The sequence below is a fragment of the Phaethon aethereus genome (genome assembly GCF_964289735.1).
Source record: "Phaethon aethereus genome assembly, chromosome: 4".
NCBI classification, from domain to species: Eukaryota; Metazoa; Chordata; class Aves; order Phaethontiformes; family Phaethontidae; genus Phaethon; species Phaethon aethereus.
Window position 1 is genome coordinate 49,990,059 of NC_138578.1, and position 72,089 is coordinate 50,062,147.

At 38.2% G+C, this 72,089-nt stretch overlaps 1 protein-coding gene across 1 annotated transcript; it reads right to left on the reverse strand.

The window, feature by feature from the left end:
• Positions 1-1,925: 1,925 nt before the first annotated feature.
• On the reverse strand, positions 1,926-55,316 carry MTNR1A (melatonin receptor 1A; the record flags this gene model as incomplete). The annotated part of the gene is made up of 2 exons (XM_081999320.1): positions 55,080-55,316; positions 1,926-2,794 (listed from the first exon to the last, which is right to left on the reverse strand). Exons 1-2 carry the CDS (start codon positions 55,267-55,269, stop codon positions 1,926-1,928), a joined length of 1,059 nt encoding a protein of 352 aa, XP_081855446.1. The 5' UTR covers positions 55,270-55,316.
• Between the last annotated feature and the right edge of the window lie 16,773 nt (positions 55,317-72,089).

Consider the following 72,089-nt stretch of genomic DNA (forward strand, 5'->3'; position numbering starts at 1 on the left):
GGATTTACAAAGTCGTTCATTAGTTCCGTTGTCAACTTGACATGAGGCACCTATTTTTAAGGTAAGAAACTGGTCAGTTGATGAAGTGTCAGTGGGGTTTTCAAGGAAATATGAACGTGTTCCCTTTCAGTTCAAGGGTACCTTGTCAAGGGTACACTAACCTATGATACAAGGAAGATGAAATGCTGTTAGATTTGTATGCAGTTTAAGGAATTATATGATATATAGTGACCATTGGGTTCTACAGACATATAAACTCAAGAAAATCTTCAGTACAGCAAGTAATAATTTAAATGAACTGTTTAGGTAAAGTCTACATTTTAATATAGATTAACAGCAGTCTGATGGCCGTTCAGAAAATCTTAGTCCAGTTGAAATGATTGGAATTGGCTTGGAAAAGCTCAAGTGTACTTGAACATCAGTGTAGGTATGAACACTTGAGCATTAAAAGGTATGATAGTTGGAGCATCTTTCCAGAACTAAATGCTCCTTCTTTTTAAGGTCAATTTGAAGGTGAATCCTATTGTTGTGAATTACTTTTCTCCACCAGAGGACTTAATTATAAACAGAGATCCATTGTTGCAGGAGACAGCCTGTCTAGCTATTCTTCCTCACTTCATAGTATGCTTCCCCGCACTGAAGAGGTGCCTACTGTCTATGGAAAGTCCACATAGCAGATCCTGTCCTGAGAGTCACGTGTTCCTCCTTGTACCAGGGTCATAAGTAGTATCTTCTCTTTTCTATTATTTAAAGGTGTCCAATTGTTCTAGATTATCATAGCATGTTCATCATTGTGGTAAACACCTAACTATTACTTCGAAAAGCTTATCTGTGTCAGGTTATAAAATAACCTATAGTCTCAGGCTATTGTCAGGAGATCAAGTTGAGAAAGATGTTAAATGCTCATCTTGTAAATATTTCTAATTTCCCAAGGTTTCAGAGGTTAAGATTCCACTAACCAGACAAAACTGTCAACCTCACCAACTGTTCCTCATAAATGTATTAATCTTCTTCTCACAGAGAACTTCTGTACTGTACACAAGTGAGAAATAACGATCCTTCCTCGCTTATGTTTCTAGGAGGTGCTTCTCCAAAAACTCCTCTGGTGCACTTCCCAATTTCATGAATTACTGTCTCTTCAGAAAGAACGATAGTTTGTATTTCTCTTCCCAATGCTCCTACACCTTCTTTCATGCCTAAACACCTTGAGCTGATGAATCATGTCTCTCTTCTTTCTTTGCTGTTTATCCTCCTGCCCTTGTAGCTTTGAGGATAATCAGTCAGGTATATTTCACCTCTTAAAAGCTATTTTAAAATTGAAAAATCAATTGAGGACACCATTCCTAGGAAGGCTGGTGAGGTTTAATTTCCAAAAAATGAATAATCATGTCCATGTTAGGAACAAAGCAATATAGGTAGAGGAGATACTTATCAAAAATCCTAATGAATTTTCAATTACCTTGACTTCTCACTTCACATTGCCTAATATATTTCATGAAGGTCTGATTTAATCTTTTAAAAGTTCTCGGAGGTTTTAGAATCAGGACAACCTGGCCAGAAGCAGTAGGCAGAAAGTGGTAGGAATAATTTTGTGCTTTCTTTTATTGAGCCAGGCAATGTGGATACTACTGTTTCGATCTCTTTCTAGTTGTTTATCTCCATTTAAGGAAAAAAAAAAGTATCCATGCATAATTTTGTAATTCCCTCAAGGATATAATTGTGGTGTTATACAGGAGATATACCATTGTATAATAGGATCTGTACGTCAAGGCTCTGTAACTTGAGTTCCCAAATACCATGCAAGGAATTTGACCAAAGTGCTTTCAGTGTAGAAGAGATATTTCAATATAATATTTAACAGTAGGTCTAATAAAACAGATACTTTATTTGGATGCTGTTGACTGACAAGAATAAGATTCCCTTTTTCAGACAGAGTCCACCTTCACTTGATTGTTGTTTGTAATCAATGGTGAAGGTTTGCTTTTCATCCTGTCTCCTGCATCATTAGAACTATCCTGGAAAAAAACTTTTGCTGTACAAAAAGTGACAATAATTCTCTTATATTCTCTTCTGAAGTTCTGATTCAGGAGTCCATATATGATAGCATTAAGGCAGCTGTTGAAATATGCCATGTAGTAACTAGATACAAACAACCACTCTGGAATCCTAGGGACTATACTTTCTGGGTTGACGGCCACAGCAAGGCCTATAAAGTTCAAAGGCGCCCAGCAGACTGCAAACAGTACAAATACCACAAACATGGTTACAAAGTTTCTGAAGTCATGTGGTTTCAGCCTGGGGTTGTTATCTGGTTTAACCCTTCGCCTTACCTGAATAACAAGGATCCATATTCTCAAGTAACAGAACGTAACTATGGCTATGGGGAGCAGGAAATGGAAAAACACAACTGCTATTGTGTATGCTGAGCTCACAGATTGTGCAAATGTACAGGAATAAATCCTGGGGTCATATTGTAGCGATCCCACAAACAGGTTGGGCACGATAGCAACAAATGTTAGGACCCAGATAAGAACAACATAGCACAATGAATTCTTGTCGCTGTACAGCTTGTCATATTTGAGACTGTGGCAGATATAGCAGTACCGATTGATAGCGATGCCTGTAATATTGAAGATTGATCCAATGACACTTAGGCCCATCAAGAAGCCACTAATCTGGCAGTGAAGGTATCCCAGATTCCATCCATTGTGAAATACAGATGTGAGGACCAGTGGATATGGGTAGATTGCTACAACCAAGTCTGCAACTGCCAGGCTTACAACAAAGACATTTCCTGTAAAATAAATATAAAAAGGCAAGCGTTAGTTTTTCTTCTGCTCTTTTCTGTCGCTTCTGCTCTCAATATATTAATGAGCAGCTTCAGTGGAACACTTCAAATGTAATTAGTTTCTACTTTCTAGATGAAAAGTCATTGTCATGTATCAGAAATAAGAATTTTTAATCTAAAAGGAAAGCATCTTAACTTAAAGATGCACCTTTTAAAAGAAAACTGTCTTTAATTACCATGACCTAATATTTTTATCATCTCGCTTATTTGGATTCTTCCAATCACACAGACTCAGAATTCATATCAAACGAAAATATTCATAACTTTAAACCTTCCTTTGGTTTTAAATCAGAAGAAATAATATGATTATTAATAAATTTCAAAACTCATATTTACCTTCCGTATTTAATTTAATTCCCTTTCCTTACATTACGCCTTAACTTTTCCAGTCCTGAAATCAAAATCTTTTTTTTCCCATTTGTCTTTCAAGCTCACATGACTTTAAAATGATTTTAAAAGTTACTTTTTTTGAATCTGCTGGCTAGCACTTAAACTAAACTTAACTTCTAAGAGTCTAGCTGAACACAAGCTTAGTTTTCTTTCCTAAATTGAAAGATGTACTCTTCTGTAAAAGAAGTGGTGCTGGGCAGTGCCCTAGACAGTTCTCAGACACTATTGATGCCACATTCTTCTCTGCCTCCAAACTGGAAAATTAAGCAATGATACATTCTCTTGGTTAATTTTTTAATTAAAACAAAGGGAGATTATTTTAGACTGTGGTGGTTCTTGATAGAACCCCTCTCTGTTCTTCAAAAGCAATGGAACCCATCATAACAACATGTTTTGAATTAATCTTTTGAGCAGAGATTATATATTCTTTTTTTAGTTGCTTAAGTGATAGCTCATCTGAATGCCTTCCAACCATTCTAGTTTCTAAGAAGGTCACAAGATACATTGGTATAGCTTTTATTAATTTTTTAACAATAGCTACTACATGTATTGGTCTGGTTATTCATGTCTATATCTACAGAAAGTTATAAATGTATATATATACAAGCATGTGTGTAGTATATAAATTCATGTATATGCATGTATATACAGGGGGGTGTGTGTTTGAGATTTTGGAATTCTGAGATTATTCACTGAAGATGAAATATGAACTCCTATTGCAACCTGTAAGAAAACATATTGCTAGTTTTAGATGATGTAGAGTTTCATTATTAATCCAAAGTGGGCTTTGTGAACTGTTTTATGCATTTACTTTGAGCAGACAAAATATAAATAGATAAAAATAAGTTGAAAGAAAAGGTAAAGGTATCTATGGACCAAGAGGGCATTTTGGCTGCTATAATTCTCAAAAATATTTTTTAAATATATTGTCTTAAACATCTTAAAATGCATATCCTCTCACTAATCTTATGCTTTAAATGGCCAGGTAAACATATTGAATTTTCAAACACCTCTAGAGAAAAACATAGAAATTAACTGGCTCAGGATGCTACTTATTCTTTTTTGTTTAAATTTTGATACATCAACAAAGTACCACATTTGATATTTATACTAATGGCAGCTAGGACAAATGGCCTCAGTTAAAAGATTGCTACACTAGTTTTCATAGATTTTGTATCTGGATTTATAAATAACTTTCTCCTAATAGTGTCTGCAGTTGTTTCTTCTTTTGCCTGGGAATTCACTGCCAGACTGAAATATGTTATCCTGAAGGTTTGGCAGAATTCCAGATCATTTCAGCACAAACAGCAGAGCTCCTTTAAGCAGAAGACAACAGGGAAAAAAACACTGCTTTCAGAATTTAGCCTTGACATAATAGCAAGCGATATAAGAATGGATAAAGAGACTATAAGCAACTCAGAGCTCTGTGTTTATCTTATGAATTGAGAAGTGGAATGTGAATGAAAAGTTGCTGTTGGCAGATTTTTTCCCCTCCCAGAATATTGCAGGTTTGATGAAATGGTACCATATAAACTCCAGATGGGACAAAGAACCAGGACACTTATCTAAATTTAAAACTTAAAAGAATACTATTTATATTTGCTTACAAATTTTCTGCTTAGCTGGAGACTGCCCATCTCAAGTTTCTCTCTCTGCCATCCACTGAAACTTCTGCTGCTGCTCTCCATTAATAATGTTAATATTGTAATTATTTACCCGCTTGAGCCAAAAGATTCAGCTGTAAGACCAAAGGTAAAAGTGTGGGGGGTTTTTCCCATTGTTGAAAGAAGACAGGTGGTATAGTTTTCTCTGAATAGTTTTAACTAGCTTGCGCTTTGGAAACACCTGAGTCTAGGAAGAGTAGGCACTCTATCTCTGAATCAGACAAATTTCAGGCTTCCATGAACCGGTGTGCCATGGTTGTCCTAGCTTATATTCTCTGTCAGCTGCCGTAGAGTGACAAACTGAGTGTCTTGGAAATACAAGCTGTTTCCTATGGAAATTGGAGGCTAGTCTCCCAGGATATCCTGGGAGACTGTCTTTAAAAAAAAAAACCACCACCAAAACATGAGCTTGGAAACCAAGTCCCAGGCTGCTAGCTCACGGTTAGCATGTCAGCTGGATGACCAGAGCATTGGGCTAGAAACTGCCTGGAAACCAGATACCTGCTTGCAGAGAAGTATTTGCAGAGATTTAACCTGCCTTTCAGGAAGGGTTATCTTCAAACTTGAGTTCAGATACATTTTCCTTGTGAGCACAGAATCTTTATTGTTAAGATAGAATAGAAAATTCAAGTAAAAATTTGGGGGGGGTTAGTATGTTTATTGCATATTTTGAGGTTCCTTGTTTCAAACTCTGAAGTCGGATCTGAAATGAAGTTGAGCTTTCATATGTTATATACTACACTATTTAAAAATATGACCCTAGATTTAGCCACCCACCATTAGTGGAAAATATTGATATGTTATGAAATTCCAATATATTTAACAGCATAACATGAAATTAAACTCTTTTGTTTGTGAAACACTTGGTATTGTAGAGGTTAGCACCATAAAAAAAGACATAGGAAAAAATTAATTTTTGTCTTCAGAGCTGAGCTTGTCTTCAGACAAAGCCTGAAGCTCCATATTGAACCCTTTAAAAAAGCCATAAAATCAAAATCTTGAATAACTCTTCCTTGTTTAGAGAGTGAGATCACGTTGCTGTGAAAAAATGTGATATATGCAGCTAAAGAATGCATTATTGTGCAGTTGGCTGAACTGAGAAGGTAGAGGTTGAATTTCTTGACTTTGACATAAGTCAAATAAACTTTAATAAATTTAAGCAGATGTTGTGCTATGGATGGGAAGAAAGATAATCTACTGGCAACCAGCTTTAGCAGGCTAAGCTTTCAGATGCAGTCTAAAGCAACATTCCATTAAATATTTTCACCACCCTTAATGAAAAAGATGCCTTTCCGCTCAGCAAACACATAGCAACATCAGACCACCTGCTGAATAAAAAACTGCATTAAAGCAACAGAAAACAAACAAGTGCTCTCCTAGACAGTTCAACTTTCCCAAGAGCAAAATACAACATAAACTGAGTGTAAAAACACTTCTACTGATTTTCTTCAAAGATAGCTTGCAGATTTTTTTTGGCATTTTGAAATGTTTCTCATTAATCTAGCCCTTGCTCAGAATGTTAATCTGGGTTTTTATGCTGCTATCTGAAAACAAGACTAAGATTAAATGCACACCACTGAATGCCTGCAGCAGAAGAAAATTTAAATGTGGTTCCTCATAGTTAGAACAGAACACGGTGTCATACTGACACATTTACATCTAGCAAAAGTGACAGCATTGATAGATAGCTGGCAAAACACCTGGTTTAGAAAACTAGTAACTCCACAACTGAACGGTAGGAGTGAATTCTGATTCTGGAATATAAGACATCACACGAAATAAGGCAATGGGCTAGTTTATGAAGAAAGCAAAATTAGAAGGCTAAGTATAATATTCAATACCATATGCTTCATTTTGCCACTACAAGCTGAACTTCTTCCTTAGAAAGGCACTTCATTAGGCTTCTGCTTCTCTCATGGCTGTTTTCATGCATGAAATGGTGTCTCAATGACAAATATTAACACTAGATTTGTTTCATATTCCATGAACATTTTTGCCTTCAATGTCATTCCATTAGCACCAGTATTTCACTTGTAAAACATCATAAATAACTACAAAATCAAGCAGTGAAAGCTGTTTTAGTGAGTGCCTAATGCAAAATTAATAAAATATCCTTGTTCATGTATCTGGAGGCAGAGCAACCCTTCTCCCTGCAATCTTAACCAGTCATAATGTTTCAAGAAAAAGATTTGTCCACAATCTTTCTAGGATCAATTTAATATTGGAAAATTGCTGTGCCTGGCAGCACAGTTTGGGATTCCACAAAGGTCATGTACAATAAAAATTATTAAATGAAGATATCTGTAGGTGGGGTCAATGACCACTGTTTCTTAGGCAAAATCCCAAAGCCAAGTAAGGTTACCTAGACAAGTAAGTGTGCAGACAGTCCCAGTTTCACTGAAGAAAGATTTGAAAGGTCTAAGAAACTAACAGTCCTTTCAGCTCAGCATCAAAATGGCACAAAACAGCCATGCAAAAATGTAGGAATAAATATTACATAAGCTCCAGTTACTCCTGGGATCTTCATTCACTTTACAGATCATAATATCAAGTCCCTTAGATCTAAAAAGCCTATTTTTAAACTAAAGGCACTATTTATAAACCTGGCCTGAATCAAGAAGTCCACGTGCATATTAAATTTGAATAGCGTGATGGGCCTCTGGGTTTTGTTTCTCATTAGCAAATTAATCTTGATGCTGTAGATGGTGATGCAGGGAAATTGGGAATGGCTTAAAAAAAGGGAATGGCTTAAAGCTCACAATGAACCATTTAGCTTTAAGCACATGCAGGAAAACCTTTCTCTTTCCTTTTAAGCTGAAAAAAGACCTTATATTATTTAGCAATTTTGTTAGAACCTCACTTACATACCTCTGTTACATAGTAGAAGGGATTTTCAGACCCTCAATCATCTGGTTGGGACACTAAAGAAACCAGCTGTGTAATTACAGTCATGGCAATTGCCTGCAGCTGTAATGATGTCAGGCAGATAGCTTGTTAGCACTGAAGAGAGTATTAAATATTTACGATTTGAACTAATTTATAATCTTGCTAATGTAGAGTGTCATAGAAAAGTTCATATACTGCAATGACCTAAATAACCTCAGCCCTTAACTGAGGTTGATAGAAATTCAGGGTGCTGAATCTTACAGGTCTGGACAGCTGGAGGACTACATAACAGTATATTTGAGAGATATGAAAGAATAGATTTGTTAAAGACCATGTTATCAGAATAATCCGTATCACAATACTTTATTCCAGTGTGCTGCAAGTGAAAGAAAATCTGATGTAATCAGCACAGCATAAATGAAAGAAAATACTGATGCACTCTGAGAAGAATATGTTATACTGTATTTAGCTTATAATAATTATCATACAGAAACTTTCAGTGAAGCTGCAGCGACTATTTAATTTGAAATGCCTATGCCATCTTCTGGCCAAGAAAATTAGATGCATGAAAGAGTAATTGGTAGAAAACAGCAGTGAGGAATTATATAATACTCAGAATAAAAGAATGGAGGATTTTGGTGTCAGATCCAAGGTGACTGTAGCCAAACTATGTAGATGTGATTAAGTAGTTTTGCAGATATGCCAACTGGCATAGAGTTTTCTGTGACTTTATCACCTACCATCTCTTTCTTCAGTCCCATGGCACATGTGTGAGAGAGACAGCTACTGCTCTCCTTCTTACAGTCTAAAAATATTTGCCAGTGCTATTCTTGGTGGTTCAGTCATGAGAGGAAAGTGATGTGAGTTTTACTGTCAGGCAGAGAAAGGAATTGAATCCATATGCTGGATGAGTGCTACAGACTTGGGGATGTACCTTGCCTCTGGCAGTTCTGTATGACATGTCAGGGCTGCTTTGAAAATGTCTCTTGTATTGGACCTCTCACATGGTAAGAGTACTTAGTTTGTACAGGCAGTAGATTTAGAAGGTGCATGGGATATTGAATATCTCAGTAGTGGAAAGAATGAGGTATTTCTGGGTATGACAAGAAGGGTAGTGCTGTCCACTGGATGAATTTATGTGACATGAAGTATAAAGCACCTGAGAAGATCAACAGTAAAGAAAAGGCCTAGACTACCATCGCACATTTAGGCACCTAATGTAGGAGTAGACAGTAGTTGACTGAAGATGTTTTATGGACCTAAACTTAAGAATCTAGAGTTGGTCAGGGTTTGAGTCTATTTAAGGATATTTAAGAAGTGCAGTTTTAAAAATAACTTCAAATAATAAGAGTTGGAGCTACCAGTGAACTTCAAGATACACTCATCTTTCTATTACATTACGCAGTGACATGAAATATTTTTCTTTGAGACTCTACATAGCTGATTCATGTCCAAGATATTTTGCATTAGAAGCAACAGCAAATTGAATAAGGCTTCTTTTATGGAAGCCTCTAAAATTTTATCAGAGTAATCTCTAGCTAATATGTATTTACTTTGGTAACAAGATTGTATTAAACTGTCACTGTCATACAGTTTTGTAGTTTTATAATATAGAAACAATACATGAGAGTGACTGTTGTTAAATAAGTAGTCCTGAAACTGAACAATTCAGTTTTTTAAACACTTCATTAACAAATCTTTGGTAGATGTTGATAAAATAAACAGTTTAACTGCTGTTTGAAAAAAGTTTGAAGTGCTGTAAGTATATTTCCTGACACTCAGAATTAATATTGCTGTAGTTATGTGCCTCATTCAGTGTGTCAATATATGTTTTTTCAGTTCTATAGGTGTTTTTCACCAAAATGCAAAGTCATGACAACTAATCTAGTCAGATGTAATTCTGTTTAGACCATTCTTAATCTAGGAGTTTTTTGTCCATCCATCCAAGAGTGAACTAAGACATTACATAAAATATCAAGAAGGCTTGTAATGGCATGGAAGTGAATCAACAAACCCTGCTGTCTTGCAGGTGGAAGATAGAAACCAGGGCAGGCAGATGTAGTGGTGGATGTCTCGAGTTCTGTGACCCTGGTTTTGTCTCTGGCATCTGCCTGGACTGTTCTTTCTACAGTTCACTGGGCTGGTGTGTTTTCAAGGTCAGGGCATCTATTACCTTTGAACATCAGCCCCTTCTGCCATGATGGCAATATTTCAGAGACCAAATAGATTTGCCTGAATAACTTATCCACTTTTACAGAAGGGAATTATATTATCACTTCTGATTTGATCTTTTCTATCTCCAATTTCTACGATTCATTTGGGAGGAAAAAAATCCTGTGGAACAGCCTGTTTTCCAACAAGGTATTGCCTAGATGTTACAGAACACTAAGGTTGTCATCACAGTTCAGCAAGCTGTATGAAACCGATTAGAATAACAATACTGCTGATGTCAGAGGATCATGCTACTGAACTGCATCACAGCAGAATCACTGTAAAAGTACCTTTTCCCCCTTCAACTCGGAGAGAGTGGAAATAAATTGAAGGACAAAAATGGTATTATCACAGTAACATCATAGCTCAGAGAAGTAAAACTAATAATACCGTTCAGAGACTAAAACAAATGAAAGGGAAAAAGCAGGAAAAGGCAGAGAGGGATGCTTGTGAAATATAATTATGTTTTGTATTTGTACAAAATCTCATAGATCAGTCAGGATCAGCACTAGAAAATAGGAAGCTACAGCCTATTCCCTTCTGAGATCTTCTGTATTTTGAGAAAACAAGTAGGAGAAAACAGGAGAGTGAAGGTGCAACCATATAACTGACAGGAGACTTCTGTACTGTATATAATATTACAAACACGAAATCCCTTTCTTGACTATCTTTGAAAGTCACAGTTTTATGTAACAGGATTTTGTGGCTGAATTTCTCCATAGAATTTCATGGGAAGAAAAAGAATTTAAAAAACCTCTCAAGAATACAAAATAATCAATTGTTTTCTAACAGTATAGGTGGTCATTCAGCCAACACCACATTTAACTACAGAGTCCACAGTAGGCAGCAAAGCTGATGAAATGAGTTCTTAAAAGAGTCTTCCTAGTTCTTTCTGCTAGAATCAGCAGTGGTAGGACATCTGCCAGGAAAGTGGAAAATAGCACTATAGAAAATACCACTTATATATAGTTAAACACGTGTATTTACATTTCTTTCCTGTATCCATTCTCTATTCTCCATATCCCTTCCTCTCCCATCTCTCTATTCATTTTCTTCCTTCTCTTATTTACTCCATCACCATGTCTTTTCTCTCCTTACCGCCTTACAACCCAAAATCTTCTACGTTTCTGACAGAGGTCTTTTTTGTCCCTTCTTTCCCTTCAGACAAATAAAGACATGAGGTTTTTTTACAGTATTTCTTCTAGGCAACCTAAAATATACACTGTGATTTCACTGCAGGGAAATAGTGAAGCTACCCTAAATTCATACCAATACCTTTATAGTATACAATAACATGAGAAGTACTGCACATACACATCAGCTAGTTATTCTGTGGTGGGATTCATGACGGTATTTAAAAACATTAAAATTATTTAAATAATTTAAAATTTAAAAGTTTAGATTTGTGCCTTTTATCTTAATAGTATTAAATTAAGTTCTTTAATAAGAGCTCACGTACATGCAGACATGTAATTTAGCATGGGGATGAATTTGCCAAACCATTGCATCCTTGGAAGTAGGCTTTTGACTAGAAGCAATTGGCTAAAATAATGATTTAGCTAACTCCACTGACTTCAGACAAAATGAAGTACTGTAAGTGAGCAAATAAGTAGCTCTGTGTAATAAATATATTTCATAATTTTATTACTGAATTATTATTCCTATCCATCTTCTTTTAGTTACTTGCCTTTTTTCTGGGTTTTTCTTTCATGAACAGTGGTGTGGAATTTTTCAGAAAACATTTGTTTTTCTATTGTTTAAGTCTAAACTGTCTGTTTATCAACAAAAGTAGTTGAAGAACAATGAGGCTATAGCACTAGCTAATAAAAAAGAAATATATAAATGCTGATGACTTTCAGTTCCTACATATGTCTTCAGAACTTATCACTCAGGGTTCTTACTTAACCTGTAGCACGAGAAAAATCTGCCCAGTACAATGAAATAAATGGCTGAAACCAATACTTGCTGTCAAAAGTAGTGGATTTTGTATTATGGTAATTGCAGTATGGTAGCATTTAAAAGTTGTGTTATGATATCTCATCTGAAGTATTTGTACCCATTGATTTTTGTTATGACTCAGAAATATCCTAACTACTTACCTTGAGAATCCAAACACAATTTGTAAAATCAAATTCAATATCTCCAGTGTAAAAAATTTGAACCAATTTTTACTCTGTGTGAAAATAAAAAAGATTTGGAAAACTATATCAGCAATATAATCTTAGTCTCATAATATTATGTATATATGTATATAATAGCTTGGCTGTTGGAGCTCTTTTACTTTTTTAATGCCTATTTTTCCCTCATGAAAAAAAAAAGCTTTTAAACAAGCTGAAAAGCTAAATATAGACAGCTAAAGATAGTGTGCTTTTAAATATTCAGTAAAAACTTTGCCTGTACTCCCTCTGAACCTTACTCTTGAGTTCTTCATCTTTTTTTAGGTACAGGTTTTTAATGTGCCAACATACTTCATTATTTAACAAAATCTAAGAAACCAGAAGTCAACACTTCTACTTAGGAAGCTAAAAATAAAGCAAGCACCCAAAGAAAGGTGGGATAATTAACTCAGTGAATATTACAAAAAATATGCTGAAAGGATGCCAGAAAGAAAAGGATCTGTACAATCAGTGTATGTCAAAGATACAGTGTAGTATTTATACTGTGTTGCAAAACCTGACATGAAGCTTATTATGAAAAGGATAGAGTGGTAAGTGGTAAGGCAATCCTAGCTTCAGACAGCACTGAACAGTGCCTTTGCTTTTCTTTACTTTGGTCTATTAGGGAATAATCACCTCATTTTTTAAGCATTATCCTTATAAAATGTTCTACTGGTGACTGAATGCTGAAAAAGGGGGGGGGGGAAAGTGTCTTCCACATCTCAGCTAAAGCCTTCTAGGTTTTCTTACTTTAGTTTCAGAAACATCTGTATTTAGCTTTGTAGGTGGAAAGATTCCTTTAACAGTTTTGAAAGTGAAAAACGGCTTGAGCTTCTCAGAGAGACACTTTAGCTTTTTCCATGTATGAGCACAAAAATGTCTGCTTTAGCAGATTAATGTATTTTGTAAAGTAACAGCAGAAGGACTTCCCCAAAAGATCTGAAAATACTTCACTCTTTCAAAAAATGTGTAAACCCAGACCAAGAGCCTCCATTTGTGTGAAGTAAAACTGGTCAGTCCATGATGTAGAAATAACAATTTTGGTAACACATTAAAAAAACTCCTTTGAACTCTTTTATTGAAATTGTGTGTGTTAGTTGCAACCACTGATACGTAGTAGTAGTATTTGCTGTCATTATATTAATATCCTGATATACTTTAATTCATATTTTAGAAAAGTCCAGGGGGATTTTTTAATAAATTCCAATATGTGGAATAGGACAATGTCAGTTCTTTATGATATTTTTGGAATATTTTATTAACAAGGTCAAGCTACCTGTAAATTTGGTGTAGCAGGATGTTGAGCTGGTCAGAGCTTTAAAACAGATCAATTAACCTCCTTACAGTGAGCTCAGTGAAGAAAACCATTTAAGACAGAGAAGAATTAAAATAAACCAGTTTCTCCCTGCCTTTTTTAAGTACTTTCAAGGCAGATCCTTCCTTCCAGGACTGATTTCAGTCAGTTCAAGGACTTTGATGGTCTCCTGCGGTCCTCTTCTCCCTGTTTCTTAGGTCTGATCTGTTGTCTATTCTCAGCCATCTCAGTCCCTGCTGTAGCTGCAAGCTCTCTTCTTCTTGATCCCTTCCTGTGCCTGGTCTCCCTCTTGGACAGTGCTTGGTTTTATTGATCCTGCTCAGTGGCTTCTGAGGGAGAGAGTCTTCTCCTGTGGATCACCCTCACCCACATATGCCTTTACTGACAGAATGTAGTATGTGGAGTGAGAAAAAAGGAAACATATACCTTCAGTCAGAGCTAAGGGAGAGAAGAACAGTAGTTAAACTTTTCATCTTCAAGACAGTTCCTGAACATGTCTCTTTTAACTCTGCATGGAATTAAAAGCCTATGTCAAACTACCAAGTCAAACAAATGAACAAACGTATCCAACCTTTTTCTTCCAGGGACTTATATGATATTTTCAGTAGATGTATTAAAGTCAGTAGATGTACAAAGCAGGAGCAGGTTTCGGCAGTGCTGACAAAGTATCTACTTCAGCTTCGTCACCAAACCTTTCCTCTGATGATTAACTGACTGAATAACAGGCCAACTTGGAGACAGTATCACTGACAAGCAAGCATTGCTCAGAATCAGAACTTGTTACATACTGCTGAACAAGTCCCTTAAGTGGGAAGAATAGGCAGTAAAATAGATGGTAAAAGTGACAACATGGCAAAACTCCTTCATGTGACTGGATACTGAGACAAATGAAAAAAATGCTGGAAGAGCATGAGAGTTCTAGAGTAGGGAGAAGAGATTTTGCCACAGGGGAATATGTTATTCTGGGGTTAATATTTTAAATTGAAATTTAAATTACAGGTGTTAAAGGGGAAAATAATATAGCAGTGTGCTGGTTTTGGCTGGGATAGAGTTAATTTTCTTCACAGTAGCTAGTATGGGCCTATGTTTTGGATTTGTGCTGGAAACAGTGTTGATAACCCAGGGATGTTTTCGTTGTCACTGAGCAGTGCTTACAGAGAGTCAAGGCCTTTTCTGCTTCTCACCCCACCAGCGAGCAGGCTGGGGGTGCACAAGAAGTTGGGAGGGGACACAGCTGGGACAGCTGGCCGAGCTGACGAAAGGGATATTCCATACCATATGACGTCATGCTCAGCATATAAAGCTGGGGGAAGAAGAAGGAAGAGGGGGACATATGTAGTTATGGCATTTTGTCTTCCCAAATAACCACTACACATGATGGAGCCCTGCTTTCCTGGAGGTGGCTGAATGCCTGCTGATGGGAAGTGGTGAATGAATTCCTTGCTCTGTTTGTGTGCACAGCTTTTGCTTTATCTATTAAACTGCCTTTATCTGAACCCATGAGTTTTCTCACTTTTACTCTTCCAGTTCTCTCCTCCATGCTGCTGTGGTGGGAGTGAGCAACCGGCTGTGTGGTGCTTAGTTGCCAACTGGGGTTAAAACATGACAGGCATTGTTCCTTAGTTACTGTTCCCTTTTAGTAAATCCTATCCTATAGGACATGGTACTCTTTTGCTCCAAGACTTATTTGGAAAAGAAATAAGAAAGCTGTTGGGATGATAGTTGTTCAGTATCTTTAGGCAGGCATATTCAGCTCTTATTAATCAAGCAGCTAATATGGAGAGAGGAATCAGATGTTAGCTCCTTACTATTTCCCCTCTACCAAAGAGAGAATTTGATTGTGTTCCATGGACAATGGACACACCAGAGTCCAATATCTTCTGCCAATTTGCAGTGGTTGGCTTAGTTTCTTTAATCTGTTTTATCGCATAAATTTTCATGGAACTAATGTTGTAGCTCTGTGTTCCATACCAAGCTCTTAGTTTTCTTTGTATCAGACAAAAAGAAGAAAAAAAAGGATAGAAAAATGTGAGCACCTTCACATAAATCTGACAAATTGCTCTAAGTATATATTTTTTTTTACACAAGTCAGAGAATCTACTCCTGAACACATCTCTAGAAGGAAATGTAGCTGATTAGTTATTTACAGTCTCAAGTGGGATCAGCACTAAATGGCAGACACAGGACTGGATTTTGCCCCCGCCTCATTGTGCAACTTTGTAATTCCTTTTTGTCCTACAAAACTATACCCTTACCTAGTATTTGTGTTCCTGCTTTTCTCAACTTTTTCCCATATTCCTCTTTTCCAATATCTGTATTATGTATTTATAATCACTCTGTGGACAAAATCTGTATTCTCAGTTTTACATATGCTATTGTATCTAACAGTATATGGTTAAGAAAAAACATTTTTTTAATTTATTACTATATTTCCATTCCAATATTACTATATTTCCATTTATATAAATAATTAACATTTAACGTACAGAAATTAACATTTTTTGTGACAATGAAGCTCCCTTCCCTGTTCTACCTATATCTGAGTGAGCAAAAATAGGCTAAAAAATAGGATAGCAAAAAGCTAATCATCCAAAAATGAAAAAATTCTGTTATAGCACATAGAAATTATATTTCTGCAGTTTAAGGTAACAATAAGGATGGTAATACTAATTAATGCATGACCATTTGTTCAACATCAGGTTTGCTGTTGAGAAATGCTACAGTCCGAGCATTAGAGGCTGCCTTTTCACGGTGAAACTGACTGCTCTTGTTCTTCTCCTGTGCAGATGCTTTCTAAAATGCAGTTCCCTGGGCAGGAGGGAGGAAAGCAGTTCTTTCTCCATCTTCCTATAACAAATGCATCCAGGAGCTAAAGCTTGTTTAAACACACTAAAGCACGTTTAACATGCTGGCATTGTTTTCTGTGAATATGTACATACAGTTTATAAGATTTTGATTTATATGTATTGTTTGAATCAGTGTGCTTTCTATTGAGTTTACAAACAATAATTGATACAGCTGAACAGCTATATTCATATGTAGACATGTAATGATGACCATTGAACAAATATGGGCCATACAAGGCTAGAAATAATCTTAGCTATATTGTGGAAAAGAAGCCTGGACTGCTATGCATTTGTGGTTCCATAAATAGGGAAGATTATTTGAAATTACTGCTGCCTCTAGTTGTAGTTTAAAATAATTAAAATTTAAATTTTAAGGTAAATTTGATTGTAGTTAGTACAAGATTTAAGATTTTAAAATCATGCTACCCCTAAGTTCAATTTACAAATCAGCCTCACAGCAACTTCAGTTAGTTGTACAAATATAAAGCACTTGGATTATGGTTTATAGTATTATATGAGCACATCAGTATTTTTGAATGTGATAACCCTATCGTTATGAAAAATTGCTGGTTCAGTGCCTATTTTAAGTATCTTTTATACACTATGTAGTGTTTGCTATACTGTAAGCTCAGCCCTTGCTGTAGAACTTCACCTAAGTTTTCACAGTTCATTTTCTGAGCAAAGAGATTATTTTTTTAAAATCTCATGATTACTAGGCTGGATTAAGAGGTTAATTTAAAAAACAATGGTATGTGTCAAGCTAAAGTGAATCTGATTGTCTGTCTTATACAGCTGCTGGAAATCTTCAGAAACTATAATATAAATATCCTATATTGGTGATCTTGACATTGTAAACACATGGCAGTATCTTATGGTGGTTGTACTAGAATATTTGAAAGAGTAAAAAATCCATATGTTCTCTAGCAAAAGTTTACCATTAAACCCGCTTCAAATCTTTCAGGTAATTTTTTTACTCTCACTGTCAAATACCTTGTATGTCATTTAAAGCCGGTGCAGTCACTGAAGTTAACAGATCCGTCAAGCCTGACATCTCATGTAAAGTTAACTGTTCTGCGAATACAATTCTCTTATTTGCTCTCAGTTGTACTTAAGAATGAATACACGTAACATGGCAGATTCACTATCTTGAGTGAATCTTCCAGTTGTAGCCTTGTATTCTTATAGCACAGACCAGCCATAAAAGAAAAAAAAAAGTGAAAGAGCCAGTGTTTGTGCTAATATGCATTCATGTTACCATTGCTAAAAATGGCTCCATGGTAGAGAGGAATTCTAACGGTGATGATCACTGCAGGAAAAGTACTGCTATTGGATATGTGTTTACCTTCTGGTACATACAAGACAAACAGAGGTGATTCTGTAACATGCCATTTCTGTCTCTTTTCTTATGGTTGTACTGGAGGAAAACTTTCAGGTCCAATTGGGTTTGCTTGAGTTAATCAACATAATCACAGTAACTTTGAGGAAATCGTACAGGTTTACAGGCATTGAGAATAAAGCTATTTTGTGGTTTCTCAAATTTAAATTCACATACATTTGACTATGTGTCTTTGTCAAGGCCTAAAATCAATCATTACTATTCCTCCCATAGACTTTCCAAAAAACAGACAGATGTGCTATAATTTTATTATATTGAGATCTATCCTATGACTTCAGCATAATGCCTGGGTGAAAATAGAAACTCCTCCTAAAAATGATGTTCACATCCTTGACGAGTTTAACTTTTAACTTTTATTTAACAAGCAAAATCAATGTAAATATCAAACAGTTAGCAGGAGCATCTTCAGATCCATGTATGTTGCATTTTCAGAAAGACACATTTCTTGGTCCTTGGCCATTTAGGAACAATATGCACAAATAAAAAAGAACTCAGAAATGAAGCGTGTGTAATTTTAAATTCTTAATGACATATGCTACCTACTGTAATAAGTGTAACCTCAGAGGTTACAGTGTTTCACCATAAGAAAAACTTTCTGTTCTATAACATGAACAGATGTTCATTTTATGAAACATTGAGCTTTTAGAAATCTATTTATTTCTGGTAGTCACAAATCCCATGCTATTGGGAGCTGCAGCAGTTCAACGTATATGAAATTTCTGGCCAGTTGTTTGAGCTACACATCTGTGAAATAATAATCTTTATTTTTTTGCTATGCACATAGAAATACTACAGTATTTCAGAGGATACTGTAATTATGTCAACAGTTGGAATCCTATTCATTAGTAACATTTTGTTTTGGCTCAGATCTTATTCTGTATATTTAAATTAAAATAATTTTAAAAAAGAGAGAGCGAGCTTATATTGTAATTTAGGAAAAGTCTTTATTTTTTTAGCCATTATTGCTAATCCATAATACTTTTCTTGGTAGATGACTGTGAACTAGAACAAGAGTTATACACTGAAAATAATAAACAGTCCTTGCAGTCAGCTAAATCAGAATGACTCAGTATAAGAAGATCTGCATGGAGGAAAGAGATACACAGCAGAGGTAAGTTGTTCAGGGTCCTCAAAGCATGTCTATTAGCCACAACATGCCTAAATATTTAATATAGATAGGGATCAAGGTTGGAGGAATTTTACTTAAGCTTCTAAAGCCTTTCCTTCTTCATTAAGCTAGAAATTGTATAGATAAAGGCTTTGGTTCAGGTCCAGATCATATCTATATGCAAAATATATCTCTGGATTTAGTCATATTCAAGGGACACTAACTCTTCAGGTTCCTCAGTTAGTTTTAAGTTTTTCTAAGACAAAGTGATCAAATCAGTCTGAATTTGCATATTTGACAGCAGAATTATGCCCACGGATTTTTTGAGAGCTAGTAGCATAATACTTGTGAAAAACTCTGCAAAGAACTAGCCAGAGCCATCATTAGAAACCTGTTCTTTTTTAATTCAAGGATGCCATTAATTCAGTGAATAATTTTGCCATAAAAAAGATTTCTGTTGCTTCATGAAGTTTAAATTTACATTTGTAATAAGTTTTTAAAAATACGAGATAGCTTTCAAGTGTGGATTAAAATATATGGGAAGACCTTATTCTATGCACTTCTTTCTCATGCAATGAATTACATGCAGTATTTCCATACCTGCCAAGCTCCACTCATTTCAAGTGAGACTAATAAACAGAATGCTCTCAAAATTCAATGCTCAAAGAAAAGTCAAGTATGAAGTAGTGATGACATCTCTAAAAAAAAACTATGTTGGAAAGTGTGTCCAAGTTGAAGTCATGAATCTTTTCTGAGCCAATATCCTGTAAATTTAGCATTTTAAATGTGCATCCATGAATGAGTCCACAAAAAATATTTTAATAAAGTAGTAACTTAGTGACTTGAACACAGTGCAGCTCTCTCATAATGTCTTTAGTTTAAATGCATTCCATCTTCAAAAGATCACAGTCAGGAGAGATGACTTCTGGATATGCAGAAGTAACTAACTGGATGTTTTCAATTTTTGATAAGACAAATGATATACTGGACACCAGGTGATCAAGTAAGTAGTCAGTAGTCTTCCCTCTCAAAAAAAAAAAACCAACCAAAAAACCAAAAACCAAACTTTTTTTTAACAAATTACTGTGTAAAACTCTTTAATAGTATTCCAAAACTGACCAAAAAGGTGTACAAGCAGCAACCCAGTGTATGGTAGCATTGAATCTTTACCATTACTTTTTAAACGATGGTATTATGAAAGCTCTCTGTAATATTTGACAGTGCTCAGTGTGCTATTCTAAGGAGTAAGCAAACATGCTTCCTGCACTGTGAGCTGCAGTGGAAATATAGCTATACAACTTCTGTAAAACAAATACTCTCCAACCTATTTGCTAGCCAGGACACAGGCATCACCATGATTCTTACTACTCTGTGAGGAACTGACTGAAACAGTCTCTGAAGGAAATTTAGCTGCATTTGAAATAGCCCTAACATATGATATCGACCTCAGAAAGAACCATCAAGCTGTGCTAGGAATATGCATAACGTAGGCTTTAATTTTGTACATACAGAACCAATTGGCTGTAGACTGGCTACACAACCAACAAAAAACATTTGTAGAGTGGGTTTAGCAATGATTTGACAGTAGAGGCAACAGTGATAAGAAGTTGCAGAACATTAAATCATAGCTGTTTTTTATAACTGCAATTCAGATTTTGAAAGCTGCATTTAATGTTTTGACTCATGTTGTCCATTAATTTTAGCTGCAATTGGCCACCTAGCAGCTTGAAATGGCTTTACAAATATTACCCAACAATTACTATTTTATTCTACCAGTAGCTTGTGTTAAACTGTCATAGCTGTTATATTAGACACTACCCTGAAGTTTCTGGGTTAGAACCAAAATGATGGTACAAGAAAGAGTAGAGAAAAAATATTTTCCCATCTGTATGAAGAAAGCAATGTAGAAAATTTCTAAAAATTTTCCATATTTTATACCTATTGGTAGTCTTATTTATTGGCAAATAGATTTGCTAGCAGAAGGATCAAACTTGGGTTCTGAATATTAAGAAATCCTTTTTAGGTAAGATCTTTAGTTATAAAACCTCAAGAAAAACACTTTAAAGACACTTCTGTCTGGATGTCCCTCTTTTCCAATGTTTGAAACTTTTCAACTAAATTTGAAAGAGGGTCTCTAAAACACTGTTGCAGTTTCTACAAGTTGTGCGAAAAATTGTAACGGGCCAAAGGAATAGGGTAGGCATCCAAGGGCCCAAGGTGATGAGAACAGAAGGGACACAGCAATCAACAAAGCAACAGAGTTGAAGTGGAATCCCTTTGAGCACAGGCATGTAAAGAAGGAAGTGTCTGCAGAAGAGCCTTGTGGGGAAAGCTCTCAAGCCTGTACTGGGGAATTAGCACACTTCTGTGCCTCTCTGAAATGCCTCTATGCTGTTGCATGCAGCATGGAGAACAGGAGGAGCTGAAGTCTATGACTTCATTGGGATAACGGAGGCATGGTGGGATGCTCACACAGCTGGAGTGCTGCAGTGGAGGTATACAGGTTCTTTAGGAAGGGCAGGCTGGGAAGGCAAGGAGGGGGAGTTGCCCTTTGCGTGACAGGGGTGACGGGTCAGGAGTCAACTGAGGGCTTATGGGTTAAGAGTAGTGGGCAGATGAACATGGTCTGCTGTTGTAGTCAGTATCTGCTACAGACCTCCTGATCAGGAAGAAGTAGATCAGGTTTTCTTCAAACTAGATGAGGCCTTCAAAGAACTAGAAGAAGCTTCACATTCACAGGCCCTGGTCCTCACAGAAGCCTTCAACTACCTTGATATCTTCCAGAGGGACAATACAGCAAGGGTCAAGCAATCTAGGTTTCTTGAGTGTACTGAAGACAACTTCCTGGCACAGGCAATTGAGGACCCAACAAAGCAAGCTGCTATACTGGACTTGATACTTAGGAACAAGGAAGAACTTGTCTGGAACTTGAAAGTCAGAGGCAGCCTCGGCTGCAGTGACCATGGTGGAGTTCAGGATCCAAAGAGAAGGAATTCGTCAAGAAGCAGGATCACAGCCCTAGATTTCCACCTTTTCAGAGGATGTGGCCCTAGAGAGAAGAGTGGTCCAGCAGAGTTGGCTAATATTCAAGGATCACCTCCTCCAAGATCAAGAAAGGTCTGTTCTGACAATTAGGAAATCACAGAATCACAGAATCACTAAGGTTGGAAAGGACCTTCAAGATCATCAAGTCCAACCATTAATCCAGCACCACCGTGTCCCCTAAACCATGTCCTGAAGCGCCACATTCACATGTTTTTTGAATGCTTCCAGAGATGGTGACTCCACCACATCCCTGGGCAGCCTGTTCCAATGCTTGACCACTCTCTCAGTAAAGAAAGTTTTCCTAATATCCAATCTAAACCTCCCCTGGCACAACTTGAGGCCATTTCCTCTCATCCTATCACTAGTTACTTGGGAGAAGAGACCAACACCCTCGTCGCCACAACCCCCTTTCAGGTAGTTGTAGAGAGCCATAAGGTCTCCCCTCAGCCTCCTTTTCTCCAGGCTAAACAACCCCAGTTCCCTCAGCCGCTCCCCATAAGACTTGTGCTCCAGACCCCTCACCAGCTTCGTTGCCCTTCTTTGGACACGCTCAAGCACCTCAGCATCCTTCTTGTAGTGAGGGGCCCAAAACTGAACACAGGATTCAAGGTGCGGCCTCCCCAGTGCCGAGTACAGGGGGACGATCACTTCCCCACTCCTGCTGGCCACACTATTTCTGATACAGGCCAGGACACTGTTGGCCTTCTTGGCCACCTGGGCACACTGTCAGCTCATGTTCAGCCGGCTGTCAACCAGCACCCCCAGGTCCCTTTCCACCAGGCAGTTCTCCAGCCACTCCTCCCCAAGCCTGTAGTGTTGCATGGGGTTGTTGTGACCCAAGTGCAGGACCCGGCACTTGGCCTTATTAAACCTCATACAGTTGACCTCTGCCCATCGATCCAGCCTGTCCAGATCCCTCTGCAGAGCCCTCCTACCCTCCAGCAGATCAACACTCCCACCCAACTTGGTGTCATCTCCAAACTTTATGCGGGAGCACTTGATCCCTTCATCCAGATCATCAATAAAGGTATTGAACAAGACCGGCCCCAGAACCGAGCCCTGGGGAACACCGCTTGTGACTGGCCGCCAGCCGGATTTAACATTGTTCACCACAACTCTCTGGGCTCGGCCATCCAGCCAGTTCTTTACCCAGCGAAGAGTAAACCTGTCTAAGCCACGAGCCGCCAGTTTCTCCAGGAGAATGCTGTGGGACACGCTGTCAAAGGCTTTGCTGAAGTCCAGGTAGACAACGTCCACAGCCTTCCCCTCATCCACTAGGCAGGTCACCTGGTCATAGAAGGAGATCAGGTTGGTCAAGCAGGACCTGCCCTTCATGAACCCATGCTGGCTGGACCTGATCCCTTGGTTGTCCTGCACATGCCCTGTGAGCACTCTCAAGCAGTGGTGGAAAGACTTGCACGGATAAGCAAGGAACAACTAACTGAACTCAGACATAAAAAAGAAGTGTACAAGAAGGGGAAGCAGGGGCAGGTCACCTAGGAAGAGTATAAAGTTGCTGCCTAGTCATGCAGGGATAGGGTTTGAAAAGCCAACTGGAGTTGGATCTGGCAAGGAATGTGAAGGGCAACAAGAAGGATTCTACAAGTACATAAATAGCAAAAGGAAGACTAGGGAAAACATGCGCCTGCTGCTGAATGGGGCAGGGGAACTGGTGGCAAATGAAATGCTGAAGGCCAAAGTGCTCAGTGCCTTCTTTGCCTCAGTCTTTACCAGGAAAACCAGCCTTCAGGAAGCTCAGACCCCTCAGACCAGAGGGACTGTTCAGCCTGGAGAAGAGAAGGCTCCAGGGGGAACTTATCAATGTGTATAAATACCTGATGGGAGGGAATGAAGAGTAGGGAGACAGACTCTTCTCAGTGGTGCCCTATGAGGGGGACATGAGGAACAAGAGGAAGTAGGCACAAATTTACATACATGAAATTCCCTCTGAACATAAGAAAACACTTTCTTACCATAAGGGTGGTCAATCACTGGCAGAGAGGTTGTGGAGATATTAAAAACCTGACTGGACGTTGTCCTAGGCAACCTTTAGTGCTTTAGCTGACCCTGCTTGAGCAGGGTGTCAGACTCGATGATCTCAAGAGGTCCCTTCCAACTTAAATGATTCTGTGATTCTGTCAATTTCTGTTGCTTAACAAAAAAGTGTTATCTCCTTGATAATGAACACTCAAAAAACTCATAGGAGGTGGTCTTCAGCTCCTTAAACACAGGGATCTCATGTCATTTGTAAGATCCTAGGGTGCTCTAACTGGCCTTTTGCTGCTGCCTCAGGAAATTATTGCCCTGCAGGTTCTGTTTACATGGTCCAGCCCTGTGCAGACATCTGTCTCAAATACCATACGGCACCTCAGATGGACATAAGGTCTAAGTACCTCATTTGTAAGTATCTTAAGAAAGCAAGCTGAATGTCCAAAAAAGGTATGGAACAGACAGGGAGAAGAAAAATAAATAATTTATAGAAAGGAATGGAATCTTTCTTTTTTACGTTCTTAATAGTTAGAAAATTAGTGTCATGAGATGGCTTAAAGAAGTATGCCCAATAGATACTGAAAAGATAAGCATGAACTTCTAGAATCTTGGCAACCAAGTAGGTTTGTGCCATATCTACTCAAAGGCAAGACAGTCTTGGAAAAATTAGATGGACTAGACTCAAAACAAACTTTCCCAAAATATGAAGAACCAGCCTTCTTTGTCGAAGTACTTCTTTGTAGAAAGTATTTAAAATAGACAAAAAGAAATCGATATTTCTATATAAAATATGTATATCACATTGCTGCATCAGAAAAGAAAGGAACACTGTAGTAGCAACATGAAGAAAGTAAGACTATGCCAGATCTTTCATTTATGCTTCTGCACTGATTCTCAGCTACTGTACTACTAATTCTGTCAGTAACATTTTGTGCCACTAAAGATTATCTGTAGTACTATAAAACAGGAGGCCTAACTCTGAGTACAGCAGAGTTCCATTTTGTGGAATGCAGGTTAATCCAGCTTGAATTGCACTTAATCTTTGTTAGTAGATTAACAAAATATATTTTCCTGTTTCTTCTAGATTACATAGAAATGTTTGTAGAGATTAAGAATTGACATACCTTAAAGCTCAATAACAAAAGCTTTATTCGTTATGATTTCAACACCGGAAGAACACTGTATTTGCAATTTACAAACTCTCTGGGAAATAGGAAGACACAAAAAAAAGAGAAGTCACACAACAAAATGAAGATTTTCCTGGATATATACAGTCTTTTCCATAGGGAACTCTCTTTGTTCCCTTCTAGGCTAATGATTTTACAACTTCTATGTATAATTATGCAACTGCAGGAGAAAAATTTGTCTTTAATTATACACATATACATAATCATACTTACATACACACACATAGTATTATATACAGGTACAAAATGCCAAAAGTTCTCCGGTATAAATTTAGCAGAAATAAAATGCAGGTAGCTGTGACAGATACCTCTATGAATGGTGAAGTTCAAGTCCATATCAAGTTTATGGCAGAAGCCTGACTCTATTAGAAACCAGCTTGAACTCTGTTAATTTTTTTAGGTGCATTTATTTGATCATAACTCATAGGATAGACAAATATTGTTGAATAATAAGAATGTTAGAAAACAATGTGATAGAATAGCACAAAATTAAGCTATTTAACATATTCAGAAATCTCAGTGACAAGTCTCATTCATTGGGGATATATTTTCCCCTTGTTGAGCATACAACAATCTCATTAATATTAACTGGAGTGATTTATACATGTTTAAAACTGAAGATGACATTTAATAACTGCATCAGCAATTGCATGGATATGTGTTCAGATAATCTGACTACTCGTTTCTGGAAATCATTGTCTGGAACATTTCAGCCTTGCTAGGTAGTCATGTTTGCTATACATTATGTATGAAGGTGTCCAAAACATATTAAATGCTCCCTTTTATATATCATTCCATTATAGATATATTACTTTTACATATGTGGTGCCTTGGTTTATCTAATCAGTTACACATTTTGATTAATAATCAAGCCCTTACTTCGTGAGAGGCACTGGAATTTCATTGCTAGGAGAATTGTCAGAAAAAACCTATAAAGTCACATTTGTAAAAGGAAAAATAAAAATAATTAATCTTCCCAATTATTTAAAGTAGCTGTATAGAATCCTGTCTAAAGTCTGTATTTGGCTGTCTCTATATAAAATTATCTACTTCCAGATGACTAAACCAACTGATCTGTTTGTAGCATTCTTTTCCTTTGTGTTCAGGTATATTTACACTTCAGAATATTACCTCATCAAGAATTTGCGACTTCTGAAAATCTTGCCTTTCTTCTCAAAAAACAAACAAATACCCAAATCATTTTTGGGAAAGGCGTCAGTCTTTTGCTTGTTATGATTGTCTTTTTCTCCCTCACAGCCCCCAAATGTAGTTGCATCCTTGTCTTCTCACCTACCAAATCAGTACCAAATGAAAGTTCATATTATTCTTCACTTGTCAATTCATCTTTTGTCACCTATTAAAACTAGCACAGTGTCATCTCTCACTGTCCTGTAGCACTCAGACAAGAGGTAACCGTTTACATTGAGTAATTCTCCTGGATGACACTTCTATTTATCTTTCCTCCCTTTGACTCTGTTGCTTGCATCTATGAATATGAAGAACAGATTAACATGCATCTCTGCCCTACATAGAGCATTCCTACACCTTTTCCTGAAACTAACCCACTGGGATTCAGTCAATATGAGCAAAGAAATCAAAGTAATAAGGTAGCAGATGTCTTCATAGGAGAACCTTGGACTGAGGTTCTAAAATGGGCCTCAGGGACGTGGATGCCCAGATCTCACTCAAGTTCAGTGAGAACCAGAAATTTCTTTGGGCTTTGAGAATCTCAATCATATTTTTCAGCAGTACAAACAGCAGGTTGTATTAAGCAGTTGTAACAGAAACAACCATAAGGACAGTTTATAAAACTATAGCAATTACAAGGAATGAGCAAAGAAATGACTAGGAACTGTGATTAAAAAGTTATGGTTCTGAAAACTCTGGAGGTAACTGAACTTTAACTTGCAGTACATAGAGGAAGAGAGCAGATAACATCACACTGTTTTTAACACTGTCCTGTAATGCCATATGCCTTTTAGTATTGGAAACAGTCCAACATCTGGGTTAGGATGTTTTTTGGCTTAGTTTGAGGAGTATACTTGCACACATCTTTTGTGCCCCCTGTTATCCATGACTCTTACACATTTCTGCTTTGTGTGCCTGTCTGGGAGAAAACACCAATGAATTTTATAAAATCTCCAGATTATTTCAAATAAAATGTATGTGGATATATATTTGGATATATATATCCAAAATATTTGGATTCTGCCAAGATCTAAGTATGCCAAACGTCCTTTGTTGTTGTTATTGAAAAGCAGAACGCAGAGATTATGGTGTTCGAGAAAAAAGCTGGGGGACTTGCATGGAGAAAGACAATCACAAACATAAATTATATGTTTCCTAGCAAAGATGAACCACGGTCTCTGTGAATGAACATGCACCTACAAAATGTTCATGAGAACTTCATCTGTAGATGGGAATGAAATGAACCAGCAACCGTTACCTGAACAAAATTGTTATTGTATTTTAATGGATTGTCAGCTTCTGTAAAGATTAAAAAATAAGACTGTACCACATTCTAATACCAGCTGACTACTTAGTAAAGAATACTGTTATGAATCCTGTGTTCTCTCAGATCTGAGTGCTAATTCAATGACTCAACAGTATAATTAATCCCTTCCTGTTACAACTAGAAAATCTTTAACAAATGTTATTATAAGCGACTGCATTCTTATTGTGAGAAGTGATGCATAAAATGGAATATGTTACAGTTTGGTTTGCATCTTAATGGTCTAAAAACACAGAACATTTTTCCCCTCTAGTGTCCAGTAGTGGAAATTACAACTAGTTGGATGCATTTTTTAACAATTACAGTACTTCAGTTAATTTATAAAGATTATTTTTTAAAATTATGATAATGTTAAAGTTTTAGTTAGACCTAAAGGGTTATTTTAAAATTATTTCCTAGTGAAGAATTAATATCTGACCCAATTCCCATACTGAAATCAAGGAAAGCTTTATTGTTGATGTCAATGGGCTTCAAATTCCTTATTAAAATGGGAAACTGGGGAAAAGACATATCTTCAGAAATTTCAGATGAGTTAAAACTAACATCAAACTACTGAGTTAGAAGCAGTTATAGCAAATATAGATTGGAACTCATCTTGAAAATGTAGATATTTAACTTCTGGAAAAGTTCTGCACCTTCAGATGTATGACTATCATCTGTGCTACAAAGCAATGGTTTCTGGAAACAGCCAACATCTCTTAACTTGCAGTCAGAGCCTGATCTGCCCCATCTCAGCTTGCCTCTATAGGCTCTGTAAATCTAACACAGTGGAGCCACAGATTGATACTGGCACTTGCTAGAGCAGCTAAATTCAAGAAATCAAGAAAAGCAATTCAAAGTGACTGCTATCTGTATCTGTCATATAAGTCCTACAGAGTCAATAGAGAAAAACAGGCAGGTAATCTAGGAACTTATAGTAGATGTTTTGCATCTGCATTTTCCTGTCTGTGTAGGGTGCTTTGGAGAATAGACAGTCAGAACCATTAATTGCTGCTTTGAATGTCACTATAGTGACTAGATTTTCTCATACGCCTGACAGTCTTTTCTCTGAGTACACCCAGTAAGTGGTAAATAGTAATAAAAAGAAATTGGACTAAGCAATGGAATGTTTCTAATCTTCTGCATGGAGCATACATTCCCACAAAATTTACAATCTATTGTGTAATTACATTAAACTAAAAGCCTTTGTGTGTAAATGGGATTTAGCCTGGATTTTGCTGCTTCTTGTCAGATCTCATGACAGGAGTCTACGTTGGAAGTCTGTCTGTTTTCTCCAGCCATTATTTTAGCGAAATTTATTATCCCTTTGCACAAATTTTACCTCAGATAATTAAATTTCTGTAACTTTTCCAAATTGGTGTTAATGGCAACTTTTGAACTTTGTTTCTCCTGTTGAGTTTTTTGGAGTTTGGTTTGTTTTTTTTTTTTTTTTTATTAAATGTCTTTTTTTTCTTTTTTGGCTAAAGATGTGCTGACTATCAAAGACAGCAAGCTCATTCTTGCATACCCAGCCTACTCTCCAGCTGACCTTTCTCAGGAAAGGCAAAAGGAAAAACATTCGTGTTTGGTTGTTCATAGAACATGAGTACACATACGCCATTTCTTCCCTTTTCCCATTCTCAGACTTAAGGGCATAACATAATAGAGGGATCTTTTTTGGCTATGCAGTAGTGAGCTAAAATCACATGCAGGACTTTGTACTTCTCCTTGATGAACTTCATGAGGTCCCTCTCACCTGCTTCTCTAGCTAGATTATCAAGAAACATGTTTTTCTCTTATTACTCATCCAATTTAATTTTCTGCTTTTAAGCAGAGGAAAAGATCAGTACAAAATATAATTGATTATCAGTAAAAAGAAAAAAAACTGTTCATACTGTTTAAAGAAGTAGTAACATTTATTTCATATTATTTGAGAGGAACATTGTAAAAAAAATGATTTATTCAAAAATGTATACTCTGCAATCAGAAACCTTTCTTTAAAAAAGAAAAAGCTCTGAAAAGTCTTTATCCTGGACTCTGAAGTTTGCACACAAGATTCCAGAGGTGAAAAATGAGAGTGCCAGCTTCAATTATTTTATTTTCTGATCAATTTTACTAAAAAAAAAAAAAAAAAAAAAAAAAATGCAGAGAAGCAAAATCTGTGGCTTTCCTAACTTTCTGTCACACATTCATTCTGCTTTATGAATATTGAAAAAATATTGAAAAAATATTGAAAAAATATTGAACTATTTTTCTCAAAGACAATATTCTACTCTCTTCCTACTATGGTTCTTCTTTTTTTTTACAGGTCTTATTATTTAGTTGAGAAAAAATCACAGGATCTCTTAGAAATTCCTTAGTTTCTTTTTCCCCATCTAGTTTTGTTCTCCTTAACTCTAGTTTTCTTTGAGGTCTACTTTTTATCTTCCAAACTTTTTCATTGGTTCTTATCTATTGAAGAGAAAGTGCTGATGTAATCATCTAAAATATCAAAAGATATCTCTACACTTTTAGTGTTTCTGTGATTATTCTGACATTCTGTGACTGTATTTTATTCTTCTCCTGCTCCAGTGACATTCCCTTTAGGAGATTCCCTTTTTCCGTGATTCTGCTGGTTTTGAATTTACCAGTTCTTAGGTCGCTCTTGCCTTTCTAAGAGGAGCTCCCAGGTGGCTTAATCCTTTACCATGTATTATCAGTAGTTCTACACTAATGACTGTCCTATCTTTTTCTCCTTTGTCCCTCTGTACCTCTGCTCCAACTTGTATGTCTAACTCTCATTGTTCTGGCTTCTGATATCTTTGTAAGAGTGTCCCATAATGCCATTATTTAGCGGGAAAAGTGAAACTTTAGACCTTTTCAACAAAACCTCTTACCTTGCTCCTTTTCCATTATAATTAATAGGCCTTCCTCTCAGTGATTCATGCATGCCATATGCTTGTAAGACTGAGTAGTGATCCCAGTAACAAAACTAAAAAACAGAGCTGGTTACTAGTGAGAGGGAGCAAATAGCAGTCAGATGTTTGTTTAACGAAAAAAAGATGGCTCTCAGAAAAGTCATAATAGTGCTCATTATTATCAAACGTCTGTATGGCGCTCATGAACTCCGAGACATTGTGAAAAACATGATGGAGAATTCTGTCTCAGCTGACCAGCTTTCTGGAGCTTTCCAAAATCATTTCCAACGATTTTATGGAGGCCTCTGATACTGTACTCCTAACTGAGGTACTTTGCTTGGTACTCCACAGCAGAAGACTTGAATGACACTCCAAAAAAGAGAGCAACTATGATATAAATCATAGATACAAGAAAATAAGAATGCCAAATACTACCCATTCTTGTTTAAAAAGCAGAGATATAAGAGTTTGAAATTAATAATAAATTAATGAATAAACAAACCAGTGAAGAGAGTCTAAGATAAGATTTCTACGTCGCTGTTTGAACTCACAAACATATTACTTAAATTTCAAAAGCTTGTAGCTGCCACAGATCTGTAGACTTTTTGGTGCCTAGTCCTTTGATACAACACTGTATTTTCCCTACTCAGGCAATTGCTTAAGTATTTTCTGGCCTAAAAAATATCTGCGGAGGAGGATACATTCAGAAGAAAGAACTCCTATGTATGACATTGTTTTGACTGTCTTACGAAGGTAACAAGAAAAGGTGTACAATTTTTAAAGACATTTCATATATAAACTTAAGGACAAGACTGAAGTTCATTATTGTTTAAAATGTTTAGCATTCTGGTATAAGAATGAAATCAAATAGTTAGTTTTCAGTTAAAGAGGATGTTGGTCATCCTAATGGAGACATTCTTACAAAAGAATATCAGGCTTAACAAAAATGAAGAAATTGTATTCCAAGAGAAGAAAGTTTCAATGCCCTGTAGCAATCTCAGAAAAATATGCTTTATGTACATCAAGTAATTAATGTCTCTTACGGAACTTGCAAACTGAAAGATGCTGCAACTTATTATTTTTAGTGTCCTTTAATGAAGATAATTGCCCTACAGGGAAAAAAGTTCTAAACAGTTCACTGCAATAACATACAAGGTTTTTACTGTGGTGTTTACTCACTGCCAAAATCACTGCCAACGGATTACTTTCAAAATCTCAAGAAGCAAAGAATCTTACCAAGCTTGGGTGAGCTGTAAAAATCTGATGTTGTTGAACCTTTGGCTAAATAGTGCCAAAGGAAGTATAAATCAAATACTTTGCCTAACATGGCTCTTTAACAAAATCCCTCAGAGTTTGCTGTAGATGAATTAACAAGCAATTGGTTGCAGAGGGAGTTCTCTGTAGATGGCAAGCTAATGAATTCTGACAGGTTGAATGGTGCAAAGATAATGGGCTGAGCTGTCCACTGACTGTAAAGCAGAAGCTGAATAAGCTTAAGACTTTAGGAAAACACCCCAACAAAACTGGATCAAAAGGAATAATTTATTTGATTTAGGGGTTGAACTGCAGGAGTTCAGTTTCTTTACTAAAGATTGATGTGTTAGTCCAATTCAAGCATTTGAAGATTTACAGATTTATCATGACTTGCTACGTAATTCACGATTGTTCTAATATTGCCATTCACTCCTCCTTTCCAAATATGAAGGGTGACACAAAATTTACTTTGATCTTCTTAATACTTTCTTTGAAATAATTTCAGATTCAATTAGATATAAAGAGTTATTATTACATAACTTGTTGATAAACTTTTTCAAAACAGAGTACCTGAAATCAGATTTCAGGAGAGGAAGCAAGACTAAATAATAGTATGAGTTATCCACAAAAGAACTGTTATACAGTTTTTCTTCCAGAAAAAGTGTCATTTTGTGTCTTTAAAACCATGGCTGATGAAACTACAACTTTATGTAAGAAAGGAGCAAGACATGTGAAAAGGCTGGATTACTTTTGTCAGGCCTAGAATCAGTTAAACATATGTAGGGCTTGTTAGGTGGGAAAGTTTTGCTTCTAGGGATATTAATTTGTTTAGCTTATGCACAAAACAGATTAATTAAATCTCTCAGAAACCAGCAGTAGAAGAAACAAGATTTATCCTATCATCAGCAGAATTAAAAGCAATTAAAAACATACTTATTTTCTTTCCATTTTCTGGTTTTTTTAGATATCTTCTGCAAAAAGCAGACTGAACTGTTCTAGATAGTGACTTGTGTAATCAGCCAAGGCTGGATCCTATTATCACTACTCAAGTATCAACATACCAAGGTGCTTTTCTTGGTCATAATTACAAAGACTAAAAAAAATTCCACAAACCTAAACAGAGAAAAAGAAACAGAATCTGAATCTGAAGGTGAATTTAGCAGCATATCAAACTTACTGAGCTTTCATAACAAGGTTCTGAAAACTCTGATAGAGTTATGGATCATTAACATCAGTAGGGTGCTGGAAACAACTTTCAGGGAAAAAAAAAACAAAACAAAACTTCAACAAGAAGACTAAGACTGTTTTCAATAGACAAGTATGGAACCTCCACTGTTAACACTCAAGGTGAATCCATATCTTACCTCTCTCACACTATAGTTAAAAAAACTTTATTCTTCTCAAAAAAGATGTAATGATATTAAATGGTCATTTTTTTCTTTTATGAAATGCTAATCTATCCTGAAGCATAAAAATACAATATAGTTTGAAATTAAAGATTTTACCTTCCAAAACTGTAAGCACTCCAACATATGCAGAGATTTTTTGTCATAAACCTCAATAAGATGATTCACATAATCCAAAGTAAGTGGTCAAACTCTTTGGAGAATTTTCTTCATAAAGTCTTAGGTCAAGGGTAAAAAGCAAGTGAATATTTCTGATATTAGGTGTTACTGGAAAATGATTATGTGTGTTTAATCTTTGTATGTGACACAGACATATGACAAAGATAGGCCCCTCAGAGACTGATGATAATACTTTTAAGTTCTCTTCATCAATGCCACATGCCATGAGAAGCAGGAAGCGAAACAATACTTCCTGAAGAGACTGAGAAAGTAGTTAGTATATGCATAGATGCAAAGCCAGTCTTTACTCCATAACCTTACTGCACAGGAATAAGCAAGCAGATTCTGAAATACAATAATGAATTGACCTAGGAGATACTTTTTCCGGATCACTTTGGCAAAGCTGATCCTATGTTAGGTAGGAGGAGAGGCAGACTGGATGACCCCTTGAAATTCCTACAACAGCTATTTCCTCTCATCCGTCTAGAATATGACATATCTAGTATGTTGAGAGCTACTAATATTTCACTCTGAGGGCACAAAAGACTAAGAGGTTGAAGGGAAATAGAGTGGAGCAGATCAAACTTTCTGCTTCCTGCAGGTGGTAATGACACCACAGGCAAAGCATACGTGTCAGGCAGATTTGACTTGACAGTCCAACAAGTAGTAACCTCATCTCTTTTCTGACAAGAGATTATGTTCTCTTATGACAGTCATGCTCCTGGAAATTTTGGGAGGAAAAAACCCACAAAAAGTGCCATTTATCTTAAAAGACATGATAATGAAAGAAATCACTGGCATAAAACAGTGAAGTCATTTGCTTGTTGGAAATGGTCAAATTTGTCTTTTTCGAACCACCTATTTGCCTTCAGAAACCAAAAAAACCCTGACTGCTTAATAACATCAATAAAAGCTCTCATATGAAAACTATTCAAAGATGGGGTAAAATGGATACTAAAATTGTGGAATAAAATCACCTGAAAATTAACTTTAAAACAACAAAGACAGATAAACCCTGGATAATTTAGCAGTGAAAATTCCTGAACTTTGAATTGCAATTGATGTGCACTGCTTTGGCCTGTCAGTACTCAAAGGAAAGCACCACAAACTTTATTTTGATGAAAAGCAGCTGCCTCTATTAATATGACTTTTGTGACAATTCAAGCAGCTGAGGATAAGCCAAAGGGGAATGCACTGTGTTGGAACTGATTTTGATTTTAGATAAATCCATGGATTTGAGTGACTGGAACAAGGACATAGTAGGCATGTAGATACAGTGACATAAGAAATCTTCCAGTTACCATTGCTAAAAACGTGTCTTAGGAACTTCACTTTGAATACTTTGTTTACCAGAAGAAGAGTCAAGTCATTTGAGCAGAAAGTGCCTTGAGCATCTGGATAGAAAATAACATACATTTGTCTCTTCTTCTCAAGTGTAACTGGCACTGAAGTTAGTTTTTTTCTTTCCCTAGATGTTTAATACATCAATCATGCTCTGCTTTTGTGAAGGTGTTGCAATAAAATGAAGACAGAACTATCTGAATTAACTGAAGTGTTCTTGGGACTTGTTGCAAATGCAGTGGCAGCATTTTGTGTGTCCTGGATATTTTCTGCTCTCAAAAACTTCTGAATCCTAAGTTCAGTTGAAACAAGCAAAAAAAAAAGGAAAACAAAAAAAATCTTTATAATGGGTTTTAGTTCCAAGCATCCCAATGGTGACATACACAGCTGAGCCCCAGACATGCAAAGCATTTAAACATGAGTCAGCTTCAGCTTCAGGGATAAGCATTGTTTGACTTGGGCATTCACATCCCTAAAATGTTTGTGTTGAAATGGAACTGCACAGAAGAAGAACACCGTCTGAAGAAACAACAACAACAAACCCCAACAATGACCACCTTCCCCCTTTTTCTCTTGTACAAAAAAGTTCATGTGAAAAAAGCAAAAGAAACTTCATCTGAGTCCTCTGTGAGGTGACTAGGTTTGAAAGGCAGAAGGAACCAAATTTCACTCTGACCTTGCAATGGACTGTTCCCCAGTCAGTAGATCCCACAACACAAAAAATCCCTCTATCTCAGGAAGAGAAAAAGATGACCCTCACTGATAATTACAGATCTTCAGAACTCTATATGTGCCCATAACATACAGGAGGTACCTACGCCATTACACCCTTCAGCCAGAAAGTTTATCTCAAGAATACTCTTGTAGATCTCAACTTTCCTGCTGTTCTCTCTACTCCTCAGTGGGGGTAGAGAAGCTGGTACTTGCTTTCTACCTCTCAGTTCTGACCTGCAGCACCCTAGTGTGTCAGGGATTTTGATAAGGGGATGGGGAGAGTAAAAGGGGATGCAGAGCATGCACGTGGATAACACACATTGCAAAGCTCCAGTTCCTCGTATACAACCTTTTCTTTTACCTCTAGCACTTTGTCACGCGCATATCCTACTACGGGTGATTCCCATCCACCCTACACAGCTTGCAGCTCTAAACACAGGTGTCCAGAGGACTGCTTGGCCAATCCCAGTGTCCTCTCTGAAGCTTCTGCAATGATGTAAAGGACACTGAAAGTGTGTAAGGAGTTTTAAATGGCATTCTATGGAAATGCTGGAAATAAAGACTCTTTGAAGGGAGGCCACTTAATCTACCTGGTAGCATCCAATCAGGTTTTGTTTTGGATTAAGTCGGCAGACATCATATTGAAAAAGAAAATACAATAGCTTCTTATGGCTTGAAATTCAATTTAAATAGGCAAAGATCATCACAGGGCGATACGTAACAGCTGCAGCTGACTGTCACAGCTGTAGGAGTTGAGAACATTTACATCTGTTAAGGATCTGTTTGTTTCATTTAAAACAGATTAAGGAGGAAACTACCAAACTCTGTGGTGGCACAGACACACCACTTTCACACAAAACATGGGCAATGCCACTGCTATTAAAATATACTGTGAAATTCTCAATTCAATGTAAAAAATCAGCATAGCTGAATTCAATGGGGGAGATGGCTCTGAATTTTCATCCAACAGATGAAATATAACTCTGAAGTTCAAAGAACAGTTTGAGATACTGGGTCCAGTTGAAATTTGGTTTGAAGACAAATACATCAGTAGGTGTATTCTCAGACACTGAGAGGACAGAAAATCTAAACACCTGCAGCCAAAGGTATGCAGGTGTTAATTAAAAATAAAATTATTATTGTAATGAGTCCTGCTCTGGGCAATATAAAAGATGTCATGTAAAAAAGGATACATATTTCCCATAGTATATGACACACATAGCATATATACTATACACTAAGCACGCTTTCAGTCTGCCACATCTCTTACCCAACTTTAATACGAGTTATAGATGTGACACACATCTGGAATGAATAATTAGCAGAGAATTCCAGAATACTGCTGTGATCGGGACTCAAATAATAAATAATTGCATGAACCCAATTCCTAATTATTTGATTGCAATCCTCTTTTTATAGGGATCTCCTTATAGGGACCTCTTTTTTGGTGCTTTTGCACCGTTTGCTACATAGAAGCTGCAATCCATGACAGGTGCAGTATAAATAACCATGAAATGGGTAAATATTATTCTTATTGCTATGCAATTTCATTTCTGTTGTCATACACATAAGTCTCTCTCATCTTTTTCCTGTAGTTTAGAAAATATTTTTTCAAATTAGTAGATAAGGCTCATGGAAATGAAAACAAGAAACTGTTTCCAAATTCATGCTTTCCCTTTATATTGGTCATGATAGTTTCCATATTTAAACCACTGTATATCAACACAGGGACCACTCCAATGCTTTATAGAACGTCTCCGTTTACAGTTTACAGCTGTATTAACAAATCTCTGAGTCACACTAGCAACTTGATTTGTGGTTTACTCTACGTGACCTTAGCTTTGTTTCCTCAAGGACAAGATTTTTTCAGGAGTCTGTCTGATTTGCTGTTGCTTTTATGAGAGAGAATATTTGGCTGCTAGTCCCAGACTAATATTTTTTCTATAAAAAGCATGTTAATTCTATGATGATTACTTGTAAGTCAAAATCACTCATTGCCTCTTAAAATTAACATCAACGTGACAAAAGTGTCAGTAGAACAGAAGCTTTCTAGAAAATGTTGATGGCTGCAGTTTATGTAAGAAAGACCATAACTGTAGCAGCAAGCATTACTAGCTTTTCTTATGGTGATTTTAAAGCTATGCCATGCCTATATTTTAAAACTACTCTAGAGCTGTTGGTAGAATTTTCACACACACATAGTCACTGTCGACTGGTATTTCAACTTGCTTACAAGGACACAAACAATTTTATTAGAAGCTTAAAAATCCACAAGCTAAAGGAGATCTGAATTTCTTATGACAAATCTGTTCACAGATAACCTGCATTCTTCTGAACATGGCCATCAGACCTCCTGGTCTTAGGAGAAAACAGACAAAGCTTCCTGTAAATGAGCAGCACTGTAGGCTTTCCCAGCAAGTACTGCAAAGTGTTTTTTGGCCAAACTGAGGGGCTGGTCACTGATTTTTCATATGTACACTTTAAAACAATGTTAACTTTATTGATGTGAGCAATCTTAGAAAGAAGAAAAATGCAACTCAAGTCCATCACCTGCTTCCAGCAGAATCCAGTAACTTCTGTGAAGTTTCTGGTTTCAACAGTATGGAAAGCTATGGAAATGTGGTGGAAGTGATGACAACACTTATTTCACCTGGTAAAATGGAGATTTTAGGGTCAGCTCTATGAGAAACATCATAAACTTTAGGCACTGGTGCAAGAAATGAGACAATATGTATTCTGGGGCTTATTAGACATTATTTGAAATGTCATTGAAGACACAAAGAGTGGAAATATCCAAAAGCTGTATTTTCACTGAAGCTAGGCAATATGAGGCAGAAAAGTCAATTAAACGGCATGGCTAAAGGGGTTGACAGAAAGCTAAAAGAATTCACATGTGCTTTTGAACTTTGTATCAGTAGGGACCAACTCGTGCTTAATTCAACGATCTTCATGATGTACCTAGATCACAAGACAGGTAAATGGAGATAAGTTTTAAATGGCATTATATGGAAATGCTGGAAATAGAGACTTTTTGAAGGGAGGCCACTTAATCTACCTGATAGTGTCCAATACCCGTAATCCAGTAACAAATGTTTAGTTACAGTTGTACTGAAAAGACTATGCTGCAGTGGAACCCAGCAGATCAGGTCAATCAGTGTCTCAGGAACCCCACTAGCTTTGCCATCTAACTGATGCCTCTTAAAATGGCATGTTTTGGAAAAATTCCGGAAAAAATAAACTGAACATCTTCTAATGTTTATCTTCATTGTATCATCTCATCCAAAGACTGCTGTGCAAACTTAAGTAGGAAATTGCCTCAGTACACGATCGTGAAAGAATATCTAATTATACAGTTCATTTAATGGTAATTTTTTGAAGGTGTATTGGACATATATTCTCTGAATAAAACACTTTTGTGAATGAATAGCATTTATATGGAAGGATAATTGGAGAAAAACTCAAGTGTTTTCTTTTAAAGTTATCATTCTTGCAACACGCAAGGTACATTTTCAGAATTTCACAAGCTGCACAGAAGTTGTTTTAAAAATGTACAGGAAGATCAAGACTGAACTGCATGCTGACAGACTGACAGACCACTCACAAAAGAGCAGGGAGAATACCAAACTTGAAAGTCAGAAATGAATAGATGTAATTTTATATATATGGAGTATATACAACAGTCCACACAACTGGGTCACTATACAGACACAAGTTTTGAAGTAATGGGTCACAAACGTGGAAAACAAAATCATAATCTCCCACATTCAGAATAGAAGACTTACCCAAAAGATAAATTCACAAACTTCTGCTTCATCTCTGAAGTACTACAGAATAAATCGCATATAAAGCTTGGAATTCAGAGAAACTTAGTATCCTTCACTGTATCTAGAGAGTGCATCTCTCAAGCTTTATAAAGGGACCGAAGCCAATGTATTGCATTATTATGGACACTCATAATCGAGATAATAGGTCTCCCTCAGATAAGGTAGTCTGACATGGTGCTTATAAGATGTGAAGGGATCCAAAAAGCCTCAGGTGAGACGACCTTAGTGGAAGCAACAGTCCAGAATAAGGGCAGTTCTTAATACTTTTTCTTGAAAAGTTCTACAGTGCCACTGAAGCTGAAAAGCTTCCTTTTTGCTAAGCCTAAGTATGGTAAACTAGGCATGCTCTGAACAAATGCATCCATCACTGAAATAAATCTAATTGTGCAGTGTCTGAAATTCCTGGAGAGGCTAGGGGCATTCCTGAGCATTGTACTTTTGTAATGATTCATGTACTCCTTTAAAATAAATAGGTTTCAGAAAAATTTATTTTGGTCAATAGACTCAGAAATACACCTAGAAAGGGAAGAACCGTATGACAAATGTCAATAGCACAGCCCTAAGACACCCTCCCAACTACAATTTGTATTAATCTTGAAGATCCTAACATAACTATTAAGAAATAAGAAGAGTCAATGTACTTAACCACAAACCTTTAAGATCAAATAATCAAATAGGCGGCGAAAACAAATTAACTATTCTGGATAAGGAAAATGGATATTGACAAAAAAAGATGAAGAGTCAGCTAAACCGGGCACACTAGATACACAGTATGACATATTTTTTCATATTTTTAGTGGAATAAATTCAACTGTGGAATAGTGGAATACTTTGACAAAAGAACAAAGAGTCTAATTCAGGGGCATTACAGGTATCCATGCAATAGCTAAGGACATGATACAAACTCAGAGGAAATATGAGGAGGCACTGAAGAAGGCAGTAATAGAAAATAGCAAGTTGGATCAGATAACATCGAGGACATAATGAAAGAAATCAAGTACATTAACTGTATGTTCTCTCCATGGAAAACCAAGCCGATTGAGAGAAAAGCTGTAGTCATAGTCTAGAATAAGGCTTCTATATGGCACAGAGCTGCTGCAGATTATATTCCCTGCACAGTTATTTCAGATAAAGAATCGCTGACTGTCCTGCTGAGACAAAAGACTGTTCCAGAATGAAGCTGGGAAATGTTCATGGGAACATAACAAAGTATTGGAACAAGTAAATTCAACAGCAGAACTGGGATGCTACACACAAGCCAGTATCATTCAAAAGTGGCTTAGGAACTGGGCTTTTACAATACTACAACAGCAGTTGTAAACAGGAGACAGACAGTTGTAACATAAGAAAGAAATAGATTTTCAGCTGAGAATGAATTACTTATCATCACATACACCTCAAAGAAATATCAACAAATAGATAAACAATATGGGTCAAAATAAAACAGACTGCAGGCTATTCAAGATTATATTTAATTTTCTTGGAAAATACTTCCAAGGTTTTGCTGAACATTACTTCAGTTGAAAAAGTTGATCTTAAAGTCATATTCCTATTTCAGTTTGTACAGAAGGGAATCAAAGAGGTCACCCTAGACCTTTTTCTTCTTCAAATATATGATTAACTCTGCTTGTGGAATTCCTATACATTACTGCCTATTCCATACGTATCTTAAATCAGCATGTGATCTACCATCTTTCTTGTCCTGGACTAATTTTTTACACTGTCCAAGTCTCATTTACAAAGTATTACAGACTCTTTAGAACTTCACAAGCTCTGAAAACTGAGTATCTGTAAGATCCTTTGGCATCTGTGGCACCTTCAGTTCCAAGGCCAAAGGCCTCGTGTCCAGTTAGGCTTGGACAGAATCATCTCCAACGAATACACATGTCCTTAAAAGAGAGTCACTACTTTTAACTACAGCTGAGTCCAGATTTTTCTAACATTAGAATTTTGAAAAATCTCATATGGCTGGAATTTTTTATTCCATACTTAGAAAGGCCTTACTCTTATTTCATTATGTACTTTTGTTGTCTATTTTTTGGTGTCAATAGTTTGCATAATGTATACACTATTACTGCTCAAAGAGCTTTACAGTGTATCAAAGAAAACTCTTTAGACCTAAACAATAGTTAGCTGTATAAGTAAGAATCATTGGTGACAGAGGAAACTTGCAGTGATTTTTTTTTTCTGGCTTCACAAGACTAGCAAATCAGAATTTCACGTGCCTATGAGTTTCAAGTTCAAAATTATTCTAGCATTTGCTCCACTTAACTGAGACTAATTTCAAGACTCATATTAACCCCTTTTGCATAGCCCCTCCTCTCAGAACAGTGCCATGAAATTTTGACGGCAATGCCAAGTCATTAAAATAAGTAATCTGGACAATTAGCAAAGCATTAGGTACTCATTTAAACAGCTTAATTCCAAGAAGACTTGGAGGTCCAGTGGCCATAATCCAAACAAGAATTTGAAACTGCAAAAAGCAAAGAACACTTGTCAGTAAATCATTCTACAACATTTGCAGAGTAATAGTGTATTTCAGATGGCTCAAATTTATTTTTTTATCTACTTACTATAACATTCTTATCTTTCTAAATTGTTTTGACTGAAGTTATGTTATTGCTGCACTTTCTTTCAGATACTATTAGCAGTAGTTAATGACTGGAATGCTATCAAGCCTATCTACCTATGTAGAAAAGACATACCTTCATAGCTGAACTTTCCTGGTATTTCACAATGATTTGTAAACTGAAGGGATTTGATGTACAGGCAGAATAAATACGAAGTTCTATTGTCATTGTTTCCTAAATGTAGTCACAGTTTAAAATGACATAGGGTTTGATGTAGAAAATAAATGTAGAAAAAAATGCCTAGGGACTGCAAAGAGCAACAGAAGCCAATGAATTTAGCTGTTTTCTACACTGACAGCTTGAAAATAATGACATAAAGCAGGATCTATGAGGGATCTAATGAAATGTAATGAATTATAAGCTTTGGCTAGGAACAAATATGGAAGGAAAGATGTGACAGAAGGATAAAAAAGAGGAGAACAGTACTAAAAGCAAAAATCTCAGGGAGAACAAGAAATAGAGGTCACATGTACAAAAGTGCTCAGAAATTTAGTATTCAATCTATTGACACAAACGGAAAGAAAAAGGTCACTTCTGAACTTTGAGTATGGATATAGAGTCAATGAAATCCACCGAGGACTGGGAAGATTGTTCTGGAAGACAGTAGGGAAAAGGGCAACTGATGCCCTTTTGTTAGAACTTCAATAGAAGATTTTTTAAGTTTGATCTTCTGAAGGAGCACAAATAACAACATTGGAGAGCTTGCTGCCATTTGTTGTTGAAGAGCTGGAAAAACAACCTAAAGCTGCTTGAAAACTCCAGAGAAATAAGAGGCAAGAGAAAATAACAAAATTAACTATGCCCACTTGTATTTATTATTCAGTTATTTAGAGCATGCTGGATAAGATGCAGTTTTGTTTTAGTTATGATGAGCAAAATGTTTCATTATCCTTGTCAGATAACGAACAGGTAGGAGAACTGAATCAAATGGATTCCCTTAATACTACAATCTAAAATAGTCAGAAGCCTAGTGGAATCAAGATGTCCTGAACAAAAGAGCAGGTCCTTCTAGCATGCCTACTTGTGAGGTTTAAGGAGTATGATGGGGTCTAGCACCATGCATGTCCATCTCTCACTGCTGGTGCAGAGATATCCTTGAAGTAGCTGTACTGTTCTGCATGGTGGCTGAGGAGAATTACAAGCTGGAGCTAAAAACCAAGTTGAATAATTATTATAACCAGTAAATTAATTTAATGTCAAATAAGTCAGGCTACTTATACAAAATCAGGATACTTATTAAATTACATTAACCGCAAAAAAATTCAACCAAAATGTTCTGGGCTTTGAATGGTCCAATGTTTTTTCCAGGAGCAAGAGAAATAAAAGAAAGCAAGAAAGCATGAGAAAGAACAGCACCATTAGTGTAATTACTGCAGCTGCAATCACTGGGCGGAGTGTGGGGCTTCTAATCATGAGAAGTCTCCAGGACAGACAGACTCTAGTCCTAAGTAACTATGTAGGTACACATGCAAAGTGAGCAGTACCTTACTTCTAATAACTAACTCCACACTTACATCTGTGAGAGGAAGGTTGGTTTTAAGATTACTGCCTAATTAGTGCACTACTATAGCTGATGTAGTAATCTAACTTATCCAGTTATATTGCATTCCTAACTTGTCAGCTCATCCGATTCTTTTCTTACCTCAGTAGATGCTCAGTTTCTGAAATAGGAGGCGTAATATTACTTTAATTTACAGATGACCATTAGTATTTATTTCCAGTAACATTCCAATGTACTAAAAAATGTCAATTTTTCAGTGTTGGTCACACACTACAAAAAAGTAGTATGGTCATATACTACATTTATATTTATCACATGAATATGTAGAAATGCTCCTACAAAATAAATTCTTAAAAGAATGTTAATAAATATGTCTTCAAAATGGGTTTTAGCTTAAATTAAACATATACTGGAGCTGCAACCCAGTGTTACTAGTGGAAATTCCATTTACTTCATTGGAATACCTGTGTAAGAGAGTAGACCAAAAAAATGACACAAGCAAATCCATGATTTGGAGATTTATTTGCAAGACAAGCGAGTTTCATGTTTTTGAGTAAAGTAAGCAAACATTCCATCCAGTCATCACAAGGAATGGTCAGCAATTCAAAAGACACAAACAGGTGAAATCTCTGTAAAATCTCTGTAAAATCTGAATATGATCAAGAAAGTTTTCCGACTGAATATGGGGACAGGAGATAATATGAATTTCTGAATAGAAGCAAAAGATCTTAGAAATCAATTCACTGCTTTGGTGATAGTCTATGAAGTTATCTCTGCACAAGAAACATGTGCTCAGGCCGCTAGACTCCAGTAAGCAGTCTGGCAGCAAAGCCCAGTCACTGCAATAGCTCAAGAAAAGTAAAACAGAAGACCTACCAGAAAAGCTTACAATGAAGGGATGCATCAGTACTGTGACAAATGGGATACCCCAGTACAAAACAAGCACCAACAACAAGCAGATTGCAAATTCTATGTCCATTAGGTTGCTTCAACTTAGCTTATTTGCTTCCTTTTTTTCCATTAATACTTCTGCATTTACGTGTTTCTCAGATTCAGACGTATCTTTAGGGCATGTTTTAGCTTATAATTGCTGCGAGCAGTAAACAAGGTGCAAGGGCAAGCTTTGTACAACTGTGTCAACTCCCCTAGACTGTTACGAAGTATGCATTAGAAATTCTTACCAGGAATAATTGCAAAAGCAGCACTCAACCTCCTTTTAAAATTGCTAGTATTCATAATGGCCCTAAGTACACTGCAGCATCTCAGTATTCTATTATTACAGAGTGTATAAAAAACAGTTTTCACAGAACCTGTAATGGATCCCATAAGGGAGAGACCCAAGTCAATAACAACTCTAAAACAAGAGCCTTTCAGACAAAAGCTGACATATCTACCCTCAATGGAAAAATGCAAGGAAAAAAAAAGAAAAAAAAAAAAAAACAGCAGCAAATAATTTAACAAGGATAGTGCAAAGTTATTCTTCAAAACAGGAGTGGTCATCTTCATGCCATCTTCAGCATAATACCCAGCAGGTATGAATCGTCCAAAGAAAAAGTGTAAATGTATGATGAACAGAAGCAGGACAAATTCCTAGGAACATCCACAAATAATTGAACAGAAGCAGGTATGTTAGGTAGATACAAAATATTGCTGGAGAAGAGAGTCTATAAACAAGACAAGTATTATGCCATAAAAACTATGAAAATCAAGGCAGGTTTCCAGCAACCAACAAAATGTTCATAGCTGACAATCTTATCAGGCACTGCAGAGATTCCCAGTAGTGGGATACACTGAATGGGCAAGAGAAAAAGGAATCAGAAGAGCTGCAAAAAACAGGAGTAGGCCATACACAAATTTGTAAGAAAAGCTGCAAAAGAAATGCCCAATAATCTGCTAAAAACAATGTTCGAAAACCTTTGCTGTAAGAAAAGTACAAGAAAATCTGACTGCATTTTGAGCTCTACATTAGGTATTTAATATACGTTGACACACAAACATGATTCTGCTGTCTTCTCCATACTTACCAGTATACAGAGATGAAAAGCTGTTTCATCCAGCCTGATGGGGATTACTGTGTTAACTCTGTAGTCCTGGACATTTACACGCAGAATAGTCAGAATTAGCTTGGCCAGTGAAAGCTATGTTTACGTGACACTCACCAATGAAAGTCCCTGTGGGAGCTGTTTCAATAAGCAAGAATTACAGAAACATCAAAACTATTCTAATTTATACCATGAACTAAACCTACCACCTGTGTGTAGGTGGAGGAAAGATAAGGAAACATTTCTGTCCTTTCTTCCCATCAGACATGTTGCATATTGTTCTCCTACATATGACAGATCCTCATTTCTACAGAGAAGGTGTGTATTCACAAGCAATGTACAAAAACATGTTACAATGTGCCAGTGGATGCTGCATTAGAAAAAAAAAAACCAGAAAATTAAAAGGTACTTTCTGCAAAAATACCGAAATAATTAGAGGAAATGTTTCTAGATGCATCTGTATTTGTAAACTCATAAAACCAACATATACCACAAAATGGAACCACCTTTGGTAAGAGTACCTTCTGCAGCACAGTAAAAACCAGTAGGATTTACATATGCTTCGATATAAATGCATTTCTGCATTTACCCAAAACAAAACATAGCCAATATTAAGAAAATCCTTAGCAACGGGTGTTGGAAATGTGTTATCATCAGGAAGGGAGAATAAGATGGGTGTATGAGGCACTGCAGAAATTCTCAACAGTACGGTTCCTTAGACAAGAAAAAAAAAAATCAAGAGGAGAGCTAAAAAGAAAATGGTCAGAGATAGGCAGATTGAGAAATTTCCAAAGGAACATCATACATATATATGATGCTGTTGTATTTGGCAACAGAATCACCAGCCAATCTGTACAATGAGGCTATAGCAGCGAAGACCCAATTATGAAATTTATTCTGCTTAACAAACATACCAAAGAGCTAGGAGTTTCTAGAAAGCAGAAGAGGACAAAGATAATACCAAGGATAAACTGACATGATCTGACCAGACAACTAGTACAAGCAAACTGTCCTTGACCTAAGTAACACAATAGTCATTTGTTAAACAAAAAAAAAAACCCCATTGCATTAGTAGATAGTCTTTTGTGTTTTCTTTATTCCCAGGGGTGTTCTTGAAGCATCAACTCTCAGACTTAATAGCTTATGTACCTACTGTACACAAAATTTTAAGTGGCTTCCCATGATGCACCCACCTCAGGATACGCAGATCAGGCAGTTAAGAGTACAGTGGCCCTGATCTGTAGTCAGCTTTATTGCAAGGACATCAGCGATCCAACAAAAATCCCATTCTGACTCCAGAGTTGTAGTAAAGACTTCTCTGCTTACCACACTTTGGATTTAAGGCTGTTAGCAGTATAGCAGCCTTCCTGCTCATGGGCAGGCGTCACAACCAAAAAAGCGAAAGGAGACAGGCACTGACCTTGGTAAGAGGTTTGCTACTGATTTCAGTAAAACCAAAATTTTGCTTTTAGCGAAGGTATTTCTAGAGATGAGGCATACTCCCGGGGGTAGTGCTCTCTTGCTGACAAGGAAAGGTTATTTTGTAAATAGACTAATAGAATTTGATATCCGCCTTTCTTGGACTAGGAAAGTGACAGCCAAGAGATGATGTTTTTATTCTCATCTCTCATTACAAGAATAGAGATGTTAAGTAATATTAAGTAACATTGGTACAATAACAAGTGCATATAAACTGACAGAAAATATATTTAGGCAGTGAGAACACCCGTCTTGAGCTGGAATAAGGAGAAAAAGCTGTAACTTAAGGTGAAGGGTCGTTCTGAAAGGATTTGTATGAACATCAACTACATCTGGAAATTGGACTTGATGATTTGGAAGGTCCTTTTCAATCCTTTGTTCTGAGTGAGAACTGATTCAGTAACGCAGATTCAGGGAAGGTTGGGAGATGTAATATGGTATAGTGGAAATGTGAGGAAGAAACTAGGTTTTGTAAAGTAAGTTGCAATTATGTGAACCTGCTGCATGTTAGGTGCAGGAATTACAGTATATTACAGTACTCAAATTAGACCCCAGAATTAGAGAGCCAGAAGTAAACTGGAAACATACCTTTAATGTAAATAATTGCTATAATTAAGATAGAACATATTAACACAAAATACACATAAACTGTTAATAAAACAGGTGGGGTTTTTTATTTATAGGCCATTAATTCTTCATCCAAACTGAAACAAAAATGCAACTGAAGTACCCGATTCATTCATGTTTATGCAAACTTCTATTCTTCATAATACGTAAGTCCCATATTTTTAACAATATCCAGTCTCAAAATAAGTCTGTGGATGCTGTTACTCACCAAAAAAACACAAACAAACAAACAAACAAAATCCAGAGTGCTGAAGGAGGATAAAAAGGCATTGAGGCATTGCAATTCTTTATTTTACAAGTCACTTTGTGATGTTTGCTGAAGGGGCAAAAAATTGCTGTAAAATTCACATAACAAGGCACCTTCCTTTCAATCTCTCTAACACTAAATATCCACACCCTAAATCTACTGGGCTAAGAACACTCTTTCACCTCTGAAGATGAAACCACTTATTTTGTCCCCAACACTGACAGGGAGAGGAACATGTCCTTAAAAATCAAGTTAAGGCTAAGGAGTAGAAAACTGCCCATCACTCAGTCTGGAAAACAGGAACAACAAATGAAATCTATAGCTACTACTAGCGGGGGAATGATTCTTCCCTAAAACACACACAAAGATAGGTATCTGTTGAAACTTCTCTAGGGTGCAACTGGATACCAATTTTCAAGGCCAATCCCTGTACTCATTCGTCACTGGCCAATGGCTACAGAGTTGGCCATCTTGTCTGGCTAAATAACATAGTACTGACACTTGCACTATAACCACTCTAGGCTAACATTTTTATGAAGCTGAAATGGCCAACTAACAAAAGTTAGGGAAGCGACTGGGGAAGTGATTGTACCCCTGTACTCAGCACTGGTGAGGCCACACCTCAAATACTGTGTTCAGTTTTGGGCCCCTCACTACAAGAAGGACATTGAGGTGCTCAAGCATGTCCAAAGGAGGACAACGAAGCTGGTGAGGGGTCTGGAGCACAAGTCTTATGAGGAGCGGCTGAGGGAAGTGAGGTTGTTCAGTCTGAAGAAGAGGAGGCTGAGCGGAGACCTTATTGCTCTCTACAACTACCTGAAAGGGGGTTGTGGTGGGGTGGGTGTTGGTCTCTTCTCCCAAGTAACCAGCGATAGGACGAGAGGAAATGGCCTCAAGTTACGCCAGGGGAATTTTAGACTAGATATTAGGAAAAATTTCTTTACTGAGAGAGTAGTCAAGCATTGGAACAGGCTGCCCATGGAGGTGGTGGAGTCACCATCTCTGGAAGTGTTCAGAAAACGTGCAGACATCACACTTCAGCACATGGTTTAGTGGGCATGGTGATGTTGGGTTAATGGTTGGACTTGATGATCTTGGGGGTCTTTTCCAACCTTAATGATTCTATGATTCTATGAAAAGCAATGTTACCAACTGAGCTCACACAATACCAAGCACCAAGGGAGGAGCTGACCTCTGTCAGCACAGGGGCCGAGAACCTCTGCTTGGTAACCTCTCCCTGAAGGCCAATTAGGCCTATATGACTTGGTTAGGTCATTTATAAAATGAAAAGAATGAGCTGAAAAATCTTGTACTTCTGGTGCAAGATGTTTCTTCAAGGAAGAGGTAGAAGTTTGCCTTCTCTTTATGGGTAATAAACTTCTTCAAAAAAAAAAGTGTAAGACATGAAACTTTGTACACTCACTGGTCAGTTATTACCACACAACTATTTAGAAGCCCCAGAAGTCACTATTTAAAAGCTGTAAACAGACTTGCTGATTATACCTTAGTTTCTGCTCTACTGATTAAGAAGTTTGCAGCATTCTTATCTGAATTTAAGGGTATTGATAAAGATTTTGAAAGAACACTTCTTTAGTACCAACATTTGTATTACAGTCCCAAACATTACTTAACTACACACTAAATATGTGTTTATGTGTTCATTAAATAAGCAAACCTTGAAATATTAACAAATTGTGTTCTGTTATCCTGAAGAATTCTCAGTGACACTTGTCCTCCTGAAACAGAAGCTGGTAATTTTTCCTCAGGAGTGGAAAACATGGAATTTGAGACAGCTCATGGATATGAGCAGAAGAAAAACTGCCAACAGCAAGGGTGACAAGGTTCTTATTGAGGTTGCAAAATTAAACTGTGCTATATAGCATTGAATTAACACTGCAACATTTTTATTGCCCTAGGAAAGCAAGCCTCATTGTACAAACAGAACGGACATTGTCATATCAGCACTGGATTCCTACTGTTGCTAGCATTTTCTGTCACTGAACTAGACTTGCTGATGATGTCTTACACTAAAAGGATATGAAGTATCTATGTTGTAACAAGACAGAACAGTGGATAGTGTAAAAAGAAATAGAAGAGAGCAAAGAGTAGAAGCAGATCAGAAATTGCTAATGCAAAGATTAAAGAGAAAAAAAAAATCTTAATGAGAAAAGGGAGAATGCCTCAAAAAATAACCTAAAAGTGACAGCAAATAGTATAGTATCTTAACACTGTTGTCTGCTGGCAGCAGCAAACTAGAAAAAGCAGTACCTCTAAAAACTTCAGAATGCAGAATCTTGCAGAAAGGAGAAATAGCTGAGTTTGACAGACATCTTAGTTGAAATACTCACCTCTACCTTTGGTCACTGAAGTAAACCTTTGATTCAGTAAATTATTCAATCAAAACCAGTCTGAGGAACAGCTTTATTTAAACTGTGTTTTTATGCTCAGTTCTGTTCAACAATTGGCAAAGTTCAGCATCTCCACTAGACGTTTTTCCTTCTCCAAAACAGCTTACCATTTTTAATACTGGAAGTTATTCCTGTCTGAAATAATGTTCATTGCCATCAACATCTCAGTTTTCATCAGAACCCTGAATTTGTGCTACAACTTGATCTTCTACAAGTTATCTGCCTTGAGTCAAATATTTGTCGGGCTACCCATTTTCTCCTGGGGCACAAAAAGAAGTCCAAGGATGACCTGTGACAAAAATAATGATTCCATTAGTCTGAATTCACAACAGACATTTCATTTATTAGATAAAACAATCTTTAATAGAGCATTTAACATTATCATTTTAAAACTAAGAAACAAAACATCATCAAGAACAATTATATTCTGAAAAGGCTGATGAGATCTCAAATATAATTATCATAAGATAGTTCCATTCTTATATTTAAAATTTATATTCTACAAAATACACTAAGAGAGGAACACATCAACTAGATTCTTACACTGCTCAAACCAAAACCCAGGGCCAGTTTGAAAAGCCTCCAAAATCAAATTCTTACTGATAGATCCCATCCCCCAGTTCTGCAATGGCTGTGCTACTTAAATATTTGATTAAAAAAATCATAAGTAGCTGTGTTCTTTAGTTCTTCTGTCAGTGACTTTACTGATCTTGCATATTTTGGTCAAGGATTACTCTTGGGTTCATTATTCTTTTGAGCGCTCACAGAGCTGTCTTTACAGAAATATTTGGACCTAATGCAGCTGAGTCAGATTTAGCATACGAACACTGTTTTTTCCCTTTTTCATTGCTATCTCATTCAGAAAAGTAGTTAACACATATATTTAAGTTTAAGCATATGTGCAGTCCTAGTGAAGTTAACTGTATCCTGCTGCTCTGTAGGGCCCTGGGGCTTTAGTAATGTCAGACTTCCTCTCTGCCTTCTTCACTAGTAACAAAAATGAGTTGTAGCAACAAAACATTTGGGCCAAGGGCATGGGAAACTGGGAAAAAGTACAAAAACCCAAATGCATCTAGCACAGATCAGAGAGGGGTGAGAAGGGGGTCAATGCAGCTTTCTCCCCTGATGTGGTAGGTGCTAGTCACCAGCTTGGCACCAGTCCCTGTATCACCCCAATTCGTGTCAGATGTTAGCAGACAGGACAGGCACAGAAGAGTGAGGGTGAGACTGCTGGGGCTCTTCTTGCCTGCTGGAGGTTCCCTTCCAACACAGGGGTCTGTTGGAGGGGTAGTCAGGGCACCTTTGGACCTCAGCACATAAAGCACCTAGGAAAAAAGCAACCCACCAGGCCAAAAGAAGGGTTTCAAAAGGAAGAGAAAGAAGAACAAGAGGTGTAACAGCACTCGAGACCTTTCTTCATTGACCTTAAGAATGGTCCAGTCCTGCAATCACTGACTACCCAAATCCCCCAGTCACCAAACTGACAGCTGCATGTTAACTGACATTTTAATGTAACAAGCAGTAAACTAATCTCCATAGTCAAAGACTTACAACTGCTCCCTCACCTTGTTCTTGATGCATTGTTACCCACACCAAGAAAAACAAAGGCATAAGGATACTAGCAATCACTGAATTTGTGTAATATTACATGAATCACTTTAAATGACCTCTTCAGTTTTCTGAGATGCTCTAATCCAACGGTGATAGTTTCATGTAAAAACTACACTTAATGCAAAAAGTACTAGTAGTTCTTTAATCCACCTTCCCCAAGGCTAGTTATTTCATCTTTTCAGGGTGGAACTGTTGAATGACCTTATTTCTGATCTATGAATATTACTGATGGAAAATGAGACACATTAGGATGATTTACACCAAACTTTTTTAAAATGAGCTATTCTCATTCTTTTTAAAATTAATTATTAAAGAAAGCACATCAGTTTAAAGTTCAAGATGCATGAATGTGCTGTCAAGATACGGGCATTAAAATCCTTATGCCTTGAATGTTTCCCTTGAACTTTGTTTCAAAGTTAAAAGACCACAGACATCATAAACCAAATTCAGTCTTTGTGCAGGCCAGCATTAAGTTGTAGCTGTTCCCATCAGGACTGAATTTGTGTCAGGCGCCTGTTAGATTACAAAATCACCATAAAAAAACAGACCAGAACTATGAAACTTGTTACAAGTACATTAAATAAAAGAGGATCCTACCAGTTGCATCATCAGCTTCTGTGTCTAGAAGAGCATCTACTGAAGCCATGCTTGTGACTATGAAGGAGTCTGTAGTATCAGACACTCCTCGCTTGCTGAGACAAACTTCTTTGAGATACTGACTTCTCTGCTTTGATCAGTGTCTTTTACTAACCTTCTGACTGCCAAGAAGGTTACATCACTTGTTGAGAAAGTTTTTCTAGGCCTTCCTACTATTCCCCAATGCACTTTTTTAATCATAAGTCCACAGGTTCAATTTGCAGTTATCTTCCAAAAAAATATATAATAGACAGTGGGACAGAGATGCAAGATGTTTTCCCCCACCAAATCCACCTTTCTGATAAAGTGTTAAATACTCCTTACTTTTGTTAGTCCTCTCTTGCAAAGAAGAAAGTCTTCAGTCAGACACATTTTCTTCAGGAGGTATCTTCTGTTCCTCCCTGACCTTTTTTCCCAGTGGAATTTTCATCCTGTGTCCTTTTTCCTCAATAAATGTGCCAGCAAAAGACTTACAGGTTGTTGTAAAATCAGAAGTTTCTTTCTTATTACAGCTCTGTAGAAAGTTATAACTGTCTTTATAATTAGCAAGTTACAAATCAGTTGTATGTATCAATCAGATTATTTTCAATGTAGTATCTTCCTGAATAATCTGAATTGGTGTAAACAAGACTTAGGAAACTCTTTCTTCTTTATACTCACAAATATTAGGCCAGGGTTTTCCAAGTACTTATGCCTTGTCATAAATTTACTCACCTGAGTAATGTCTTCTTAATTCAATGCCACGTTTAGTAGTGATGCTCACATAAGTAAAGTTATGCCCAGGCATAGGTTTTTGCAGGATTAGTCAAAACCACTTTGCACACCTTTTTGAAGCTTATCAATTATGTTCTTTCCAAAGTTTCCTTTCATCCATGTACTAAAAAAAAAAAAGTCTTTACTTTGAAGGAAAAAAAAAAAAGGGGGGACTTTAAAACTTTTAAAACTTGTTACTATTTATTTGTTTCCTAAACCAGACTATAATCTATTCCCCATCTTGTACCAAGTATCTATTTGTTTTAATTAATCCTTAATTTCAGAGGGTAAACCGGTATCTGGTTCATGTTTCAGTCTAAAATAATTTATGTTCAGAAGAATGCTCTATTCTCCTAGCTGTAGGAGATAAGAACTGCAGCAAACTGGCAACAGTTAACAGCCACTAGGACAGAAAATGCAAGAATGAGAAATGCAGTAAGAGTGAGCAAGTGAGCACGTGTCGGGGTTCAAGAGGGATTACGTGAGTTCTACAGTAGAGAATAAGCACACGCATAGAGCCCAATGATTCAGCTGCATTTCCAGAAAACAGGCGCCACGTTTGTTTCAGACTTGTTTGTATTGCAAACTCCCCACAGTAGTGCTGAACTATATATTTAGCAATTAAGGGGGAGAAGAATATCACCCTTTCCCCTGGAGTAACCCCAGTAATACACCTATCTCAACCCTTTCTCCCTCCATCTGAAAGTCTCCCAGGGAACAAGAATATTCAGGGGCTGACTTGAGCTTCTGGAGTCTGATTCTCCTCTCAAATATATAGTATTGCAGTGTGTAACCCTGCCAGCTCCAGTGAATGAAATTTCTGTCAATGAAAGCAAGAAGAGAATATAGGTTTTAGAATTTACATCAGTGGCAACCATAGGGAGAAAAAAAATAACATCTGTCAGTGTTCATTTTGATCCTCTGTGTTGGCATTCCACTATGGCTGGATAAAACTTAAATGTACAATCCATTTGAATTACCTGACTCAGCCTTAGAAAGTTAAGCACGCCACTGTTTGCCTGAGTCCAGTATTATTGGCCGTATTTACTAGACTAGCTTATAGCAAAGCCCAGGCTCAAGTTCCCCCTCAGATGAATTTTAAACTGCTAGCTAATGAAGCTAATGAACTTAATAGAGTTATCATAACGGACCAGCTGTAAAAAACATACAAGCAGCATCTCAGTCGTCATGGACTGAAATTCTGCTTTCATTAACAACGCAGCTCTCCACATGCTGCCATATTTTTTCAATGAAAGATGCATCGGGTTTTGCGTGCACAGACTGGGTACACGTGTGCAGCAGCTGGTCTGATATGATAAAGCAGAATGAATCTGAAGAAGTTCCCGCCTGTCTAACCAATAATCCATGAATTAAGAGGGATTTACTCAATAGACCATCACAGAACCTATCCTGTCAAAATTAGATTTTTTTTTTTTTAAGAACGTGCCTAAATTTGTTCTCTGTCAAATGTTTCCCATTCCCCAAAGACCTAGATAGCAAGTAGTAGGTGAACAAAGAAAACTAAATTACTGCCTTGGTTGGTTTTGTCTCCCCCGAATCCTACAACGTCTGCAACTTAATATTTGCTTGATTTAAAGCTCCAACCATAGTATTTGTTACTGGAGACATTTCTGTAACTCAAGGAAAATCGATCAGAAGAAACAGCATCCAGCACGCACAGACACACACGGTACGCCACAGCAGCATCCCCAGTACCATCTCTAAGTTTCATTCTTAAATAAGGCTTACTTGCTTTGCTTTTTTGCTAGGTGGGAACTGTCGAGAGCTAAAAATAGCACCACGATTCGGTGGCGGGCGCTAAAAATACCCGCTCGATCACCGACTCGGTAGGAAAGCAGCAGCCCGCGGCACCCGGCACAGCCTGTAACCGCTGGCTGGGGGGGAACGCAAAGCGCGCCCAGCCCCGGCGCTGCGGGCAAAGTTTTACCGGCAGACAAAGAGGCCACGGTGCTGCGCCCCGCAGCTCCGGCCGCCCCGAGACCCCCGCCGCCCCTTACCCGCGTTCCGCAGCTTCTTGTTGCGGTAGACGGAAAGGATGACCAGCAGGTTGCCCAGCAGGTCCACCACGATGGTGAAGATGAGGATGACAGCCAAGGTGGAGGTCACCCAGGGCGGGCGGCGCGGGGCGCCGGCCGGCGGGTCCCGCGGGAGGACGGAGCTGTTCAGATCGCTCCCGTTCACTCTCATCCTGCTGCCGCCGTCGCTTTCCCAGGGCAGAGCCCGGTGCGGGCGGAGCGGGCGCGTCCGCCAGCGATGCCTCCCGCAGGGGCAGGTCGGGGGGTGGGGGGGGTCCCGGCCGCGGCCGCCCTCCGCCGCGGGGCTGCCCACCCTAGGGCGGAGCGGGGCTGGCGGGAGCGGGCGCTCCTGCCATAGCCGCCGCTGCGGCTGGGAAGTTTCCCCGGAGCGTGCATGTGCCGCGGCGGGACACTTTTATAGCCTCCCCCGCGCCTGCCGCCCCGCCCGCCGCCGCCGCCAGGTGACACCGAGCCGCCCCCGCGCCGGCACGTGCGCGGCCGGGGGTTCCAGCTGCCGCGCGGCGGCGGCGCAGCGCCACAGCTCCCCCCGGCGGCGCCCGCCCGGCCCCACGCGCCCCGCTTCCCGCCATTCATGCGCCCGGCCGCTCCATTCAGCGGCGGAGGCGCGAGAGGGACCGCTTGGGGTTTTGCCGCCTGCGGTTCGCGGCGCTTCACGGCTATTTTTAGCTCTCCTGCTTAACGCCGCCTCTTAATTAGGCGTGCGCTGAACTCCCGTCCCCTCCTCCCCCGTCCCTATTTAACATCGCACTCGCACGGTAACGTGAGCGCGGCGAGAAACCCCCCGTCGGGGGGCGGGTCGGTGCCGCTATAAAAAGCTCCTGGCGAAGCTGCGGGCGCCCGAGGACCCGCGTCGCGGGAGCGCCACGTGCCGCTGCTGCACGGGGGAGGCGGTGGCTGGGGGGGGGAGGAGGAGGAGAAGAGGCACGCTGCCCGCCCGTTCGCTTCCCCACTCCCTCGGCGTCGCCCGGGGGGGGCCTGGCTCCGCCGTCCCCCCAAAGCAGTGCGGAGGGTACAGTTGCCCAGCGGTGTGGAGGAACCGGTTGGGTGAATGGGGCACCCCCTCACGCCCTCGTATGGTGGGTGGTCCGGTAAAATAAAAAAAAAAAAAAAAAAAGAAAAAAAGGGGGGGGGTGCGTTTTCTTCTGGCTGTAATAACGGAAATGAATCCGATGAATAATTAACGATGTTGTTATGAGCGGTTAAAAACCGCTATGACCAACGGTGGCTCCGCCGGCCACGTTACGTAACGGCGGCAGGTGGGACAAGAAAGCCGGAGGCCGTTGGCAGCGCGGCTGGGTCCGGCCCTTGCCCCGGGGACCTCGGCGAAAGCGGCTGCTCGCACCCCGAGGCGCTACCGACGGCCGCGTTTTCCCCCCGGGACTGAACCCCCTCTTCGGGTCCGCCGGGGGCGGCCGGCTTTCCGCCGCCCCCTCCAGCACAGCCGCCGAGAGGCGCGGAGGTGAGGCAGGGCTGCGCTGGGGGAGCGCTGCTTCACTTCATCACTTACTGACTTTAAAAATGCTCAGTATTCCGGCAGCGTGTCCTGTCCACCCCCCCCCCGCCCCGCGACAAACAGCAGACCCGGGAAGATGTGTCCTTGTAGGTGCATACCGAGTAAGTTATAAAGCGGGAGAAGATTAAAATGGGGGGAGCCAGTATCTGGGGGCCACCAGCTCAAGGGCTGGCACACATGGAGGCAGGCCTGGGCCTCAGTAGACCTCATCGGGTGCTTCACTGGACAGGGAGGGGCTGCCGAGAGGGAGTTGTGAAGTTACACGAGGTTGGATGTTTTTAACCAGAAGGTGGAGTGGTGATGAGGATCAGCCCAGAATATTGCTTCAAAGAAAGGGAATCTGGTCCATGAAGGGACTGCTGTCATTTGTCTCATTGTTTGGATGTTCAGCCACACATTGCAATTTAGACCCACAGGGGAGTTGGAGACATCACAACCCCACTTCAGTCTTGTGACAGGAGCGTACACTGGGCACAAAGGCTGCTGAAAGGGGAAACTTCCCGAAAAGGGAACTGGAGAGGTCCTATCAGAAAACCCTATGAGAGCTAAGGGTGACCCAAGCACCAACAAGGGCCAAGAAAAATTGAGAAGCCTTGTGCTACCTGCTCCGTGTGCTGACTTTGCTTCCTGGAGAGTGGGAACTGAGAATGTGGGCCAGGCTCCAGCCAGGACTACCTTCCCATTCCCCCCAGGCTGTCCTTCTCTCACCTTGACAGAGCCACCTCATCCTAGAAAACGTGCTGTTTTTTAAGGTTTTACAGGTGTTTACTCACATTTTGGAGAGTTAGAGACTTTAAGATGTCAAATAAGCAGGCTGTGAAAACTGCAGAGAAGCAGCTCTGACAAGATCAGGCTAGTTCACACAGATCAGCAGAGTCAGTCAGACAGTCTTAGAGGTAGTTTGTCTGTTACTGTCTGTTACATCTTCTGGGAGTGGTCTGTCCTCACATTTTCTACACTTTTTTTCTGCATATGCATTTTTAAAGTGTAAGTAAGTGAAATCATGCTTTACAATGAAAGCAGCACAGAAGGGATCAAGGCATGAGAACAAGCAAACCACTAGGGCCAGTCACCCCCTATTACAATTTAAATCAGGATTGACTTCACTGTAATCAGCAAAGTTAGCAGAGAGCCTAATCAGCTTTTGGTGAATTTACTTTATTGCATGAAGAAACACAGAACTTGTCTGGTCTTTCTTAGAAGAGCGCTGATTTGTCTTTGCTTGAGTTTCGTTGTGGGTGTGCCTGTTGCCAGTACCGTCTCTGGCCTTGTTTCCTGGCTGACCTTGGACTGATGTTGGAGTCTTGATTTTGGTCCTGTCTCCTGTTGATCTTGCCTGGGCTCTCCGGATGGGTGCTGATGCTGACTCATCTCTTTGCTCTGTCTGGGGCTGCGATTGAGCCTGTTGTCAGCATTTGGCTCTGCCTGCTGCTCTTACATCCTGTGAGTCTGTCCTCTGGTTGGTGAGGGCCTGTGCTGTGGTTTCCCTTGGCTCCTGGCTTGCCTTCCCTTGTGGAGAAGCTCTTACTGCTACCCAGCAAGGGACACCTGATGAGTGGTGGGAAGTAATTGATCCACACCATCCGTCTGAAAAGATAGGTGGAAATGTAGAAAGCATGAGAAGAAATGAGCAATTCTGCTGGTTCTCTGGGTAAGAGAATGGAGGCTGCCTGGCAGGTGGGACTGGAGTATATGATAGTAACAGGACCAAGTACTGAGAGTGTGCTGGTATGGGTTCCTGGCAGGGAGTGGAGTGGGAGGGCGAAAGGTGTAACATTTGTCTCCATCTGCCAAAGTCTTCACCAGGGTACTGCATGTTTTTCTTCCATCACAGGGGATGACTGGGGAGGCTGATGACGGATAGCATACCTGCGAAGGGGCTGACTTGGACACAAATCCGGAGGGAAGCCTTTGGAAGGACTGGACTGGGACAAGAAAGCAGGTAAGCTGTGGTGCCTGTGTCAGTGAAGCAGCAGCTTCTGATATCCTTTATGTTCTGGTGCCTTTTTCTTCTGCAGAGAAGCCCAGGAGCTGCATGAAATAAATAAATGCAGACTCTGTTCTGCTGAATCCTAATAGGCATTTCAGTAGTGAAATGTAGAAACTATCTTAGACTTGAGGGGGAAAGGGATGAGGTAAACGAAATGGCAGTGTGTTTCTGTGGCAGGCAGTAGTGCGGAGAGTAGGAGCCGCTGCTCGATGTGGATGCTCAGTGTTAAACTATGTGGGTGCAGATTCTGTCGGGGCTGTTCTTTATAGCAAAGCTTATTATTTTGAGATCTTCAGAGTTCCCCTGTTACCCTGAAGAACGGCTATGATGCTGACGGTTCTTGGGCACTCTGGGAAAAAAAGAAACTCATAGCTCTGCCTCACTGTGATGCTTTGAGCCTTTTACTTGCATTAACTGTAGAAGTTGAAACATCCCTGCAATAAAATTAAAGTTATGCCAAAAGCCAGAACATACCTGCACATTCAGATTGTCAGCTGGTATTCTTTTCTTGCAAGGCTGTTGCCTGTTTATATATGTTGTTACATTGCTTTGTTATTTACAGAGTTTATAAACTCTGAAGTTCATGCTGCTCCAGTTCACCCATTTCTGTAGTGTTCTCGTTGTGCTGACCAAATGCAGCACACTTAAATTTGTTTTTTTCTATACAGGAGTCATATTTCTTATGACAATGAGGAAAATAGCATATTTCTTTAACAGACCATGCAAAATGGTTTAAAAAAGAAATAACATCTTTCGGGTTGTGTATTTTTTATACTTGCCTTTGAGTATTCTGCTGTCTTGTGTTTATTTTTTTCCTTCTTGGCAGCAATTTTAACAACTTTCAATATTCCCTGTATTCTCTTCTCTGACTGTTTTCTCAGTCTGAATGAATGTTTCCTTTGGCTTTCCTTTTTTTAAAAAAATATGAGGAAGAGAGGGGACATGTTTTGAACTGAAATTACTGAAGTGTAAAGGGACAACAAAACGAACTGACTGTGGTAAAGCTTCATGTATTAAAATCCATCCAGTATGGTTCTTACCAAGTGTACAAAAGCAGAAAAATACATACAAGCTCAAAGAATGTGTAAAGAAAGTTAACATGGAAATGGTTGAAATGAGTGGGAAGAATTGCAATTGATAGTCTTTGGCATGAAGAGAATGGGGTATGGCAGGGTGCTGAGCATGGGAGAATGGAAGAGGTTAAAATGCTTACAATGGAAAAACATGATTGTTGTGTGTAGTAAATATTCCAGTTTTAGGTTGTTAATACTCTACTGAAATCAGTGGAATATAACTTGACTGAAACAGTAACGACACAATTCCATGATGTAATGCCACAGAGCACCTGGCAATGGACCCTTTAAGAAACGTGGAAACATGTGCAATTAGAATTGATGGAAAAACACTCAGACTTAATCTGATTTGAAATCATCAGAGGCTCTACTGAGTGTTTTTGATAACAAAAAACCTCACAAAAAAGGAATCAGTAACATAGTTGCTTTTAAAGTTTATTCAGCAAATATGGGCTGAGCCATTTTCTTCATTTAGGGTACTATCAGTAAAGCAAGGAAGAGTTCTTTAAACAGTCTCCTTTGTCTGCAGTGTTTCCAAAAACCTTTTCAGTCTTGAGTCTACAAATAACTTCTTGGTTTGTTTGGGTTTTTTTTCTTTGTTTCTGTTTGCCACTCCCCCAATAAACCCATAGTAGGCTCAGATATAGTTTGTAGATGACAATAAGGCTCGTGATATTGATTTACCGTTCCCCCTTTGCCTATGAAAATGACAAAACTTCCACTAAATCATCTAGGTGATATACCACTGTGAGCAGTTTCTAAGGACACAATGTATATGAAGAAACGGAGGCTAGAAAGACCAAATAAGTAATTTTGTTTGAGCTGGCAGTTGTGTACTGTTGAATGTTTACTCAGCTTCTCTTTATATTAATTTTTCTTACTGCTTTCAACAGCTTATTTCACACTTTATCTGATTTATTTTTATTTCCTACTCGTTCTGTTTTACTAATGAACAAAAAAATGGATTTAGTGACAATTTCTGCTGTAACCTCTTAATTCCCTCCTCAATATGATGCACCAGACTTCATCCTTATTAGTAACTCCTTAGGTCATTAAGAGTCATGTGTCAATGTAAAACCTAGCCACAAAATAAACCACGGGGTCATTGAAGGCTACTGAATCTTCTCAGGGATCTCAAAGTCAACAAATGTAATGTTTTCCTCAAATGACTAAATAAGTAACATACTGGAGGTCCTTTAGAAAAGATTCAACACATTTAGTATTGCTTAGTAATTAAAAAACACTTTTCTTTTCAACTGAGTATAGTGCTCTTCAAAGAGACAAGTTACAGCTCTGAGAAATGTTTCCCATTTGTGGAAAAGATGCAATACACCCAGGGGATAGAAATGCTGTCTCTCTTACAGTTGTACCTGAATGTATGAACCAACTACTAATGTGTATTTGACTATGACACAAACAAGGGCAACACCAGGACATTTAGATGAGTTTTTGTTCATTCCTTAATCTTATTTAAAAAAAAACTAAACCAAACCAGTAACAAATACAACACCCCCCCCCAAAAAAAAAAACAAAACCAAAAACCACAAAGACCCTTCAATTCATTAAAATTTTAGCCTCAGTAATGACTAGTAAAAAATTCAAAATTTTACTTACACATGGTGAAAAGTAAGATAACTTCACTAATTATATCTATAGCCCATGAGGTACTTTTTCCCCTCACTGAGTCCTAACATGACTTGTGGAGAAAGGCTATACTTTCTCTGAGGACATAAAGTTTATCATGACTTTATTTGTTCTTTTTTTTTTTTTTAAACTTAAACAAACTGAAAAAAAGACAAACTACTTGTTTAGATGATGAGAGAAGTGATTTTAGCTTACAACAGGAACAGTCATAAGTGATCACAGCTGGCATTAATGGAAACTCAATTGCCTTGTGTATTTTGCTCTCCCATCTGTGGTTGGTCTGAAGAGTCTTTGTATAAATTCTTTTTTTTTTTTTTTAATATATGCCACACTTAATTACATGCACCTGTCTAGCAGTAAAAGGTTATGAACTATTTTAATTTTGGATTACTGATGAAGACTGAGCAAAGGCAAAATAAGAGAAAAAATATGCATCTGGAAAGTATTAAAGATAGGCTTTAAAACATTGCACTAATAGCTAATCAACAAATGAAGGTGTATGCAGGCTTTGTGCAATTAGCATTGCTTATAGCAGTGTAAAGATATACTAACACAGGCTAAAGCCTATGCTGGCAGCCAAAACACAAGCTCTTGAAGGACCTAAGTTGTGTAGCAGATTCCGCAGGCCTCGTTTAGGGCAATTTCACAGATGGGTGGGCAATAGCTTTCCACATTCACCCTTTTCTTCTGTTCTACACAAATCAGTCCTACATATCCTACGTTGTTGTGTTGTTATGAAGAGCTGTTTCTCAAATGAGCTGAGTGAACTGTGGCTACTAATATTTTATTTTGACAAACTATTGATTCAGTATATCTCAAATTGCTGCTTGGTATGGGTTTGAATTTATCAATATCAAAGAAGCTGTGGGCAGAACAAGGACTATGCTGTGACTAAAGATTGTGGACTTGATTATGTTCTCATAAAAGTGGCTAGCTAACCTGCAATTAACTGCTATGGTTCTTGGTCACATCTGAAGTGGAAAAAGTACGTGAGGCTCTGCAAACTGGACCAAGACAAAACTGGGTAAAGTGTGGTCTGTCTTTCATCTGTTAGGAGCTGTGAAGCCATGGCACTGACAGGTTGAGGTATCATATAATGTATTTTGTCAAAGGCTGAGGCAAATCTGCCTGGGGAACTCAATGCAGTGCCTCACATAACTTCTTAGCTGTACACAGAGTGCCACGTGCCTAAGATGAGATTCCAGTACATTGAGGGAGAGAGATCATTATGCCCAGAAACTTTTGACAGGTCTACTTTCACAAGACATAGTTAATCTGCATTGCATATGCATCAGTTGTGAAACTATGAAATTACAAGCACACGTATTCTAGGCAAATGTTTAGCTGAGATGGTTAAAAAACTGCAAAAAAGCTTTGTATTTCCTTCTACTTGTAATCTCATAACAGGTGAAGGTTCAGACCACCTTATCTTCTGAGATTAAAAAAAAATAAAAAACCCAAACTTTTAAGAGGTGTTTGTTCTACTGAGTACTGAATTGTTTAGCAATAAGCTTGAAAAACTAACAGCTGTTGCAACTGTTTGAAGCTAACTGTAGATGAGCTTTGCATGCTTTATTTTTTTTTTCATTGGAACGAGAAGTTTTAAGAAAACTGAGCTGGACATAGTCATTCTTTTAAATAATTAATTTGTGTGTTTATTAAATAAGTAGTGGGTCAATCGTAAGCAGCTTTGAAGGTTAAAGTCCTTAAGGAGAATATGATCAGAGTACTGATGATATCCACTGACATCAGAAGAATCAGATTATGGTATACCTTATGTCTAGTTCCTGATATATGAATTGTATTGTTTTGAATACTATCAAACCACAGCAGCATCAGGAAAGTCTGCTAAGATACACAGTCTGCAAAGATTATCATGACCTCTGTGTTCTTGTGTTTCTAGAAGAAATTCTTACTGCTGCCACTTTGTCTGATGTCAGAACTTAACTTGATATGTAAAGCCACATGAACACCCTTCTTCATCATTGACATGTTTTGATCCTCTTCAGTATTCTTAGAGGGCAAGCAAAACCAATACACTCATTGTTTAAGAAGATGATGGAAGGAATGAACCTGTGGTACCGTTATGATATAAACTTGTAAAGAGGAAGTCCTGCGCTTTGACCTTATGTAAGCAGACATTTGTCAGCTAATTTGCCTGGGTTTCTCATACCCAGAAAATGAGTCGATACCATAGAAGCCAAACTTCCAGAGCAAACTTCTGGTCAAGTCCACTTTGGCAGATGAGTCCATAACACCCTCTGTTTTCTGCCCTAGAAGAATTTCCTACAGAGGCAGAATCTTAGTCAACCCTTAGCAGCTCCAGTCAAAGTAGCAACAAGGATCTGCAAATAAATATCTCCTTCTCTAATGGTCTTCACCTTCCTCAAAAATTTCAGTTTTGTTGGGGCTTTTGATTATACTTTTTTGCATTTGCACTATTTTCTAATGTTTGTTCTACTTCTGGTACCATGTGTTGAAAGTGAATGAATACAACAGAAATTTTCCTCACTAATTGATCAGTATCACTAACATGATTACCCAGCAAGCACTTTGAACTGGTTGATGCCAGATCATCTTAAAGCTTCCCATCTTCAAAAGCCCATCATTCTTTCTGCCCCGTTTTGTTAAGATGTTTTACAACCAGTCTGTTAGATGAAGTTAAGGAGACCCACCTGGTTTGCTCATTAGGGTTAATCAGTCACAGCTGAGTTTTGCATCTGTAGGCAGGTTCCTACCATCTATAAAGCCACCAAATGAAGGCATCAGGGTGTATTTTGGTTTCTTGTGTAGTCATAGTGTGTGTTAGCAGCTTCATTAGGGTACATTCACTTGTAATGTATCTTTTTAGCTGACCAAGCTAATCAAAGACTTATTGTACTTAATATTTATCATCTTTTCAAGAAAATTGATGTGACTTGGAGGCTCAAGATTGTTACAGTAATTTGTATGAGGAATATATACTGGATGAAGTGTTTGATCAGCTTTGTGTTATCAGTTTCATCATATCTAAATTTTTACCTTCTGGGACTTCAGCTGTGAAAAATTCTGCAGCATTGACCTAAAATATAGAGATTGCATTCAGAAGTTGTCTGTGCTACTTAAAGTTGTATGTTAGCCAGCAGTTTTTAGTACCATGAAGTTTAAGTATGTTGATTATATCTACAGTTATTTTGTTGGCAAGACTGGATAATTTCAGCAGTGATTTGCTACAAGGTCTGCTAAAGGTATGTTGTTCTCTAAAGTTGAAATTTTCTGCCATTGATAAGATCTCTACAACTTCCCATATAACTTTGATCCCCTTTATGATGGGATGTATTGCTTTTAGGCTTATCTTCATATCTGAAGATAGTAAAAACAACCTAAAGTTGTCATACACTTTTAATGTGGTCTGGGATGTTGAATAAATGGTGTGGCAATGATTTTGTGTGCATTGACTTTATGGAGTTTTCCTGAATTAGTGCTGAAGTTGGTGTTATAATGTTTCAGAGAAGCCCTTTTGCTTTATAATTTCCTATCAGATTTTAGCTGTATTTGTATCATTGTAGTTTCTTAGACAGGTGCACACACCCTTTGGATTTATTTTTTGAACAAATTTGCAATTTCATTGGTGAATATGGGTAACCAACATTTTGATTCTGATTCCTGTGATATCCCCTTATTTATATGTGAGGAGCTGGTCTGTAGTACTACATTATAAGAGGTAAATACCAGTGATTCAAAGTTGTGTTTATTATTTGTGTACAAGATGAGGAAACCATTGAGCCGTTAACAAGAAAGATTTCCAAAGTTGCATTATGTATTTTTTAATAATATAGCATCAAACAAAAGGGGCAAATACATAATAACACTTCAGTAGTATTAAGCACTGAAGCTCATTCTAAACTCCAGGAACTGTGACATCATATAAACATATCATCCCCTAAAAAGACTTCTTTTCCTTATGTTTATTCCATCTATGTTATTTGATAAGTGTTCACCATTCAGTGTTTAACATTAAATAAACTAGTGTTTTTCACCTAGATAATGGATCACAGCAATATTCAAAGAAAGAAGCCTCCTTTTATTAGCTTTTGTAGCAAATTCAGCTGACACAATAAGAAAATAATGGAGGTGGAAAATGGCTTGCTTTTTTGTCTTTGAGTGTAACTCGAGGTTACAGCGAGCATGTGTGAGTGGTAGGGTCATTACTATTTTTAATTGGTCTGTAGAAATATTTTCTTTTGTCTATCTAGTGGCCCAGCAATTTACTTGTGGACTGAATCCACTTAAAATAACCTTTGGTGAATTATCAAACTAATAAAACAGTCAGACATAATATTACTTAAAATGTTTTAATTGAGACAATTGAATTTGTTGCTATTTCATTATAACTAAAGAACTTTTGTCATTTTATGGGAGAAGTCATTTGAAAGCAAAAGTCAAAGTTTTTCATTCTTCAAGTGATGTGGAATAATTTGAGCACATTAGTTTTTCTGGCAAAATTTACTTAGTATTATTGGCTAGTTTTGGTCAATGAGTTTACCTTTTTTGATTACATATCTTGAGGAAATTATCCAAAGAAGGTAAAAAGCTGGTTGCTAAAGAAAGCAAAACTAAATAAAATGAATGTTACAAAACCTGCCAGTACAAGTTTTGGGGACTGGTGTGTTTTTATTTTGTTTGTTTGTGTTTTTTTTTCTCCTGACAGCAGTTTCAGAAAAGTTATTTTGTATGAATCACAATTTTAAAGTCTTTCATGATATTTCCATGTGTATTTATATATAATCCCTATGAACTTCTTTCAGTGCGATTAACCAGCCCTTCTATTTTAATCTGGCAGGTTTCAGGTGCTGTGGGTTGTTTTTTTATAGGAGAAAGTATATTGACAGGTTGGCCTACCATACAGAAGTATATCCATTGTTGTGCCTGACATACGGATTTGTTACTTATGAAGAACCTGCTCCCCTAGCATACAAGATGAGTTATTTGTTTTTATCTCCTGCTTTGATTCTTTCCAGATATGGTCATTCAGGCCCTGGTCTCAGTGGTATTACTTGGGATCAGCATGCACTTTATGATGAGTTTTGTTTGGCTGTCACAAAGTATCCCAGATAAGAAAAAGAACAAAAAATATATTCTGTTACAATTACCTGTAACTGTCAGTATAGAGACAAGATCCATAGTCAGCAAAAAGATGCTGTTTTTCTCTTGTTGATTGACCTGCTGAAGTAAGTTATTACCAATTGAAGGTACCCATTTTTTTCCATGTATATTCTTGCTAAGATACAACAACATTCACTGAGGGGCTGAGATTTTTCTATTATTTATTAGTATAGCTTAATTTGGTATAGCTCTGTGATGTCCAAATAAAACAAGTGTCAGGCTTAGTTCACTGTGCATTTGTCTTATGCACTATTAGTAATCTTTTTGTCAGTGCTACTAATGCCTCAGGAACCACTAAGAAATTTCACTATGTAGCATTGAGCTACCTTAGTGTAGGGACTGCCAGATCTTGTGATATTTAGAAACTTTTAAGGAAGAAAACAAAGAAACAGTGGAAATGGAGTTGTAATTTGAATGAGTGACTCATAAAATCCTTGGCACAGTTATGGATATCCTTATTTAATTGATGCATGCCTTTTGCTTGATTACAGGTATATTGAGAGTAGCAGAAAATGAAGTGCAGTTGATATTGCAGTGTTTGTTCTTATTTCAATGGTTTTTGTCATCTATTTTTCAAACGAAAATTCCTTTCCAAATTTTGCTGTCATCCTTCCTGTGATTACCAGAATAATTTTCAGATGTATCTCTCTCCCATTGCCATGCTTTTACTTACAGATAAAAGTGTGGGCAGTAGCGGAAGAAATGAGAACATTTTTCTTAAATATTCTTGAATCTGGAACTTGATGTAAGTATAATCTCTGCTTCCAATCTAGTGAAGCCTGCGCACAAAATACCAGTTAATCTGATGGAATTGCTCACTACACAGAACTGAGGCTAAAACATGGGTGGCTCTTAAGGGAGAGAGTGGACTCTTTTTTCCTCCGCCACCTTCTTCCCCATATGTTTTTTTCATCAGTGGCAATCACTAAATGTAAGGTGCACTCTTACTGTGCAGTGCACAGCAACTAGGGATGTCATGAATGTATTTTTCTGGTATTGGAAAAACCTTAGGCATGTTCTAATGCTTGTTGATAAAAATTCCACACGTGAAAAAATGTCAGCTTTCTTTCATTAGGTCACCAGCTGTTTAATGTCTCGTGTGTGTGACTATGTTCAGATTAACCTGTATTTGCATGACCATCTCGGGTGTATATGTGTAATTGCCTTTAATGAGGTTGCATTGTGTGCTTTAGTTGCACAGTTGGCTTATTTCAGAAACAAGTTGGAGGAAGCAGCCCAGAAAATATGTTGTCAGTGAAGCCCAAGGTGAACTTCAGTGTAGCAGAGTCAAAACTTGACTATCATGAAGATTATAACATGTATTTCCAGTCGGGGGGGGGGGGGGGAAAGGAATACATAACGTACTGTCTGCAGAGAGTAATACAAAAGGCTGGAGGAGGAAGGGATTTTTATTGTTTTGTGTATGTTTGTTTTCTCCAAATTACACTCGGAATTTAAGTGAAAAGAATACAGCATGCAGCAGAGTTTTGGATGTATACGTAGACTAGCAAGCAGAAGGGAACCCCAGGATTATGCAGAGCAGAGTGTGGAGCCTGATGTTTGTTGGAGACCTGGGTAAGAGGAGTTATTGTAGGAAAGGAGGTGAGAAGAGGAGAGGTTGTGCAGACTGAGTTTCTTACTCTGTGTGCCAGAAGTGGATTAAACAATATGGGGACTAGTTTTTCAAAGCAAAGGGTGGCACCTACTGCTATTTTTCCTGTGCTGTCTTAGAGTACATTTCATCCCACTGTGCATATGCTATTTTGTTTTCTGCCATTGACTTCTGAACCTATTCTGCTCTTCTTCCTACTATATGTACTCTGATTTCTGGTTTTTTCATACTTTTTTTTTCTCCTGTCCTCATATGCTTCTTGTTGATGTTCTCATGGTGATTTAATTTGGTTTGAAAAGACTGATGTATTTTCTTTTCCTTTTTTACATATATGCCCTTATTTCAGGATTTACCCACTTCTCTTCTTACAACAGGTGAATTTACCCACTTTTTTATTTATTACTATATTGCTTTTTACCTCTAAAACTGGAAACTGTTCACCCTTCCCTTCCTTCCCTTCCTTTCCCTCCCTTCCCTTCCCAGCTTCTTGAAAATATTGTTATGGTGACACTTTTCAAGGGCAACTTGTTTTTTGTGGTGGGTTTTTTTTTTTTGGTATAATCCTCAAAGGGCATCCATGGCTTCAGAACTGCCCTTTTGGAGATCCAGCAACACAAATGCACAGTATCATCTTTGAGTGTGACATTGGACGTGAGAAGTGAGTACAGTATACTACTGTGTAATATAGTATATAGAGAATAGTAATATAGTGTAATATAGTATATAGAGACTAGTAAATGAGGCTTGAAAACACATTTTGGATATTAGACTCTAAATCTTATTATGGGGGGAAAAAAGGCAACATTGCATATACATGGAGCCAAGAGTTTATTGCTCTACTAATCAAAATCTTAACAATGTAGTCAAAATACAAAAAGGATATTATTAATCCAGTAATAATAGTGTTACCAGAATAATGGTGAACTTGGACTAAGTTAAGTTAGCGAGGTCTCATTATTAATTAATGTTACGCTAGAAAGCTTACTATTATCAGCCCCTTTTCTCTAGTGGTATGGTCATCCTTTTGATGACACTCTGTGTCCTACAGTTGATGGTGCCTGTAACTGCAAAGTAGAGAGGTTGAGAGTGTCAAAGCAAATCATATTTGTCTCAAGGAAAAGTTTGACAGATGTTGTGGGGAATTACTTCCTTCTAGGTCTTGGAGTCTGCTGGGGCTGTTGGGCCTTTACCACACAAGGTATTCCTGGTGCTCAGACCAAAACAGGTCAGGCAGCAGTCGCTGACCACTGCACAACTGTTAAACCAAGCTACAACCAGCTAAGGCTGAGGCACAGACAATCCTGAGATCCTGCACTGCCAGTTCAGTGTAAAGCCTGACGCCTCCCTCTTGTAATGGGGAAAATGGTGTTTGTGGAGCTGCATAGGGGAGTTTTGGGATTGCTTGGGTGCTCTGCGAGACCCTGAATTCCACAACCATATCCTCACTGCAATAGCTGGCTGAGAGCCCACACTGAAGCAAAACTTAGTGTCCTCATTCTAGGTAAGGATATCTGAGTTCAATGTCAAGATTTCATGAACAGTGCATGTTTTGCTCTTAAGAGAAAAGTGAAATCTTGTGTCAAAGAGAGAACCTGTATTTGTAGATACTTTGCTACTTGTGCTTCCAGGGAGGGTCTGTTTCTGTGGAAAACCTAGGTGCCAGAGCCTGGCAGTTTTGCTTGAGTCTTCTCATTTTGCTGTATGGGGTTGATGGACAGGAGAAGTAGCCCAAGCAAGGCATCTCTTTTTAAGACTCTTTTCTGCTTGTCTGGAGTGGCACGTTGAAAAACCTGGAAAAGCTTTCTTCTCACATGTGCCCTATCCCTTTATCATGTGTATTCTCTTTCCATTTGAAATCACTTTGGCACATAGTAATTTTCTTTTGAGACACAAATACTCATTTGAAAAGAGTACGGGAAAGACAGTTCTCAGTAACTTAAAACTACTTTGTCACTGGCTGCATAAGATCCAGCTCTTTCTTCCTTTTCTTTTACTCATTTCTGATTACTGCAGCATCTTCAGACTTGCCAACTGTGGCATATGTTCCTGCTGTGTTTGAATGAGCTCTACATACCTGCATAAAGCTATGCTCAATAAAAGCAGGTATAAAAAAAACCAAAACAAAACAGAGTAAGACAATTTAGGTGACTGGACTTTAAGGTGGCTTTTCTGTGGACACTACTGCTGGGAGGATCTACTCTAGAGAGAAAGGAGGCTGATCTGCTCTCAGAAATGTACAATTCCTGCAGTGCTGCAAGGGGTAGGATCTGCTTGGGTGGAAGAGGTCTCAGAGACCCTGGCACAGATCCATCAGGAGGTCAGTGTACTGTTGTCAATATTGCAAGGGCAGTAGTGCAGTGTGGTAGAAGAGGAGGGATAAGACCTGGGTAGGTGTCATGTGCTCTTTGATCTTTCTGCCTTTTTGGTTGTATTATTCCTAACACCTATCTTACTGGTTTTGCTAATAGCAAATGAAGTAATGATACAGCTAATAGTTAATCTTCTGTGTGGAAATTCATGGATTTAATAGCAACAAAACATTCTTGTTACCTGTATGAGAGCCTTGTTATGGCTCTTCTTCAGTAGGCTAGTTATGTCCTGGTATTGACTAGAATGATTTTTTCAAATGGAATTTAGATGTGTGGCATATGGCCACACTGGGAACATGAATCATGCAATCCTCTCTTCTAAAGCCCCTCTTGCTCCCTGGGAACTGAAAAAGAGAGGTAGATAGCTGAGTTGGAAAAGAAAATCCTATGCTGTGTGAGAGACAGTTTAAATACCAGAGGCATTTATGCATCTAACTGTGGACAGCTGTTGTATTTAGACATTACTTAATTCGGGCGGGGGGGGGGACGGCACCACCCAACAGAAAAATAAGTGGATGAGTCAAGGAGAAAACTTATCTGCTTAAACTCAAGAAAACAGCGAAATCGGGGCGATGAACCTAGTATAAATATATATTTAATTGGTAAAACAGGCATTTTCCATCTCTTATTACCTTGTATGTTATTAGCCTTGTATTTCCCTCGAGGGCAGTAGGAAACTTTAAAGTACACCAGATGAACCTTAAAGCTTAGATCAATATGCACAACAGAATGCTTAGGAAAAATCTTTAAACTAAGCCTTAACCTTATTGTGACATGTACTAGAAGAAACACTGTTTCTGTTGGAAAGGTTGTTTGTATGCTTCTCTTAAATTGCTTTTTGTGTAATGTGGTGTGTGCTGTGATAGGCTATCTATTAACATGAATACTTTGAGGTCATAGGTATATTATTAAATGGACTACACCAGTATGCATTTATTTTCAGTCTGCTTGCAGAACAAACAGTCTTAACATTTATGAATGGCAACTTGTAGTTATAAGAGTCTGTAAAGGCAAATAACTTGTATCACCTTTTTTTTTTTCTTTCAATCCTGTGATCAAGGAAATAAGTTTTTGTCCTCTGGTGAGTACACTTGCCACATAATAATTAGCTCTCAGAAAAAAAGAATCATCATAAATATTTATAAAACATTTACAAGATAAATTACATGGTACAAACACAGAGTGCCTTCTGATACCTTCCAGGACTTGTAGCACTCTCCAAAGCAGACACAAGCAAATGTGAATTCACAATGAGAGGTGTTGGTGTCCAGGTAGCAGAGTGGCACTGAGACTTAGGAGGGAAGGGTATCCAGGTCAGGTGTTCCTCTGTGTGAAGTGTCAAATGCAGCAAATGCACACCTGAGTCCTGTGGGGTGGATGTTGTTATTGTAACTGCTGCCCAGGTGGAGGATCTGCATGTCCAAAAAGATGGGCTAAGCAGGCAGCAATAGTAGTGGAAAGAGCCTGGTGAGGAAGGAAAAGCTGTGGGTGGACATGCCTGTGTACTGGAAGCAATGAAGCCTGTGAGAGGCATCCAGGATATTTGTTTAGAGTGACTAATGTCTTACTATAGGTAAGTTTCTGCATTAATGGAGCCTCGTGTCACAGGACAGGGATCTATTAGC